This window comes from Chrysoperla carnea, chromosome X (genome assembly GCF_905475395.1).
Source record: "Chrysoperla carnea chromosome X, inChrCarn1.1, whole genome shotgun sequence".
NCBI lineage: Eukaryota > Metazoa > Arthropoda > Insecta > Neuroptera > Chrysopidae > Chrysoperla > Chrysoperla carnea.
The window spans coordinates 31,008,334-31,079,243 of NC_058342.1; the positions used below are offsets into that span (position 1 = coordinate 31,008,334).

Consider the following 70,910-nt stretch of genomic DNA (forward strand, 5'->3'; position numbering starts at 1 on the left):
TTCCCTGGGACTGTAAGTCCAGTTAATTTCTTTCGAAATTCTTGTAAATATGATAAAGACATCCTTATCTCGAAACAGAATCGTCCCCTAAAATGACATCAGACAAGAAAATTAAATATAAATATTTAGAGTGCTGTGAAAAAAAAATTCAATTTAGGTATATTAAAGACAATACCCCGATTTTCCATTCCAAAACAAAAAAATATTTACAAAATGGATGTTTTATGTACACACCTATTCAAAATATAATGAAAAACGAAAAAAAAAAACACAAATTTTATGGAATAATTTTCAAAATTTTGTGAATGATTGGTTAGAAGCATACTTGAAGGGATTCATTTGTAAGAAATTTCTATATGTTATTAACACATTTTTATATATACAGGATGTCTGTTATATTATTTATATATACAGAGTGTTCTGTTATTGATAGCAGATCTCCCGAATTAGGCCTCAGATCGAAATATGGTAAAGAGCTTTTTCATTTGTCTCGATAAGCTTAATTTACTGGTATAATTTTCTGCTATCAATAATAGAACACCCTGTATATTTATAGTTTTGTCAAATTCTGACACAAAAGAGAGGAGCAGTTATAAGACCCCTTAAAAAATTTATTGAATGATTTTGATGAATAGTTTCTTTGAGTAATCGACTAAAATCCCATACAAAGGCCGATTTCTCGAATCGATTTGAGACAATTTGAGTAAGCTTAGCGACCCAAATAGCCAATATTTTGGTATTCTTCCAATTTAAGTCATATTTGTAGAATACTTAAGGATGTACGAGCACCAAGACAATTTTAAATAATAAGCTTGATTTTGAAGCTTTGAGTTATAAAAAAATTCATCAAAGTTGAAAATAAGATCAAAATAATTCACAACCTAAATCTAAAATTGTGTGGTGTTCGTACTACTTTAACTGGGAAAAAAATGCTTCTTTTTTTTTAAACGTGTGTTAATAATCATATTAATATGAGAAAATCGTAGGTGAAATATAATCGTTTTCCACCAAAATCGTATCATTTTCCACCAATATTTCGCCTATAAATGAAAATACCCTTTATGTGTGTTATATTCATAAGAAAATCTAAATTAAGTGTGCCTCTTCTATCCCCTCAGCCCCCGATTTATTGAAAAAAAACAAAAATTTGCATGTATAAAAAAAAAAGCTTGCTTAAGGAAAATATTATTTTATAAGTTGTCTCATATTATAAATATTAGTTTTCATAGACAATAAAATAAAATTATTCAGCGTGTTCAGAACAACTTAGGCCTGCTAGACCTAAGTTAGCTATTCAGCATATCCAAGGAATAACATCTAAAGTTTATTAGAAGCTATTAAGTTGTTTGGAATCACGTAAACTCAATTTCTAACTTAGATTTTCAGACCTTTTATGTTCTGGAAACACGCTGGTTGGAAAAAAGTATTTTGAATTTGATATAAGGCCTATTAAAAAATATATATGTACTGATATTTATATACACATTTCGACAATAGAATTTTATTAAGCAGGCCTGTTTTTACAAAAATTTCAACATAAAATTCATTTGTTTTTATAATCCCAACAAAAAAATGTAGAAAATTGTCATATGTGTTTCGTTTAACTCATAGAGAGAAAGGAAAAGAAGGGACGGAGTGTAATCGAGTCTCATTCAGGGGCGAGAGGCAGGATATCATTGTACTAAAGAGTGAGAGAGTATTGTACAAATGTGAAATAACAATATGTCCGTCAATCAAAAGTAGGCACATTGATTCCCTCCTGGGCTGAACACTCCTTTCGATTAAAATCGGACTTTATACTCCGTCCCTACTTTTCCTATGTCTATGGTTTAACCTCTTGACTATATCCCATACATAGCTCAAGATAGAATCGAACTTAAGTCTCCCAGCTAGTAATCTAACACCACAATACAGCAAAATTTTTGGGTATGCGAGCTCAAGATTTTGAATCGCCAAATGACAAGCGAATTGTGATAGCTCTTCAAAGTTCTTCATAGACGCTGTTGCTCGTATCCGATACTCATCGCTATTAGATCGCCTTCTTCAAATTTCGAAAAACATTCCTTAAATTTCGAAAAACATCTTGCCTGTAATAAAACCTTAGCAAATAATAAATTTTTAGAAGAATGGTATTGTATGCAGTGGCGAATTTAGGCTTAGGTCCGTGAGGTCTGAGCCTAGGGCGGTTATAAAAAATTTTTAGAAGGGCGCACCGTGGCAAGATTCCCAAGTTGATTTACGAAGACTACTACTTGATTTTTGCTACAATAATGGTGCCTTGCGGTGCCTTGGGCTTAGGGCGTCATAGGTATCAAATCTGCCACTGATTGTGTGCTCAAGACTTGTATCGGATACTCGAGTATCAATGGTATGCGAAGGTTTTACCTAAAAGCTAGAAGTCAAGCTAGGAACTACATTTTTTTGATAAAAATTTTAGTTTGAATAATAGTTCTAGAAATTTTTTTATAGTAATTTTCCAACATTTCCACATTAATAATTTTATTCTGTATATATTAATTTGTACATTTTTAATCAACGTCAATTTTTGTGATTGACTCAAATTGATCCAAAATGTTATGGCTAATACGTTACGCTACTTTTTGGACGTTCATGTGCTAATGATTGCGTCTATCTAAGATAATTCAAGTGTAGAAAATGATCAAAAGTAAATTTACACGAACGCGATGGGCTACAGATCAAGAGCAACAGATATTTCAAATAACTCTCTCATGATTAAACCATAAATTTTTCAACAATCAATCATGATTTCATAAAGTTTCTTAGACAGTTTTTTTTATTTCTGAGCCTTCGAAAAATTATTTGAATCATAGTTATTATTTTCACCACTAGCAGCGTACGACTTCCCAAGTTCCAAAAAGGTAGTATTCTCTTAACCTAAAAATTCCATTTTTTAGTCATAATAGCCATTTAGCCGTAATAGCCATAACATAAATGGTAAAATAAGAAAACAGTAACAGTAAAAAACAAAAACTATTCTTTAAGTGGTCTATTAGTAAATATCTTGAAGTATTACATAATATTTAGTCGTATGGTCTATTGTAGATTTGTTGTCTAATAATTGTTAATAAAAATTATTATTAGTTGTATAAATAACTGTTTTTATTATCGTCCCCGAAAATATTAACTTATGCACTGTATTGAAGATCAACAGAGAGTGATGGCTGTGGGTTATAAATCCGTTTCATAGCCCCTGGAACACGATTTTTGAGATTTTGAGGGTGAATAATCTATATATATATATAAATATATTTGTTTCCCGGCACATTTACGCTTCTCCGTGTGGCTCCCTTTGGTTTAAATACCCTGAAATTTGTTTTGCGTATTGATGGGAATTCTCAAGAAAAATATCGCTTTTTTAAAAAAAATATTAAATTACCAACAAATTCAATGTATTTTTTAATTAAGGCGGGCGATTTTCACCTTTGTTAAACGATTATATTGTCGTTAAAAAATTTCCTGTTAATTAATAAAATTCAATAAACTCATGTTCGTAAATGTTCGTCTATTCGTTTTTAGTTTTTATTCCGACTACTTTAAAAACGAATATACACGAAAGTTTACGATTACTCTATTCGTAATGATTCGTGAGCCACAACGATTATACGCGAAAATAAACGATTACAACGCCGATAAAAAAAATTTCTGTTAATAGAGTTCAATAAACTCATGTTCGTAAACATTCGGTGTTCGTAAAATCACCTAATTAGTCCATTTCCGGTTGTCTGTCCGTCCATCCGTCCGTCTGTGGACACGATAACTCAAAAACGAAAAAAGATATCGAGCTGAAATTTTTACAGCGTACTCAGGACGTAAAAAGTGAGGTCAAGTTCGTAAATGAGCATCATAGGTGAATTGGGTCTTGGGTCCGTAGGACCCATCTTGTAAACCGTTAGAGATAGAACAAAAGTTTAAATGTAAAATTTTTTTTCATAAACATCACTGTTTACTCGTGAGGGCGCCAATTAGGCGGAAATTTTATAATAGGTACTATACTTGATTATCAGTTATGTATGTGTCACATGTTTGTATGTGTAATGTGATAAATAAATCAACACTGACTATGCATGGTATTTCAACAATTAACTCAGTCAATTGTTTGTTTTCACTTGTATTATATATATTTGTACATATGTCACCTATAAAAAATTTGAATGAATAATAATAATGGTTATTTTATATAGTAAAAAATCAATTTTCGGGATAACGTTTTCAAATTAATATAAATAAATAAATATCGTTATATATTTTAAATTTTGTTTTATTTTATTCTATCCCATTTTTCCTTTCAGAACAAAATTATTAATTAACTAATTAATTTTTTTTTAGTAAAGGTACAAACAAATTCTTATAAAATATAGGTGAGATAAAGAAGTTGGATTGTAAATACGTAATATTCTTTTTGGATTTTCATTTTATTTTTGTGTGGTATTTGGTTTGTAAAAAAAAAGTTGATGCAAAAAAATTTTTTTAAGATGAAATTAATTATATGGAATTATGTGCAAGTAATTCGTAAATAGTTTTTATGTATTTTGATTTCATTTAAATAAAGTTGAAAACTCAAACCCTGTTTTTATTTTATTTTTCCCCATCTCTCTGTAGCTATACAATATTATTTCAGTTAAAAATAGGTAAGTATTTCGAACTTCACGATAGGTAAGTATTTCAAACTTCGTTTGCCATTTTTTTTTTGTAATGATACTACTCAAAATTTTCCGAAAATGAGTTTTACTTTTTGTTATAATTTAAGAAAGTCGAAAATATGAATATAATTATTTATTAATACGAATAACAGAGCCCTAATGGTATAATGGTTAGCGTATCTGACTTCGAATAAATAGTCCCTTGGTTCGAAACTAGGTGAGGACATATATTAAAAAAAAGTTCATTAAATCTTTTAAGCAAAATCTGATTTTTATTTTCATTTTTTTTCAAATTTCCACCACAGCATGTTTGCCTAGTATAAATGATGAAAAAATTAGTTTTTTTTCGTTCAAAAACTTCAATTTTTTTCCACATTTCTACTAGGAGAACATCAAGGACGGACGGAATAAGTAGTACCTGATAGCAAGGTAATTGTTGTCACCTCGTAAGTCAGAAAGTTAGTGGTCTGCACACCCGTGTTTGGTGAGTGTGACCTCTAGTGGGCAGACCAATAACTTTCTGCCAAAATAAAATTTTAGACTTTCGGGGTGAAAACACTTACTCACTTTTCTCCTTATCAGGAACTACTAATTCCCACTTATGTTCTCCTAGTACAAATGTTGAAAAAATTGAAAATTTTTTCGAAATTATATTATTTTTGAATATAAAATTAAACTGACCAATTATTTATATCAGCTGACCAATTATCAGCGAATGCTTCCCGATCGCGCATAGGTGGAGTTTTTTCAATCTTTAATAAAAAATTTTCTGATGCTGACCAATTAATGAGACCAACTGACCTTTTATGACCAATTTCTGACCTTTCAGATGGTATAATTGGGAAATAGTAGTACCTGATAGGGAAATGGTAAGTAAGTGTTTTCACCCTAAAAACCTTTTTCTTTTTTCTAGTATTAATAAAACTTTTAACTATCTATTTGTTCGTTTCGTTCCATTTACATAGTGAATTTGCACCTTATGTGCAAATAAAAAAGAAAGGATTGGAAAAATCAATTTGATAATTTGTAGTAAAGAAAACATAACATAGTAAAGTATGAATTTTAAAAAATATTTCAGTGAAAAAACTTAAAGGATTACAAAAACAAAATACATCTAAATGCCATCTATGGCAAACTTGTTGAACTAACATTTATTTCGATGGTTGTGCCATCTATGGCAAACTTGTTGAACTAACACTTATTTCGTTAGTGGTTCCATCTATGGTAATTTTGCTGAACTAACATTCATTTCGATGGTGGTGCCATCTACGGTAAACTTGTTGAACTAACATTTATTTCGATGGTTGTGCCATCTATAGTAAACTTGTTGAACTAACATTAATTTCGATGGTTAAAACCCTCTGCCGCTAATCAATGAAACTAACATTATACCTCGATTTATGGTTAAAAATTCAAAACTTCAATTCAAAACAACGTGTATATAAATAAATGCTTTTTGTATTATTTAGTAGAATTTATTGAAATAGTTTTGTGTATAAAGTTAATAAATAAACAAATGCAATCAATGAACATTATAAACAATATATATTGATTTTTTCATTTATAATATTTGAAATTTAATTAAAAAATTAAATAAACAAATATCACAACCATAGATAATAACTTCAATCTATCGTTATATATTTTCATGTTTCCCCCCATTCCCCTTGTGTATGTTAAATTTTGTATTTTTAATTGAAAATATTTAATTACATATTAATTATATAACTGGAGCAACTTTGGAATCTGAAAGAGTTTTTACGGAGCAATTTTTTGATATTTTCCGCTGATACATATGATTGTTTATTTTCTATTATTATTGCTTTTTTGTTTTTCTTTCCCTTCCCGCTCCCCCCAGTTTATGACATTCTCCTTGTGAATGACGTCATCACATACCTGTTTGAATTGCAATTATTAATTTTAATTAATTATGCAAAAATAATAGATATTTATAAATCGTTATTGTTATATCCCGAAAGAAATAAACGGGAGAAATTTATTGATAACAAAAACGTTAGGAAAAACTATCAATTTACTGAGATATTGGAAAATAAAATTTTGTATTTTTAATTGCAAATATTTAATTATTTGATAATTTAATAATTGGAGCAATTGTGGAATCTGATGGAGCATTTAGAGAGCAATTTTTTGATATATGATTTAATAAATTTTATTAATATTCCACGCTAACTATATTGTGGTAAAAATTTGTGTCTTCGGTTTTTCGCAATTTTTATTTTATTTTTTTCGGTTTGTTGTAGGCTTAAAGATTTTATTAATTCAACAATTGTGCTATATTTCAAAAATTGAACAGCCTACGTTTCTAAAAATCCATGAAAATGAATCAAATTGTTCTAAAATTTTGCATTGACATCGGTTCGAAAAAAGGTTCACATTCAAAATTAAAATTTTGAGATCATTTTTCACATATTTTGAATGAAAAGTATCCCAAGTTTTTCGTCGATCGATTTCAGGTCATTTGAATGTGCTCTTATTAACTCAAGTAATTATTTTCTGCATAATTCTTGAAAAGTTATTAAATTACCAACAAATTCCGTGAATTTTTAAATTTAGGCGGGCGATTTTAATCTTAGTAAAAGCGATTATAGCCGAAAATAAACGATTATAATGCCGATAAAAATATTTAATAGAGTTCAATGAACTAATGTTCGTAAATGTTCGTCTATTCGTTTATTATTCCGACTGCTTTAAAAACGAATATACACGAAAGTTTACGATTACAGTTGACAGTTCCATTCCATAGATGTGGCAAATGATACTTAATGAAAGCTTGTAGAAATTTGTGCCTTCGATTTATCTCAAAATTTTAGAACACGATTCGTTAAAAAACTTGTTTATAATCACTAAATGGCCTCAAATTTATCTAAATTTGTTGGGTGTGTAATCCTTGAGACCCTTGATGTGGAAATTCAATTAAGTGAATTAATAAATTTTATTGATTGTTGATAATTGATTGAATGGTTGTTGGTATTGATTGATTGATTGATTATTCCTCTATTTAGTTTTTTAACAACTTTTGTTTCAATAATTCTTTCGTAAACATCACTGTTTGTTTATCCGTGAGGTCGTAACTTAGGAAATAACTTTGGTGTCCATTTTCTCCAAAACTATAAAAGATGGAGTTCAAAATTTTCAAGTAAGTTCAACCAGTGGTCTTCCGGAGCCAATGAATATCCCCTTATGTTTAATTCGAAGCGCTATGATTTCTAAAAAGCAGGAAGGTTATTAATAATAACATTAATAAGAGCGATGCCGCTAATAAGTTTCTAGAACCAAGAGTGAAGGGTTCCCTGTGTTCTCCTCGAGAACGGCCTGTCACTCGGACGTAAAACGTTTCTCCACAGCTTCTCCGCCGGAATTTCTTCCAAGATTGATGGGTCCAAGATTTCGAAATTCAAACATTCTATACCTGACTCCCCGCCGATGCAAATAATATGCATGTAGGTTTAAAGGGGAGATGGGGGGTTAGTTGTAACATAATTTTGTTGCTTATATTAAAATGAATCTTTATTAAACACTAAATTTACACAATAATTTTGCATTGTTTGCATTTTTTTTTTACATAAGGACAAAAAAAAATGTGCGAATCTTAAGTAAGTTAATACTGCGATTAATATATTAAGATTTTTTATAACAAAAAGAAAAACTACAGTCAAAATCGCTTATAACGACTAACCATAATTAGAATAAAACGTCTTTAACGACCAACATTTACTATTTTGAACACTGTTAACTTTATTTGGAACCTCAATGAAGTCTTATTACGTTACTAAGACACTAAAATCGTCCTTCTCCGAGGAAAAATGAAAGCTCGGCCGTCAAAAAACAAACTAGGACAGCAAAGGGTCGGTTTTAGTCATTTCTTTAACGACGGACTTTCATTTTTCCTTGGAGAATAATTTGTTCATATTTCTTTCTCGAGAAATTATTCCAGAGAGATAAAATATATTTAATAACGCTTGTAATGACTAAAATTGTAAGTCCCGTTTAATATCGTTAAATTCGATTTTGACTGTACATAAATAATACGAAAGGAAAAAACAAATACTTTTACGTCTAAAATATATCGACTAAAAAAAAACAACAATTGCTTTCAGATCCATCAGATCAATTGGAATCAACAAATTACAGGAGTATTGATTTATCACACGGAGTAATTAAACTAAGCATATCAGATCCAAGAAATTGTGCATCAAATATCAAAATTTAATTTGCAACGTTTCGTTTTTTATAACGTCTACCTTGATAAAAAAAACTTAATATTTAAAAAAAAAATCAAGCCTTTTATCCAAAATTGCCCTGGCGCTCGTATAACCTTAAAATTGATGCACAATATATTCCAAGATATCGATGAAGAATCAGATCTTCAGAATTCAATTCTAAAAACTCACGAGTATTTTTTTTTTTTAAATCATTTCTAATCGACATTAAAATTATCCCTGATTTTTTGTTCGTTGCAATTTTCACTGAAAAATGACGCAACGTTGTGAATCGAAACCATAGAGATAATACCACGGAGCTGCAAAAGTCGCCGCCATACGGTTGATAGCAGTAGAGAGAAAACAGAATAAAGTAAACAAAGTAGGAACGTATAGCTGCCTTTGTCTCTTTTATACGCCTACAATTTCTGTCTCTTTCTACCTCTCTCACTGCGGTAAAAAATTGTGTTTCCTATGTCTATACAGCTCTATGATATTATCTCTATGATCGAAATACAATTTTCATTTTGATTTTCGCACTTAGGTACTTTTTTTTTTGGTTTTCTTGTTTTTCATAAAGCGAATTGAGTCCCATCACCACCCATTTGAGATTACGAATATTTAGAAAAAAAATCGAATTTATGCCACGATTAAATTAATCGAGAGTTTAAACGTGACAAGAATTCGGTGTAAAGCAAATTGGAATAAATATTATGCCTAGTCTAATTAGTCCATGAAAAACAACTAATATGGTATAAAATTTTGGCCGTATTTTAACCCGTAATTATACCAATTGAAACGCCAGCAACAAAGCCTATGGTAAATATATGTATTTTTTCTAATTGGAAATCGGGACCTGTTCCAGTTACGCTATGATACCAACGTTTTGCTTTCCGTTGATTTTTCTTCAATAAATCTTCGGCTTTATCCAATTTTCGATCAACGTATCGCTCCATCTGTATTTTGAAATTAACAAATCAAATTGCTTCAATTACCGTTCGTTTCTTTTTAATTTTTTTTTGTTCGAAAAACAATTTGAACATAAAATTTGTTTTAGTTCGAGATGCAATTGCCAGAAATAGCAAAAAAAATCCATTTACTACGAGAGTTTTTGACTATATAGTTCGAAATACACGAGATAATTTTGAGAAGAGTTTTTAGAAAACTATCGATTTTTACAGATAGCAAAATGGAAAAGTTGAAGATAATTCAAAAATACGTATTTTGAGCTAAGACTCGACTCTGTTTCTTACAAAATTTTTCAAAAAACCCGCACAAAAAAATCGTTTGCAACTTTTTTGAATTTTTGTTTTTGATAACATTAAGAACCCACCCCCATGGTCGCAAAATATGCACCTCAAAAAAACTAATCTCGTTTTTTAGCTGATAGTGGGTACTGGTCTATTAATAATCAATTTCCAATTTGCTTGGACTAACATATTTTTGAAAAACTAAAACAAATTTTATATGTCCAAAAAAATCTATTCCCTAAATAGAAATAGAAAAAAATTTAGAACAACATTTTTACATTTTGAAAGGAACAATTTAATTTTTCAAAATTAAATGATTACATTTTAATTATTTTAATTTATTAATTAAATACTAATAAGAAAAAACTGAACTTATTTTGTAACTCAAAAGAACGTTATTTACATAAATTATCAAAAAAACAAAGAAAAAAAGAAAATGAAAAATATTTCGAGGAAAAATTTACCTAAAAACTAGCCTATCTTAGGAACTCAAAAATATTTATATTTATTAGAAATGATTCAAATCCTTAAAACGATTTCAAATAATTCAATGAACTTCAAAACCGCACCCAAAGCACAATGTTTCTTAGTTTTTTTATGTACATTAAAACTTATCCTGAACATAGTGTGTCAAAAATTGAAAATCCCGATTTTTCTAAACTCAAATTTTGATCACAAATCAAAAAATCGCATCCGACGTGTTCGGATTTCAACAAATTATCTATAGCTGACGACAGGGTTGCGATCCAATTGTTTTTATGAAATTTTCCTCTGACTTTTCCATAATTCTAGGAAATATTCTCTCTTTTTTAAGTTTCGTAACTCGAAAAATCATCCTCACTAAAGTAAATCGAACCTCGGATATTTTGTGGTTAAAATTCAATTTTATAGATTCGGAGGGATTTTCCCAGACCAATTTCAAAACTGTCGGACTTTTTTGAAGCTTGTCGAATATTTTTTGAAGCTATTTTGGGAAAACATATATTCATTGTCTAAAATCGTAATTTCCGAATTTTCTAGTTCCACTGTGCTCAGAATAAGTTCTTGAAGGTGTCGAAAATGAGCTTTGAGCGTGATTTTGAGGCAACTAGGCTTTTTTTGCCATATTAATTTAGTTTCCACAAAAATAGTTAACGATCAACGTTTCTTAATTAAATTTTGTGCTACCATTTTAGGAATTAATCATTTCGTATTTATTAATTACTTACAAATTAATTTGGTTAATTATGGCTAGCATTCAAGTAATCGAAAAATTTCGAAAACTTTACTTTTGGCATCACCATAATTCTTAGTACGGTTCTATCTCCTTTTTTTGGAACAAATAAATGACTTTTACGGGACATTTTTTGTTCGCAAACTTATAATTTAGATATAAATTCTGATATACTACTAGAAAAAAATAATTACGAATCTTCTGACATATCAGAAGAAATTTCTATATTACACGCTAAGGGGCTAGGGACAAAACAAACAAAAAATATTCTTAGGGGGAAGTCTTAATTATTTTTTCAATTGTATACTTTTAATTTGGAGAAAAGAGGGAGCAAAAAATTTTGTATTAAGCATGTGACATGCCAATAAAAAATCCACCCAGAAAACCTGCCGCTAAACAGGTATTACGTCTGGCAAATACACCCACCTGCAAAATAATAAAATATATTGAATTTTTTATACACGTATTCTTCATATAAGTGAATTCAGGGCCGAAACTAGAGCTGAAAAGGTCTTTGGACAAAAGAGAAAGCTTATTCAGCTTTCGCAGTAGTAACAGGGACAGCTAGGAACATCAAATTGCTGTACTTACATCCGGAGAACTGGACGACAATGACGAATTCTGAATGATCTAAAAAACGGGCCAACTCTTTGACATCCTTCATTGAACTGATCTCTTTTGATAATGTCAACCTGGCAGAAATAAACTGAGAGAAAATTATTTCCATTTCCTGCCAGGGGGCCTCCGATTTCCCTATTCTAGTTTCGGTCCAGAGTGGATTATTATTATTAGCCGAATCTATCAGGCTGCAAAAATTGGCCCATAAATCCGATTTTTAAATTTAAAACAAAAAAAGATTGTCATGATATTTGAATCAAACTCCACCCATTAGTTTTGTGGGCTGGACATATTTAAGGTGATAGGAGGAATAACCACACCCTAAAATTTGTATCCAGGGTTTTGTATACAAATTAAATTTAAACTTTAAGTTTTTTTGTTTTCAAAGTTAAAATAGCTAAAAATTACTGAAAATCGGTATCGGTTTTTAGTGTTTCCCATAATTAACGACTAAAATAACATTTCAACGCCCTTATAGGCCCTTATAGTAATTTTTGTGTGTTGATTATAGCAAAAATTTAAAACTGGCATTATATATGAATTCAGCAACCCAAGAAACTCGAAACGATTTTCCGCAATTTTTATATTTTTAGCTAATTATCCCCCGTTTGGGGGGAAGAGGTGCCTCCTTAAAAACGAAACTTTTAAAATTTATATTAAATTTCGATTGAGCAACCCAAAAAACACCGGATACTAATTTTCAACAATTTTTATGTTTTCTTTAGTGGCCTTTTATACCTCTAAATATGCCTAGTTCTCTAAGCCTTAAAGGGTGGAGTTTGGTTCAAATATCATCATTTAAATTACAAAAATTCGGAGTTGTGTGTGAATTTTCCAGGTCATTTGGTCTTATTGACTCGGGGGTACAGAAGTGACAGAATTAAAATAAAATAATACCTTATCCATCCATTTTGGTCCTTCTTTATTAACACGCTCCTCCACTTTGTCAGCGACCTTATCAACACGACGCATTATTTGGTCCCAATTCACTGTAATATATCCTTGGTGATTGGCTACTTGCAACGCAATTATACCACCTCCAAGTGCAACAGCTAATAATTTACCAAATTTGGTGGCTACAACACCGGTGACCCTGTAATTAACAATATTCTATTAAACAAATTACTAGATTTTATTCAGTTTTAGGCAAGGACCACTTTTGAATAATTCAAAAATTCTCCCGACGAAATTATTACATTTAAATTACTTTGAAAGAAAGTGAAACGAAAATTTTACAAATAACGAACAGGGTATAATTTGTATTAAAAACAAATTTTTTAGAAGTTTGTAACAAAACTAATAAAATTCCCAGACTTTTCTCTTTTTTACGGAATTCTCTCACTTTTTTAGTAGAATTCGATTTCCCTGACGTTTTCTGAAGTTATTTAGTTGATAAGCTTAAAAATTCCCAAAGAATTATGTCAATATACAGGGAGCCAGATATAGGATGTTTAGGCTCGATATTTTTTAACCTTGATTCTAAGAGCAATCCCAGCGGAGAAGTTATCTGAAGGGTTTCTGGCCTCAACAGAATCCTATTGTTTGCTTAAAAAGTATTTCTTACTCGGAGAAGTTTCGCCTCCGAATGACAGGCTGTTCTCAAGGAAGGCGTAGAGGATCCCTTAGTCTAGGTGTTAGGATCCTATTTACAATACCACTCTTATTTAATATAACATATAACCCCAAGTAGGGCTGACTAACTCATTCACTGACCGACCGACTGACCTATACAAGTTCTAAGGCACTTCTGGATGCTAAAATGATAAGGAATTGCTTTAAATCTATGGAAAAATCGGAAAACTGCAACTTTGTCATTACACGCCCAAAATTTCGTTTTGTAAAGAGACTAGAAAGATGGGATTTTCACCATTCGACCCGAAATAAAGTCAAATTAACAGAATACTTCGAAAACTTTCATTACCCAGATCATAACCACCCTGAAAATCGTAAAAACTCTCCCAAATTTCGTTTTGCAGGTCTATATATGCTAGAAACATGCAATCTTTTTTTACATTCGACACGGAATTGCTTAAACCTGTGGAAAAAATCGAAAAACTTCAATTTTACATCGCAGTCCACGCGGAAAATCAGAAAAATCCCCCAAAATTAGGTTTTTAGTTCTATTACTAAATATTACTCGTCAGTCAAGTCATACATCATAAAATGTAATCATTCCAGCAACCGAAATTGTATCAAAATCATAACTGTAAAAGACCACACCTTAAAAGAATAACTTACCATCCTGATGCGGTTCCAATAAGCAATTGTTGAGTGGCGGATGTTTTACTAATATCACCCAGAGCACGTTCAATCATCGACTTCGCTTCGCTGGCCACATCTTCGATATCCTTCTTAATATTATCTTCTGGTGGTGGAGGTACCATTTTTTCAACGACTTTATCGACTTTTCGTTGTATTGTTGATTTGATGTCTGATAAACTACGTGCACAAATTAACAAATACAAAATTAGAATAAAAAAATAACAAAAAAACTACGCATTATATCATTATTAAAAATAGCTTGCTTGATGACTTTTTAAACAGTCGTCGCCACCTATTTGAATTCTAAATATTTTTATTTTACGAAACAAAATATAAATCTAAATTTTATTCAATCTAAATGTTATTTCAATTTTTTATAATTATATTTTTTTATGGCAAATAATTGTTAATTACAAATACAATAAATTTAAAAAATACTTAACCGTAATATTAATTAAAAATCACTCATTTCTAAAAATATTCTTTATTACTAATACGAAATGACAATTTAAATATTGCACTTTCAATAATATGAAGTTTGTTTCACTTCAAGAAACTGTTGTCAAAATTAAAAATCCCTACCTTCTTTCTACCATCACCAAATTTATGAATAAATATTTATTACTTAATTTTATAAATAAAAAAAATATAAAAACTCACGTTTGTTTATTTTTGGATAGTTGTTTATTTAGATATTTTGGAATTTTCTTTGTTGAGGTCTTGCTAGGAAAGACTTTATGCATTTTCTACGCATACTTCGATTCCATCTTGATATTTGTAGGGTTCGTTCATCTATCTAAACATTATGCAATTTATTTGTAAGGGTGCGTTCATATAGAGCAATGATTTGTTCTTCGGTGAGTGTCGAAAAGAAAAAATTTTCACATTAAATCGCAATTAATTATCTTTATTATATTATTCGCATAATGTGAAGAAGGCACTAGCAAACTATTTTACCATTTGAGTTTGTGATTGGACTGATGGTGAGGTATAAACATCAAACTTAAACGGCTCTCAACTGTTCTTCAATTCAACTCGTCAATCTGACCACAGAATGATCTGATGCGGGTTATTTTTAACATACTTGTTCTACTGTCGAGACGAATCGCGAACTGTGTCATCGCAGTTCTTTTAGTAATGCGTTCCTCACATAACCACTTCCAGATCATATTCAATATTGATTGAGCAATTGAAAATGAGCGTCTTGCATGAGCTTTGAACCCTAAACCTAAGGATTAGAAGTTCAAAACTTTACCAAACCACCTCAACCTATGTTATGTTTTATACACTCAGTAAAATTTATCCCAAAATTTAACAAATATGATCCACATTTATTAAAACACATAAAATAATAATAATAATAATTTCTTTATTTTTGTATACCGGTTAAACGGTGTAAATAGTGTCATACAAAATAATAAAATACATAAATTTTTGTGTAAATATATAAATACATAATTTAAAATAGAAATTAAAACAAAATTTTTTTAATAGAAATTCGTTTACGTTATAAAACACTCGGCTTAATAGATATTGTCTCAAAGCTTTTTTAAATTTATTTATGTTCTCAATCTTTTGTTTATATAGAAGTTTGGAAAACTGGTTTAAATTCAAATAAATAATAATAATCAAAATAATTTCATAATTAAAAATAAAAATTCATATATAGTTATTTATTTTACGTGTAACTTTTTACATTCACTGGTAGATCGTACATTTTGTAGCTAAGGCCAAATGTAATAATAATACAGTAATACGACGTTAAAATGACCACATGGTCGTTATATCCGATAGCACATTTATAAAACGAGTGCGCTATCTTTTATGACGGTATACAACCGATTTCTGTTTCTGGTGTGGAGCGATTAATGGTTAAAACTGTACTGAATTGATGTTTCAAAAACATGTCTAATCAATTCAATCGGTTGACAAATGCCAAAGTTATTCAATGTTTACATAACGACATAAAATATGACGCACCCTGTAGAGATACGTACATTTTATCTAAATAGAATAATTAGGACAAGCTAGATTATCAAAGAGTCGGATAGAGGTACCCCATATGGAGAAAATATGACCTTACTGATGGAACACTTTTGCACATAAAAATTTCTTTATATACAAGGGAATAAAGAATGCTTATTTTAAGTATATACACTAAAATTTCTAAATTTTTAATTCTATCCTACCGTTTACAGCTCATAATTTATTATTTAATACATTTGTTCAAAATAATTCGCGATGTCAAAAAACTAATTAACCGAAAATCATTTTTATTATATGTACAATTTTTATTATATAACAATTTAAATTTAAAATTGATTTTTCTTTGTAAGGATAAACATAATTTTACAGGTTGGCGATCGAGTTTTTCATATAAAATTCTCTGACTTTTCCATGATTAAAGCAAGAAATCTCTGATCGTTTTTGGAATATCATAAATTGAAATTAATCAATTCGAAAAATATAGAAATTTCTATTTGCTATTCTGTTATAACAACATTCACTAAAGGGAAACGATCCCAAAAGCGGTGGTTAAAATTGATACAAAATATATACATTTCGAGATATCGATGAAGTATCATATCGATCAGAATTCAATTCTAGAGAATATTTTTTCATCATTTTGTCTGATTTTTCCATGATAGTAAAATTTCCTGACATTTTATATTTTCCAGGTGGATTGCTACCATGTTTTAATAAAATTACTCCACTCACTTGAAAATCACTTTTACTATATATATATAACAATTTAATTTTAAATAAAATAGATTTTTCTTTGTAAAAATAAACATAATTTTACTTTTAATGTTCTTATAAAATTCTCTGACTTTTCCATGATTAAAACAAAACATCTTTGCTTTATTTTTGAAGTATTGTAAATTGAAATTATTCGATTCGAAAAATATAGAAAGCTCTATTTGCTATTCTGTTATAAAAACATTCACTAAAGGAAATCGATCCCAAAAGCGGTGGTTAAAATTGAGGCAAAATATATACATTCCGAAATATCGATAAAGTATCATATCGTTTTCAATTCTATAGAGGAATTTCCTGACATTTTCAAATTTTCCAGGTAGATTGCTACCCAATTTTAATAAAATTATTCCAAATAATTTACTATATACAAAAAAATAAAATTAAGAATCCATTTTCTTTGTAAGGAAAATGGATATTGAATTGGATCAGAAATGTATATTTTTAAAAACACTCTTCGATGTTGTTTGCTTAAATTTACGATTGCTAACAGCAAAAGATACTTTATCGGATAAAACAGATCGTGATATATCGCCTCGTAAATATAATAAACGATATAAAAGATCTTCGGTGATATCTGGATATTGATCAACAAGATTTTGTAGATCTAATGAGATCATATCAATATCTTCACACTTCAACACTTCACTTAACATGGCGATAACGTCTAATTGTTGATTTTTTGATGGCATATTTGGTGCGATACGTGTAAAAAATGATTTCAGTTGATTTAATTCACTGATGATTTTGTTGACGCCAATGTTACGATCTTCAGTTGTTTTAAATGATAGTTTCTTTGAAAGCATGGCTGTCACATAACGACGTGCAACCAAATTTTCAGCTTCAGTTAAAACATACTCAAAATTTTCTTCACATAAATAACAATAGTCCTGCAAAGAAATATTAACAATTGAAATATATTTTTAAGGGGTTACATTGAGCAGTGTCTGAACTTTCACGACAATGCCTCAAACACGAACCCATATAACAAGGACGTGCAACTACCATGCCGAGTTATAAGCACCCGTGGCTGAATTTACGGCGCCTATCTGGACAGCCTGATGCGCACTACAAAGTACGCAACGATCGAGGACTAGACCTCGCCCAGATAGATTCCTTTTTCCTGATACACTCTCCACTCTCACCCGAATTTCACATCCTTCTTATATGACTTCTTCTTCGTGGCCTCACGCCTCTTAGTGACTTTATTGCAAGAGCTGCTGTAATGAGGAGGAAAAGCACCTACGATCTAAATTTCAATTTAATTACCTGGAAATAATCTTCAAGAGTAACACAAATCGTATCGATAGCAATAGATCGAGTAGTTAGCCATTTTGTTGTAAACAATTCATCAAAATGTTTATCCAAATCCAAAAATGCTTCATCCAATAAAAACATTCCAGATTCATTTCTTAAATTCTGTAAAAATAATTTCACTATAAAATTCAACATCCTGTAGGCGATATACAAAATGATTGACCGAAAAAAAACTGTCATTATTTACCAAAAATAAACTGAAGACTGCTTCAAATTTACCGGCTGCCGCATCATTAACTCGTGGCGTCCAATATTGTTGTTTCAATTGTGTCGAGAGTTCAATTAATTGCAAGCAATTATTTACAATTGTAATCATGTGATGAGTAAAATATGGAATCTGGAAAAAAATTTACATCTCATTAAATACCGTGTGTTTGAAAATTAGCTTAATAATACTCGGTACTCATGTAAAAATGGAGCAGTTTTTACCTGGCTACGATCCTCGAAATGTTTATTCTTGAATTCGACAATACATTCACGATAAGATTCACCGTATTTTAAAACTTGATCCACACTCAAAACCAATGCTCGATCTGTTAGTTCTTGACTGTAAAACAAAAAATTATTTTAAAAAATTGGATTTTTATGGAATTTGTCCGAAACTAGTTCTTCCAACTTAAACCCGTCGGTTTTCTAAAGATATTCTTTAATGGTGGATTATTTTGATGATTTTCTATCGAGACCATTGGCCGAAATTTACCAAACACAAAGTATCTCAAAAAATGTATACACATAGAACAATAAAATTAAACCCCCTCTTATTAGGGGACATTTTGTATTTCCATGATTTCCTCATCAAAAATTTTTATAACTATTAAATGAAATATTCACCTAATTGTTTTCGTAACTTGTAAATTTTGATCAATCATTTGGAAAATAATAACAGGAGCCACACTTCGAAAGTATCCATTTGTACCAACTTCTTCTGGTGGTGTAACTGTTTGCCATTCTTGTTTCTCAGAAACAATTGTATTATGCATCCATTCGATATAATTACTTTCCATATTCTACAGCAAAAAAAAAAGAAAAGAAAGTATATTAAAGGGGAAATTTTCGTAAATTCTAAAGACTTACCTTTAATGTTTGCGTTTGTAAGGAATTTACTAATGATACGGGTAAAAGTGGACCAAGTTCATCTAGATCAATCCCCAATTCAGGATGTTGCATTAATGCATCGCCTGGATACGTATTTAATACCCATGATAACAGAGATACATATTCGTTTCCCTCAATTCCATTTTGAATGATTTCTTGTAGCTAAAAATATTTTGAATTGAATATCATCGACTTTCAAAACTAGAGCAAGCATAAAATTATCAGGGTGACAATCGAATTCTAACTTTTCCATTAAAGTAGGAAAAACTTCTTGGGACATTTCCCATTTAAATTGTATAAGGTCCTATCGAATATTTTTTTAATCATTTTCCCTGATCGATATTAAAATTGCTGGACTTTTTTAGAATATCGAAAGTTCTTTGACAGTACCAAAACGATTGACACCCTGTTCTAGATATTGACTTACATGCGTTGATAAACATTCGTGATACATTTTCACATATCTATTGAAAATATCGTAATGTGGAGGAAAACATGGCAGACATAAAGTTTTGACCACACGTAAATCTTCCACAATAAGCATCCGTATCAATTCCAAATATTTAACAAGCCATAGTTTATTGTCTTCACGACCATCCGTTTGAGTTCCTTCAATACGTGTTGCAACTGTTTTCTCTAATACTTCAAATACCATATCTTTCCACTTTTTAGGACGCCCAGGTGGTAAAAATCCTGTTTGTTTTTGCATCTAAAAAAGGAGGTTTATTCAAGTGGTGGTGTTCAAAATTGTATAGGACTTAATAATAATAATAATACAGTGGAACCTCAAAGTGTCTGCGCCGGGATCTCTCCCGGGATTGCTGTATGAACATGTATGAACGTTTCCTCGTCCTACAAGTGGGATCATTAGAGATCCCCATGTTATGAAGGTGATAGTTTAATCGACAGTGTCCTGTCAAAATTCCCTCCACCATTCCCAACTGTACTCTAGAGATTGTTAGAGATTGTAGAAGACTTACTTTAATAGCTTCTTGATCATATTTTTGCTCACGTTCCACAATTCGTAAGACCGTAACCAAAGCCGTCGGTTCTTTTCGTACCGTGTTAAGTGTACGCCCCAAAATTAAACGTATTTCAGTTTCTAACAATTTCGATGAAACATCGACTTCTTTGAAATATGTTTTGAGTGTAACAATATCATGTAACGATTGATTTGGTAATTTATGTAATTCTAGTAACAAATCATTTCTTGAATTTTCTAAATCGGATAAAAGTTGATGTGCATGTAATAATTTTCCTTCGTGAATCCATTGTTCTGTTTTCTTTACGCTTTCTGGTAAAGTGAAAATATGTTTTAAATTGTTCATGGCGGTTGTGTATTGAGAATGACGCATATTTTCATCTCGAACATCCTGTAATTTATTACAAATTGTTCGGACATCACTTACAAGTTCGCCCATTGATTTCATACTAAAAATAAAAACACACATTGTTGAAAAACTTTTAATGAATTGAGCGAAAACTATTTTTCACCTTGTTCTAATTTCTTGGATTTCATTTAAGCACGTATTTAACTGATTTAAGCCAACGCGTACCCCATCCAATTGGCTTTGCATAGCTGTCTTCAAAAGGGCTTCAATTGAAGCCTTTTTGTTGCTTACACGTCGTTTATACTGTTCAACCTAACAAATAAAGAAATCGATATGTTAAAAGCAGGTTGGAGTGTTCGATATAAAATCGATATTTGATAAAATATCGATAAATTCATTGATTTATCGAATCATACTCTAGTCAACAAGTTCAAATTGATGAAACACAGAAATAAGGGTCGTAAAAATACGTGCGATGGTTCGTTGGATTCGGAATGATGCCTAAAATATGTGCCGGAAGCTTTTTTTAGCACGTAAAATTTGCAAAAGTTATAAACAAGTACAGATGAAAAAAGGTATTTCGACGATTCAGAATTCAATTCTAGAAACTCTATTTCATTTCTCATTTTCGCTGGTTGATAATAAAATTGTCTGACTGTTCTCTAATTTAACCAGAATCTCAAAATTGCATAGGATTTCCAAGTTTTCCAGGTAGATCCCCACTCCAATTCGAACGCTGTTTTTCGATACCGATTACGACACCGACTTATATCTTGTACTAATCGAAAAATGTAGATAATCAGAAAAAAACAAACCTTTTCAAGTTGACCCTGACGTTGAAGCATATTAATTACATGTTTTACAGCCATCGCTTTCGCTTCGGCCTCCTTTTTTTCGATATTCATTTCGGTTTTCATAGCCTTAATTATTCATTAGAAAATCCAATTTTTCCTCGAACCACTCGTATATAGATAAAATTTTAAAGAATTTAAATAATAATGATATAAGAAAATATATAAAATGTATAAAATATATAAAATAATATAAATATTTTTGAATAAATAAATTTTAAATGTATATAAATTTGATCAAAAAATGTTTTTGACACATATATGTGTCATATGTTGTATAAATCAGTATAGATCAGAAGGTCAACGTATCCCATTTATGTATCAGTTTATGTTAACTTTGTAAAGGCTTATTCATCCATATCCGTTATCTGTAATGTGGTAGAGATCGGTTGTGTTTCTATTGTGTGTATACTTGCTTTAAGAACGCTCACGCTATGTGCTTATTTTGACGCTGAGAGTCATGGGCGGTAGGAGCCTTAAGCTTTTTACACAAAAAAACGGCTTATGTCACTATTAATTTAAACAAAGATTATCGTAACACAAATTATTGCCAATAAAAAACTAAGTAGCATCACTGCAGCGTGAACTGGTCGGTCGCGGATGGAAAGCCTTCTTTCTTCGAATTTTCAAAATTGTAAAAACTTGAATATTTCCAAAAATAAATCATTAAAATTATTTTTTCTAATGTAATTATCAAAACTTTGAAAATCGCTATGCTTAAACTTTGGTTACGAATATCGTCTAAACGCTTGCAGTAATACATTAAATAAAGGAGACTATTTTTCTAGATTAGTTAATTTCCTTAATAATTTTAATAAAAATATGTATTGCTCATTTTATGAGTTTAATTAATTAGTGAATTGCAAAAGAAAGAAGAAGAAATAAAATTTTCTCAATTCTTCAAACTTTTAATATCTTTTAAATGGTTAGATTAGCGGAAAAAGTGTAAGAGTCTTCTTTTGTAGAACGTTCAATTTCCCACAAAAATATGTGTTGAGATTGGTTTTTTTTATGACAAGTTATGAATTTTTTCACATGAGACTGAGATAAAATTGGAAAACTTTTATAAACAGGACCTTCATGTTAATATGAAGTGCCTCATATTTGGAGATAATTTTTTAGAGGTGCAAAACGAAATTGCTGCTTTCTGCTTCCGTCGGGGAAAAAAATACAAACCATGTGAGCAAATAAAGAATATCTCAGATCTCATGGTTTTGCTCCCTAGATGTGTAATTTACTATTAAGTGAAGTATAAATTTTGTATAATGACTTCCTGCTCTATAAATCAAAGATAAAAAAAATTCCAAGTAGGCAGATTTAACCACCCTAAATGACAAATCCAGACTGAAATCAATAAATTTTTATCTACAATTTGATAAGTGAATTTTTAAATAAATTAAATATTTGATTTTATGAATTTTTAAAGGTTTTGTTAAATTGACAGATACAATTTTAATGTTGGTAACACGACGAAGTGTCAGAAATGACATTGACAGATGCGTGGATGTTTTGATTACGTTGAAGAACCATGTCAAATTTTTGATAAATAATTAAAAAAATTAAAATAAATAAATAAATAAATTATGGAGATAGCGAAATCGTTGTTTAGTAATCGACCCCACGACGGTTACGTGGGCAAAGAGGATCATGACGTAATTATAAATTTTATTTAAAAAATTTTAATATGTTTTCGATAAAAAAAACCTTGAATTATTTCAGAAAAAAATTGAATCAGATGTTTTAGAAGAATTCGATAATGATACAATTTTATCCGATATTGTAGAAGGATTAACGGTAACAGATGGTTTAATACCAAGTCCAGGTGGCCCATTCAGTGCTTTAACACCAAGCATGTGGCCACAAGATATTTTAGCGAAATTGGGACAACCAGAAGATCCAAATTCACAACCTGACTATCGGTAAATAACAAACAAATCATAATTTCGACATAAAATTTTTATTGTAAAATGTATTATATAGATTCGATGAATTTGGATTTCGGGTTGAAGAAGAAGATGGTCCCGAACAAAATTCCAATAAATTATTAGGCATACCATTTGTGGAGGATCCACAACATCGATTACAATGGGTGGCACATCTAGAATTTTCACATAATAAAGAAATATCAGATTTAACATGGGAAAAAGTGGATGTACGTTTACCTCGAACCGAAAAATTACGTTCAATGGTTCGAGCTGGTATACCAAATTCATTACGTCCACAAATGTGGATGCGAATGTCAGGTAAAGAAAGTTTTCTTTCATTTTATCCAAAAACCTTAATAAGTTTTCCACAAAATACAATTCTCTAGTTTCTAGCCCAAAATTTGGGACCTTTTAACCCTTTAGACTGATTTCTTTCGTGCCATAATCATTACTCTTGTGATGAGAGAAAATCTCACGCTATTACGCAACCGCTCTGAAGGGTTAAAAGATTAATACAAATTATGGACTGTTTTAGGCGCATTGGAGAAGAAACAAAAATCGGAGATTAGCTACAAAGATGTTGTGAAGGCTTCCAGTAACGATGCACTAATGACCTCCAAACAAATTGAGAAAGATCTGCTCCGAACAATGCCGACGAACGCATGTTTTAGTCATATGAACAGTACAGGTGTGCCGAGACTTCGTCGTATATTACGTGGAATTGCTTGGTTGTATCCAGATATTGGATACTGTCAGGGAATGGGAATGATTGTGGGATCTTTGTTGTTGATGATGGAGGAAGATGATGCTTTCTGGATGATGTGTACCATTGTTGAAGATCTTCTACCCGCCAGTTATTATAGTCCAACTTTAATTGGTTAGTAAGACAATATCATGGGAAATATTAGGGAATTCTGAGATTCTGGAAAAATTAAGGAGTTTATTTATCGACCAAGGTGTCTCTAAAATTGAAGCTTCCCTCGAGTTATATATTTTAATATTCTTCGAGTTAGTTTTGACATTTTAATCTACAAAAAATAAAATTATTTTTCAGGTATTCAAGCAGATCAAAGAGTCTTACGTACGCTAATATTTAATTATTTACCGGATGTGGATGAAACATTAAAAAATCACGACATTGAGCTATCGTTGATAACGTTACATTGGTTTTTAACGTTATTTGCTAGTGTGGTCCACATGAAAATTCTGTTACGAATATGGGATTTATTATTTTTTGAGGGATCAATTGTATTATTTGAGATAACGTTAGCAATGTTAAAATTAAAAGAACCCGAATTAAAACAATTAGAAAATTCCGCCCAAATATTTAACGCGTTATCCGATATACCTGGTGATATAGATGATATTGATAAAATTTTAGAAGTAAGTATTTAAATATCACGTACTTATTTTATTAAGGTAGTACGAGCGCCAAGGGACTTAGAATTAGGGTTGAAATTATTTGTACCCTATTTTCAACTTTGATGATGAATTTTGTTATAACTTGCAGGTAGCACAAAGTTTAGTAAATTTTTTAAGCGAAGTAATGATAGAAACACATCGTCGACGGCATTTAGCATACTTAATGGCTGACCAAGGTACACTTGTGGGTAATCCAGAAGCTGCACCGAATCTTCCCAAGCAACATTTAGCAAGACGACAAATGAAAAAACAAAAATCAATGTTTCAAATGTTATTTTTCGGAGATGAGGGCACTGAAGACGACATTAAATGTAAAAATGTTAAGCAAACTGAAATTTTGGTTGATTTACGTGAAGCCATTTTACAGGTAATTAAATAGAGTTCGTACCAATTAAGAAAATCAGAAATTATCAGGGAAATCGATTAGAGAAATTGCCTTTTGTGTGCGATTTTATATGTTTACTGCTATTGTTTATCGTTGTTTTATTAAAATAATTTAGGTGGCAAGACATTTTATGGCGGCCGAACCAAAATTACAAATATCCTTAATTGCCGATTATTCAATGGAAAGTCATACAGCTGACCATGACAATTATGTGAATGTATCACGAAGCCGTAAACGGCGTGCAAAAGCTTTATTAGATTTTGAGCGACATGATGATGACGAATTAGGTTTCCGAAAAAATGATATCATTACGATCATCAGTCAAAAGGACGAACATTGTTGGATTGGGGAACTAAACGGTCTAAGAGGTAACAACAAAGTTTGAATTTTAAAAAAAATCGATTTTTATGGGGGGAAATTATATTTTAGGTTGGTTCCCTGCAAAATTTGTTGAATTGCTCGATGAACGAAGTAAACAATATACATGCGCTGGTGATGATAGTATCTCGGAAACTGTTACCGATTTGGTACGTGGTGCGCTTTGTTCAGCAATAAAACAAGCTTTGGAGCATGGAATGAAACGACCGTCATTTTTAGGTTTGTAAAATTATTTCTTTCATGGGGTTTGGAAACAAGTAATGTTTCCACGAAATATTGTCCGCTGTATAAGATGTTCGAACATATAAATGTCAGATAATTCAATTCCTCGAAGCATTTTTAAACAACCTTAGATTGAAGACTTGTGACTTGTTCGGGAGCCCAAAAGCCCGAAGTGCGACTTGAATGTCTGAGAAAATACTGATATGTGTCCCACTGTGTCCTTTCTTGTAACAGATCTGGACACCTCTCAGTAGAGCGAAGCTTTATGTTTAAAAAATTGTCGCGTATTGATATAGAGGAATCGCTTTCTTACTCAAATTGAACTTATGGTAAAGCGGGCAAAATATTTTATATACGAGTTATTGATTAAAGTTTGTTCCTAGGTGGACCATGTCATCCATGGCTATTTATCGAAGAAGCTGCCACAAAAGAAGTTGAACGTGATTTTAATTCAGTGTATAGTAGATTAGTTCTTTGTAAAACGTATAGACTGGACGAAGATGGTAAAGTTTTAACTCCTGAAGAGGTAAAAATATCTTATAAATCTTGTTGGTCGTAGAGCCTAGAGCATCGAACCTACTTCCTCTATTTTTTGTTTTTTCAGTTACTATATCGATGTGTACAAGCAATAAATCACTCTCATGACAATGCACATGCGCAAATGGATGTTAAATTACGTAGTTTAATTTGTTTAGGTTTAAATGAGCAAGTGTTACATTTGTGGATGGAAGTTTTATGTTCATGTGTGGAAGTTGTACAAAAATGGTAAGTTTCTGAAACAGTTTTATCACCAGGACCATCTTTAAACTATCAGATGGCCTGGACACTTTTTCCTCATGGGGCTATGGATAGAATTTTCACACTGTTTATTGGTCGGCTGAACCAATCTTTAATCCGTGGGGACTTTTTCGTTACAATTTGGGGGATCCATAGAACTCGAGGAAAAAAATACTTTTTTTATCACCAGGGCCGCCTTTAAACTATTGGGGGCCCTGTATACTTTTTCCTCGTGAGGTCTCTATGGATAAAATCTTCACACTGCTTTTTGGTTGGCTGAGCCAATCTTCATTCCGCGGGGACCTTTTTCGTTACAATTTGGGGGATTCATAGAACTCAAGATAGTGGGCACTACCACGAGAGCTACATTCGGATCCTTTTTTTTACACTTAATCTTGAAGTCCTGAGCATTGACCCACAATGCCCAATGGGAAAGAAGGGTCTGTATATCATCCACCACATGTTTTGTGTTCCAGTTGCTCAAATATAGTGGGATCTATTAAATTTTACATTTTTTGACATCCAGTTCTTGCTCCCTACTAGAAATAATCCTAGCAGAATTGTATTATCTTCACTGCCCGAAGTAATATTTTTTATTAGGCTTAAATTTTGTTTTTTTTTTTAAGGTATTATCCATGGTCGTTTGTAAATAGCCCAGGATGGGTTCAAATTAAATGTGAATTACGAATATTATCCCAATTATCATTCAATTTGAATCCAGATTGGGAAATTCCAGTCAAAAAGGACATAAACAGCCAACCCTTAAAGGATGGTGTACGTGATATGCTAGTGAAACATCATCTATTCAGTTGGGATCTTTGAATTGTTTCGGGTACAACCATACAATTGATGGGGTAGTAAAATCCTACCTTGTTTTCACCACCGAAATAATTATCTATAAAAATATAGTAGTCTCGCTGCCATTCCTATAATTCTTCCATGAAACTTTTTATTTTTTATTTAAAAAAATGTTTTAATATTTTAAACGAAACATCTCGAAATCTGTTCGAAAAATATTAAACCGATTAGTATTCGATTAAATTTCGGCAAAAAAGTTTTATTAGTAGAAAAATCAGTGATCATTCGTCCAAAATATTATTTAATACAAGACTGGACTTTGATTTTTGGCGAACATTTAATCCAATACTTTTTATTAAAATATTCGATAACTCGATCTTGATCTCCAAACAATAAGATAAAAATTTTTCATCAAAGCTGCGGTCATACGATGTTTCCATTTCAACGCACGTTTGCTAATACGTGCGTTGAAATTGACGTTCGAGTAGACAGCTGAATTTAACACAATGCATTGCAAGGTTAAATATGTAAACACGGGGCTGTTTGCAAGAACGGGGAGAAGGGACATTTTATAAGATTGAGATTCAGATATACGTAATATTTTAAATCAATAAATTCTTATGACTTTAAATTAGTAATAGATGGAGGTAATGAGCCTAATGATTTTACCAAATAAAACGTATTTTAAGGAAAATCATCTGAATTGATAGATCATTTATCGAATATTTTAAAGGAGAAACTACTTTAATGAAATAAAAGGGGAAATTCGATTTTTTTTTTTTAACTATTTTTATCTCTATCAACAATTAAATTAACAAGTGAAACCAAGAAATTGAGTTAATTGTTGAAATACCCTGTATAGAAAGTGTTGGTTGTTAGTCCTTGCATTATTTTTAATAAATTAGAAAAGTTTAAAAAACCAACACAATCATAGCGGCCTTTTGGGCAACATTTTGGTTGTCAAAGTTTTTCAATAGTATTTTCTATATTTTCTAGATTTTTTTTTTCGTTTTCGAGAATTTTGCAAAAGACCATTAGTTGAAGCTACCTGCAAATTGTCTCTCAAGTGTCTATCGTTTATAGTTTTGGAGAAAGTGGACACCAAACTTTTGTCTTAGTTTGCACCCTCATGGGTAAACAATGATGTTTATGAAAAAATGTTTCAAACAAAAGTTGTTTAAAAAATATATTAGAGCCATATCAAATTTTCCCAAAACACTATAAATCGTGATCTCGTAGTTATAAAACGGATTTATAACTTACTCTTCCGCCCACTCCCCGTGACTTTCAATACAGTTCATAGATCATTATTTTTAGAGTAAATATGATTAAAAAAGAAGTGATTTTTTTTGAGTTATTAAAGTAGATTCTCCCCTCAATTTTAATTTGTTTTATTAATTAAGTATAAATTTTTTAATTGTAAAAAAATTAAAAATAAAGTTATGTACAAAGATATGAAAATAATAAAAAAAGAGAACACTCTTCTATTTTAACAACAGATAAATAAATATTTATGACAATTTCAAATTTAAATTGTTTTTTTTATTCGTTTTATTTTTTTTTACACCAAATATAGGAGAAAATACATTTTTTGTTTTATTTAAGTACGAAAATTGTAAAAATTCTTCAGTATCAAAAAATTGGCGGACATTTTTTAATTTTGGTGGGATTTTATTGTAAAATAATCCATCTCAGTCTCTGTGAATTGTGCAAAAAAAGTCATACAGCGTTAAAAAAATTTGTAAGTAGCAGGTCATTCCATCACTTAAGTCATATTTTCCCCTCATTAGAAGCTTCTAAAATAAGGTTTTTCATTAAAATGGATTTTATGCTTTTCATGTTTTTTTAAAAACGAATGGACGTAAGTTGGCCTGGCCCCATTCTAGCCGTTTAAATTTTAAATACCCCGCCGAGTTAGCTTGTATGTTTCTGGAGTTTTAGGGATAATGCACCCGTCATTTATCTCCGTAGATCTTCGAAACAATGCTAAGTCTTTATATTTTCGGGGGAAATATGACTAAAAATGATGTAGATCCCCAGGCCTGGCTTGACAACGCTGTATATTCCTTAAGTCTATGGTTTTATAATTTAAAAATTTAATCTAATTAATTGGCACATTCAATAATTAAAAAAAATGAAAGCTGCATTAAATATTATTTACACAGTAAATAAAAATATTTTAAATACAGTTAAACTTGTATAAAAACTATTTCATACACATAATGCGTAAATGAACAGTAAAACCTTTCTAAAAAAAGTATGTGATACTCGAAATTAATAAGTTACCCGTGTTATTAAAATTTACAGTCAAATATTCTAAATATCTTTTTATAAATAAAATTTTAGATAAAAATCGGGAAAATTTTATATAAATTTTCTTCTAACTAAATTGTTAATAATATAAAATAAATTTTCTAAGGTTATATAAGCCGGCAGTGACACATTTCCGATTTCATTTTCCTTGAATCCGGCAAATACAGTCTATAAAGTTTAGTAATTTACGATGTCAAAAAACTAATATACATAAATTACACGCCCAGCGCCTGGTCTAGAGCCATTTCAGAAAGGTTGCTTCTCTTCTTCTCTTTCAGGGAGCCCTGGAAAATTGTTGATCACACGGAAAACTTAACATTGATGAATATTCATTCATTCATTACAAAACCGGATGTTCGACACTTTAAAAATCGCAATTTTCAAAATGTCGGATAAAATGAGTTAAATTTTTTATTAAAAATTGTCCAGGCCAAAGAGAATAACCCGGCTACGAAAATTTTCGTAGAGGAAAAACTTGTTAAGTGTGACTTTAATAGTATTTGACAGCTTCTCAAATACTGCACCTGGTTCTAGACCAGTGGATCTGCATGGCCTAAATATTAAAATGATAAATAAAATACTGTTGCGATATTTTTTTTAACAAAATAGACTATTCTAAAAAATAAAATGGTTTTTTTAATATTTAAAACAATAAATAATTAAAAGATCTCAAAATTTGGATGTAGATAAAATCTACTCGAAATTACAGAGTGTTTGAGAAAAATAATGCAACAAAAACTTCGAAATACATATTCCTATGAAATTCCCTGATTTTTCATGATCATAGCAAAAATTTCTTGACTTTTTCCAGCATTCAAATCGATTCACCCGTTTTATAGCTACGGTGCCACGAATAGACACACACATAGCGGCCAAACACCTCTCTTTTTGCGTCGAGGGTTAAAAACATTTTGGATTTCCAACAAGTACCCAACCATGCATAGATACGAACTAAGCAATTACCCGATTATTCAAATTCGTAAAATAATATCTTCAAAGTCGTCACATTTTTCATGAATTTTACCATTTTTAGCACTGTTTTTTTTTTTCAAACACCCTGTACAAAATCATAAAATTTGAGACCTAAAAAGCGTATTTTAATAAAAATTAAAAACAAAATTAAGTAGTTTCCATATCACGATGAACAGTCACTGGAACTAACAAACAATGGCGATGAATATTCGTTGTACCGGGTACGGTAGTTGGCACCACTGTTGTATCCCCATTACCACTATTTACAAATTTATGTTGAGGTGATCCAACTGAGGAGCTCAAACAATTATCTGTTGAAATGGACGTACTATTTGAACCAACATCCGAATGATTCTCATCGTTTAGGGTTAACAATGGTTCCACGAGTGCGACAGACAAGTGTTCCGATTCATCGTGTGGTGTCATTGTTGAATATCCATGATCCGAATCACCGGTCGTGTGTGGTCTACGATATCCAGTCGATAATCGATATGGTGACACGGTTTCTAGATTGTAGACCATTAAACGGTCCCGATAACCATCACGTTCTTCGTTCATGTCATCCATTTCGAGATGATTAACACGTAATCCTGATATTTGTCCTTGATCCATACCGGGAGCACCTTCTAAGTACAATTCATCCCCTCCAATTGAGATGTAGTGTTGTCGATAGAAGTATATGATTAAGGATAGTATTAGACATAGGACTACTAAACAACCCACAATCGGGCCTATGGCGGAGTACGTTGATGCCAATAAATCACCAGACGTTATTGGACCTTAAAAAAAAGTTAATGATGTTTAATATAGAGTGCCTACAAAAAACGTCGCAATAATGAGTGTGTATATTTTTTGGGACACTATATACATTATTGATAGGTCTTGCCAGGCCCCTCTTTTTCACTCGACATCCTGGACAAGTGAAAAGGTCCTTGCAATCAACTGGGGCCCCAGTCAGCTCTTAAAAAAAAGCATTCTTTGAAGCCGTCAAAAACATGGCGAAACGAAAACTGAGAGAGTTATAATTATTAACTTACCATTTGTACTATCTCCATACGGTGTAACAGATCCCAAAATACCATTAAAACATGAATTTAAGGACGTACAAAAGGGTATTTCCAGTGGAGTTTCCCCATCAATATTAATTTGACACCATTCACATCCAATGATTCCCATACAACTATCTTGGGTCGTATATAGCTCACAATGAAAATTAGAACATGGTTTTAAATTTGATATTTTTGTGTAGAATAAACTGTTTCCAACTGTGAAATGTTCGTTGATAATCATTGGACAAATCGGATTTTTGTGGAATGATGAAGTGATGTTTGTATTTGGGCATGTTTGTTGTTTTAGAAGGTTTAAAGGACATTCGCATGGACATTCACATTCGTTTTGTTCCATTCGATTACAATTTAAACATAATCGATCAACCTAGAAATAAATCAAATTTGAATTAATCTCTCAGAGTTTAAAATTTACAAAAACTGAAGAAAGACAAAAAATTTCCTGAATTTTTAGATTTTAAATGTTTTGTCACTCGAGATCGGAAACTTGGATTATTCATTTGGCTAACAAACATGAAAAACACAGCAAAAAAATCAGAATACTTTATCTGATGCAAAGTCAAAATCGAGTTTGGTGTTCCAGTTTGTATTTTTTCGACTGGGTTTTTGTTTTTATTCGGGGGAGGGTAATTTTTAGTTAAAGAATTGTCATTATAGTTGACAAGTTTGTTAGGAATGAACTTCGAAGATACTTAACGATTTTGATCAAATTCAGTCACTATATGCGTTTTGGTCCAACTTCAAATATAAGATAGTTTTTAGTCGCCTGTTCTCTCTGCCCCCCCCCCTCCCCAAATCATGGAGGGGCAGGGAGTTGATACAAATTCGTCATTTTTGAATCTAGCTATTATATATATTATATTGAAGCTAGCGATCATGATGGTACGGTCTAATGTCGTTATAACCGATTTTGACTGTACATAGCTACTGATGAAAATTTGAGACTTTTTTTGAATTTTTAAGAAGAACTTCTGTTATACATACCATACTGCAAGGGCAAAATGTGGCACTATTTTCGCAGGACGAATTTACGATACCAATAAATAAATTGGTACCAGCGATTGAAGTAATTTGATATTTGGAGCAATGTTCGCCATGAATCATATTTCGAATCACACCAACAAAACTGGTATTAAATTGATAATATCTGTAAAAAACAAATTATGATAAAAACCGGGATTCTTGCTTTACGACCTCTTCCAGGACGGCGATCAAATTGTAGGGATCCGACATGGTTAATCTGCCTCTATTCAGAATTCAATTCTAGGTTATATTATTTCATCATTAACAATAGCTTTTACTAAAATTCCCTGACTATTCTAGAATGTCAAAATGCCCTTACATTTTCAGATCGATCGCCCCCTAGTCTTCACTTTGAATATACAAACCTTTGCATTGTTCCATCCAAAAAATTATTACATAAAATCTTCTTGACGAAATATTTTTGATTGAGTATATCGTTTGCCACAATCGATTCTTTATTCACAATATGAATTTGTTCGACGGGTCCACGACCGTTTGGGTCCACCAGACTTGGATGCGATATTAAATAACCTTTGTCGTCCATTAGAAAACATTTCACATTTGTTTGCTTGCAAAATGGAATTTTCTCAATAATTAATTTATAAAAGTAGCCAAGAGTCAGATCAATGCCCATTACTGCGAAAACAGCATCTTTTGTTGTATGCATTAAATTCCGTTTACCCTCGTAAACGGTATGCGATAATGTGACGATGTAACCAGCACCTCCTGCATCTAAGTAGGGAGGCGTTAGTATAACACGTCCTGGATGTTCCAACGCACGTTGATACCATACACGTTTTGTTGGATCTAGTCCAGGTTGAACATTTGTTCCAGGATATATCTAATTAAAAACAAAAATTGTTTAAATATAATCCATTCAATTATCAAAATTATTTAATGATAATTACTAATTAACTACAATATTTTAAAATTCAAAGAGATCACAGCCACTCGTAGATTAAATATTTGCCTAAAATCCACAATAAGTTTCAAAAACGTGTGGTCCTGGTTCCCAAATTTAGCAGAATATTGATGAAAAATCCAAAAATTTTAATCACATCCAAATTGTATCCAATTTTGATAAACCAAGTATGCAATTCTACTAATTTTGGGTCATACTTTTCAAATTTGTGTTCAAATTTAACCTTACTTTAATAGATTGCAAGAATGTGAGCTCCTGGTCCCGACATTTAGTACAATGGTGAATGGTAGCGAAAAACTAATATCATAAATGAAAAGTGCGGCCCAAAATTGGTGGGTTTCAAAAACAATTCCATCCAGATCGGTTAAAATTTGGCTCTAATATCATAAAATTGATTTTTAGAACTTGATGACGTCATCAAAATCCAAAATTTTTAATTTTGCTCTATCACATCCAAATTTTATCCAATTTTGATAAATCAAGTATGCAATTATACTAAATTTGGGCCATACTTTTCAAATTTGTGGTCAAATTTAACCTTTCTTTAATAGGTTGCAAGAATGTGAGGTCCTGGTGCCGACATTTAATACAATGGTGAATGGTAGCGAAAAACTAATATCATAGATGAAAAATGTGACATAAAATTAGTGGGTTTCAAAAAAAATTCCACCCAGATCGGTTAAAATTTGGCTCTAATATCATAAAATTGATTTTTAGAACTTGATGACGTCATCAAAATCCAAAAATTTTAATTTTGCTCTATCACATCCAAATTTTATCCAATTTTGATAAACCAAGTATGGAATTCTACTAAATTTGGGCCATACTTTTCAAATTTGTGGTCAAATTTAACCTCAATTTAATAGGTTTCTATAATGAGAGGTTCTGGTCCCGACATATAGTACAAAGGTGAATAGTAGCGAAAAACTAACATCATAGAGGAAAAGTGTGGCCTAAAATTAGTGGGTGTCAAAAAAAATTCCACTCAGATCGGTTAAAATTTGGCAGTAATAGCATAAATTCGATGTTTATAACTTAATGACGTCATCAAAATTCACCGTCATCATAATTCTACACTGCTGAACGTTTTAACTTTGATCAGAAATAAAATTTGGAAAATCTTACCTGTAAAACACCACCAGACGATGCAACATAACGTCGGACCGCATACTGACGTAACGATCCAGTAAGATGACGCATTTTTAAATAGTGCATCATATGTAACAAAGACAATACTTCATTACGTATATCCGGTTTAAAGCCAGGATTCGCAATTAAATTTGTATGATCTTTTAAATACGCCATATAATGTTCAATTGTGCGCGGTGTTGCATCTAGATCCCATTTGGAACGGAGCTGAGAATATGGTGATGAAAAACATGACGCACTCAAATATAAAACACCAGATGCTGAAAATCATTTTTATTGTAAGATCACTACGTCAAAATGGTACATTAGCGCAGGTCTAGGGTCATGAGTAATATTTGACAGTCATTTCATAACGATTGGAAATTTGAGAGGAGGGGATGGTCGGTTTAAACTTGATGAATATTCATCGAGGACAATCTATACATAGTACAGGGCAACCTTAATATAACAAATTTTTCGTAATCACTTCGATAAAAGGTGTTTCTTATCAGTCGCGGAAAACCGAAACATCATTAATTATCTCTTTATAACAAATTTTAGACCAATCTAACCTCAATTTAACAAGCTCCAGTTTAACGAATTATTTGATATAATATTTACTTGTTCCCTTCCGATTTGTTATATCGAGGTTGCACTGCATAAACATCACTGTTATACTTACCAATAGATGTGATTTGTTTCAAGTGACGACAAACTGTATGCGGCGGTAATAAATCCAGTCGATGGTGTATCACATCCGCATTTTGTGGTAAACTAACGCGAGCTAATTTTTTCGAATAAAAATGACGTCGATTGATATCCTTATTCGTAAGCACCATACAAATTATGTACCATTTTAATATTCCTTTGCATGTAAATACATTTTTATACTAAAACAAACAAAATTTTTCTTAGTTAAAATCTCGTTTTCGGGTAATACGTTGTTCTCAAGAAGGATACAGAGAGCCCCATAATCGAAATGCTATTGACCCATTTGCGGTCCCCTTTTCTGTATTATTATTATTGACCGATATTAGAATTTCTTGATATCTGGGTTTCCCAAGTCCTTCGACTTATTGTCATAGGTAGGAAAATAAAAATAGAAAAAAAAAACACTTACAAGAGGAATTTCAAAATGTTGATCAACAATCCCATTTTCGGTGAAAGTAACTGGTACTCCGCCATCCTCCATATATTGTTTAACCAGTGTCAAATTAAATTGTTTCTCTAACAAATGAATGTCCACATTTTGATTTTGATCCAAACATGTGTGCGGTTGATTTAAGGATCGATGCATAATTGTTGCCCCATTTGAATTGATTAAAAATAGATATGGATTTTTCGAATGAGATCCCGTATACAAAATATCTTCTAATAAATTATTTAAATATATATCAATTCCAAAAATACCATAATTGGTAAAATTTGTTCCAATTCCAAGGCTTATTGTTACCGTAGGTTCTAAAACAAAGAAAAGTTCTCAAAGCATCGGATCGATTCGATATATCGATGTATATCGAATATTCCTAGTTGAAAATCCCGAAAAAAGCTTCCCGCTACATTTGAACATCCCAGTGACTTTCATTTGTTCAGATTTATAAGAAAATCACAACCCTCTTCGTTGACCTTCGATACAGTACATATATCTATATTTTCGGAGAAAACATGACAAAAAATTGAATGCTTGAGCTTACCTTTACCAATAGAATCACATTTCGGTGAAGAAATTCGTAAATCCGTAAAATATTGATCGGTATCTTCATGTAAAATTCGATGATATCGTGCCGACGTTAATCCTAAATTATATATCGAATTAATCGATTGTACAAGTCCAGCTTTTAATAAATAATTCGTTTCTGGTACGTCTAATGCGATATATTTTGTAAAATTTATATTTGCTATATCTGTTAAAAATTGTTCTTCGTACATTAACGGTTTTGAATCTAGAAAACAAATTTTTGAATTTAGTTAACATTCAATTTTTACACTATCCTGTGGAAAATTGATTTCAGTGTTAGATTTAGAATGTTCGGGTTCGAAAACTTGGATCCATCAATCCTGAGAGAGATCCCGACAGAGAAGCTGTGGGCTTTCTGCGTGCCGTCTGGCCTCGACAAAATCCTTTAGCTGCCTTCGATTTTAATAGCGCCTCCTACCCGAAGACGTCTCGTATTCGAAAAATTAGATAAATCCACTGAAATCATTTTTCCATTTGTCGCGGGATTCTTTAAAATACTTTACCATCTCTCAGAAGGCATGTATTGATAAAAACAGGAACTGATAATCGTAAACCATGATTGTAGATTGTCTCAAAAACAATTTTCGCATCAGTTATCGATGATAAAAGACCTCGACTAATATACAATAAGAAAATATTATGTATGTTCGAATCGATTTTCGAAAATAAATCAATTGCATTAAATGCTTCGTCAAAACCTAACGTATGATTTGTTACATCTAAAAAAGAATAAATAAAATTAAACTTCTCGAAAAACAACGACAAAATTTCTTATACATACTTTTACTTTTCGCCAACGAATCAATAAAATTATATAATCTTTCTTTATTAAATTCCGTTGCATTTACAAATGTTTTGTTTGTATCGTTCGCACAGAAACCGGTATCGATCTGCGAAAATGGAATTGTAATTGTGTCGGCTAATGCAATTACACTGATTGTATCATTCGATTTTAGCATCGAAATAAAACTTTTTGCTGAAAATTAAGCAAAAGTTGTCATTAATAGTTTAGAAAATGAAAAAGTGTGATTAATGTGAGACTCTACGAAGATAGTCTAGAAATTTTTCCAGCTCCTATTTAATAATCTTGTAATTTTTAGAGATACGTCATTAGCCCCCAATGCAAAAAGAGGGTTGTTTCAAATGAGAGGGATGTAAACCAATTTGAATGCGTTAATTTTCTCATTCAAAAACAGCAAAGGAATTTTCGTATCTTCTTTGTCACCCTGTAGAGCCGCATATAAATATAGTTGCTACAAAAAAAAAAACATACCCATTGATTTGGCCAAATATAATTGATGTGCACTTAGCCCATTTCCATGTTCAAGAAGTATTAAAATATTTTTTGTTTTCTTAGAAACAATTCGTGATGTGTACTCATTCCTAGAATAGAAATTCATGCCTTTAAAACAAAGTCCTTCCTCGAGATACAAATATACAGGGTGGATCATTTTAGGTGGTTCTGATATCAGATATAGGTCTCCGGGTTATTTTAACACTCAATTTAGGTTATCAAACTCTGCAGTTTTATTTTTTGATTGGTTAACTACAAAACGAGCTATTATATATTAAAATGGTCCACCTTGTAAACGTGTTCTTACCAAATATTTGTACTATCGTATGTAGTACAATAACTATCGTTCACTGTACTGGCTGACACTGTATCTTGTGAGGATAAAAAATATATTTGTTTAATTCCTGAATTCCCATTTTGAGATGCATTACGGATGGATTCTGAAAAAACTGTAAACCAATTTTATGTTTAAAAAATGCTTGTCATAGATTCCTTTTACGATTTCGGGAATAATTCAATGGTTCTAAAGAGTTCCTCTACAAGTTTCTATACTGTAGTTTCAGGGCCTCAAGGGATAATAATAATAACAAAACAAAAGTGGGGTAACGCACCGTACTTTGTGCTCTCCTTGAGAACGACCTGACTCGTCACCCAAAGACAAGTCATCTTCGGGTAGGAGGCGCTATTAAAATCGGATGAAGCTAAAGGGTTTTGTCGAGGCCAGACGTCACACAGAAAGCCCACAGCTTCTCTGTCGGAATCCCTCCCAGGACAGATGGATCCAGTTTTCGGACCCAAATATTCTGAATCTAACACCCTGTATATTTCTGCTGGTGCAAATAACATGTATGGAGATTTGGTCATCCTCCTTCCAAGTCCTACAAATGGGATCACCAGAGATCCCCATGTTATGGAAGTGATGTGCTCTAGTAAATTTCAGACGAGTACAGTCGAAAGGCCAAACTGTATTTATACATAGTTTGGCCTGTCGCATGCCCTGCGCAAAGTCCCAGTAATTAAGATGGGCTTGTCGTAACCATTCTTTGATTCGGTAAATTACAGGGGATATTTTGCCCACTGGACCTTTTTCTTTCTGTAAGGAGCAAAAATTGTTTGACTGTTTTTGAGGTATCATAATTTGAATTTCTTCTATTCCAAAAATCGGGATCTGATATAAAACTTTCACTAAGGTCAAACCCAAAAACGGAAATATTGTGGTAAAATTAATGTAGAATAAAAAAATTCCCAGATATCAATGAAGAATAGATTTTTAAAATTCAATTCTAGACTTTTTTATCAATTTTCTTGAGTGATATTAAAATACCCTAACATTTTCAGGCGGAACACTCCTCCGCGAGGCTCCTCTTCGACTAGAAACGTTTCGATTAAGAGAGAGTAAAATAATAGTAACATACCTTGTGATAAATTAAATTGAATATGATTCGAATTCGATGAATATTGTAAACGATGAAGTGAATGATTATTAACCGTAAAATGATTGTACGTGTCTGTCCAAATGTGATACGTAGAAGGCACATGTGAGCACGGATACAAAATCGATTGTTCCAAATCCGTATATTGAACGTATTGATATAACAAATCAATAATTTTCATTGTCTTATTAATTATTTGATCCGCATATTGATTGATCTGCTGTTGAGTATTGAGTGTAACAGGTACAAATTCTAAACTATCATACATTTCTTGCATAACTGGTACACCTAGTTCACGATTACTGATATTCTGTAAGAATGTACCGATCGAGGCAGCTAAATCTTTTAAATAATAACCATTTATTGTTGTATCAAAAGGCACTTGAACTTTACTGGTCGAATGAAAATTTGTTGTTTGATTCGACAATGTCGACGATGTTGATGTTAAAATCACACTTAATTCTAATACTATGATTATTTTTATGTAAAACATTATGGATGGTTTATTATTTATGTTTATGCTTTAAACAATTATACAAGGTTTCTTTATACATTTTATAAAAATTGCACATTTATGTTCCACTAATTTATTTTAATTCTAAGTAATATAAAAACTAATAATGTTGACATGTTTTTGTGTACGATTATTTTATAAACAACTTTTGGTTACTTTATGTTGGTTCAACTGATTTTTTTTTTCATTAAATATTATGCGCGCTATTTTTAAAATTCTATTTTTTAACACATAAGAATTATTCCAGTTCGCTATTCGAATTCATTTGGCTATTCGAATAAATATTTTCTAAGAAATTGTCTGAAATCGATCCGAGAAGTCGCTCTTTATATAGAATTTCGACGATATTTAAAAAACTTCGCTTCTAATCATAAAATGTTCTTCATTTTGTACAATTTTGTTAAGGGAAAAATTACAGAAAAAATGCTTAGAAAATCATTAGAAAAAAAGTACAGAAATTTTATATGAAAAATATTAAGATATATTCAGTTTGTAACGCTTAGAAATATTGATGTTACAAACAAAATTTTGCTATAGGTGTTCATAAAATCACTTAAATAGTTCATTTTCGGTTGCCTATGTCTGTCTATCCGTCTGTAAACAAGAATACTCAAAAACGAAAAGAGATATCAAGCTGAAATTTTTATAGCGTGCTCAGAACGTAAAAAGTAAGTTCGAGTTCTTAAATGAACAAGATAAGTCCAATCGATCCCATCTTGTAAACCGTTAGACATATGTAGTATGTATACAGGTATTGTATATATTTATATTTATACGTTACATATATTATTATGTATATGTTTGTTTGTTTAAAGTATATACTATATCTATTGAGGAAGTGAGAAGAAAGATACTCTTTTTACTTTGTATGTAAGAGTGGCTATTTTCCTTTGGTTAAACTCTTATTACTTTGTGCCTAAGAGTGGCTATCTTTCTTTGGTTGAATTATTTTGATTTGTTTAATAAATTTCGGTTAATCTTATTATCAGTCTTGTAGAGGAAGCTAGGAGAGGGTTTTTTAGGAAGGTATCATCATATCTTGAGTCAGATAATTTACAAAAATTAAAAAAAAGTATATAAACTTTATTCATCAAAATTATGCTCAGAAAAAATTTTTACAACTTCTTTTAAATTACATGACAATAATTTTTCAATAATAATCGCCACAGTTGCCTTTTCTGGATTCATTTGTGTCCAATTCAGAAGCATTTGATAAATAACCTAAAAAAATAATGTAATTAATTATTATGTTATAATAAAATAAATGGCTTTCCATTTAAAATGATAGAACTGCGGGCTACTTTAGCTAGTATCATCTGTCACAATAATTTCCATCAGATAATCTTTCAAATAAAAAGAAAATTTTTTATCTCATACGCAAGTTGTTTAAGTTTAAAGGTCTATCATTTTAAATGGGAAACCTGTTACTAAGTACAGTGAATTCCAAAAAAGTATTAACCAACTCCTCTATAGTCGACAAACTTAACTCGTAATTACAACAATACAGAGTTATCAAAAATCAATATCAGTTGTGTTTGGGATGTATGTTTCCTGATCTATTTTTTCCGATTACCGTATACAGGGGGTATCAAAATAAAGGATTTTGAAGTTGTCTAATACTTTCGGAACATCTGTCAGGTACTGCAACGATAAAATTACCTCTTTTATATCAAACTCATCGTGGTTAATCTTAAATTGTTGTAATTGACCCTGTGAATATCCTAATTTTTTGCCTAACAATGTCCAAAGCTCCCCAACATGATCCGATATTACATCTAAATGTTTCGTTTCTAATTTTTCATTACTAGTTAAGAGTTTTGCTACTTTTATAAAATCAATTTCCACGTCATCATTCTGGTGTTTTGGTTTCCATGATTGTGATGTTTCATTTACGCATGCGCCTCCTGGTATTTTTGTATTTATATAATGATTATTGGTAATATCATTACCAATTCTTACACCTATCGAATTTGCAATGCTGATACCGTTTACTGTAACTGTACAAAAAATTATTATAAATCTTAATTTTGTATCACACTGTATGCAAAAGTTTGGGGTAGTTAGTCCAAAATATTTTCGTTTTGGAATTTAATGAAACTCACTTTACAAAGCAAATTTGACCCATACAATTAAAAAATCGGGCTCCTTTGACGATTGGGCGCGTAGTTTCTGAGAAAAATCATATTTCAGATAGTTTTCTGAAGTTATCTTGCAAACTATTTGTTCAATCGCAAAATGAATCCGATTTTTGTATTTTTAGGGTCCAAATTACTTTATAAACTGGGCTTTATCAAAATCAGAATGAAAAAAATGATTTTTTGTAATGTTCTTAAGGGGGGTTCCCTTCGAAAAAATAACATAAAAAAACTTTTGTTTCGGAATTGGATAAAACTCACTTTAAAAGACAAATTTGACTCAAAAAATAAAAAAATGGGGATCATTTGACGATTGGGCTAGTAGTTTCTGAGAAAAACGATATCTCTCGTGCTTTTTTGTGATAAAATTTATCTATATTTTTGCACAATTTTACCCTATAGCTTCTAACCACAAATATTTTGGACTAACTTCACATGCTTGCAAGAACAAAGTGAGAGAAGTCTCCACCCTAAAATTAATGGATTTAAGGCGGCACTCTTTGAAGTACCACTTTGCAAACAATATTTCAAAACTCACTGCCACTTTTCGATTTTGTATTTCGCTTTTTTGATTTTTTCTTTGTATCTTGATCACTGTTATTTTCATATGTATTATTCTTTGGCACTTCATCTTGATTATTTGTTTCCTCTGGAGTTTCCGTATTTTGTTGTGGTGTCACTTTTCGAACTCTTGGTGGATCCGGTATTGCATCTGTTACTAAATTTTCACTTTCTGTATCCATAATTTAAAATTTATTAATTGTAAACAAAGAATCTGATTTAAATATTTGACATTTAATAAATAAAAGGGTAATTCTACTGAGCAGTAGCAGTAGCCCCACTTATCAATTTTATTAATCATAATGGAAATCCCACTAATCTAAGTTAAATATGCGCGCTAATTTTGCGCAATAGTTTTAAACAATCTTTTTAAATGTTTACCTCCATATAAGTAATAAATTTGGGAACAATGTTTTCTACCCAAAATTTCGATTTTGAGTTTTCAATGGATCTTTATAATTTATTAAGGCACTCTGCAGTAATTGCGCCCTACCCCCCCCCCCCCCCCCACCTCCTTCCTAACGAGTATATTAAGTTTAGTTCAAAGTTTGTAACGCTTAGAAATATTATCACGATAACTCAAAAAAGACTTATTTACTTTTGATACTTACCTCTTTAGGTTTATAAAATTTTTGATTGGAGAACGAAAGGGTTGAAGGAAAGAATATGAAAAGGTTTTGCATTTAAAAAAATACACAATTATTTATAACTCGAAAATAATATTTGATTTTATTGTTTGTGATTTTTGAAATATTCATTTTTTAAATACGAATAAATAACAATTTCGAAAATTTTTATACATTTCAAATATTTGTTAGGAAAACTTGTATGCCATCAAATAAATTAGATACCAGATACCACTGACGTATAACGAACGTATTTAGGGTTGCCACTTCTTCAGATTTGATCGGGATATTCCCTAAACCGTGTAGACTTTTCCGATATCAACATAAATTCTTCAGAATTCAGTAAAAAAGGAGGCAACCCTAAACACAATACCTTTACCAGATTTTTCGATTTAGGTCAAACTTCATGTGAATCGAAGACAATTTGAGTACATCAATATGTGCTTTTGAAGATCGGAGCTAAGGTATGATTCCTATGCTGCGGCTGACGCTGTGCGTCTGATGCGCACTACTGATGTAAACATGACTGTTTCACCTGACGTGTCAGTTGTGCGTGGTCCAACAGATGTATACCCTATACTCTTTGATGTATACAATGTGTTGTCTATATGTATGTATTGTTGCATCTGCGTCAGTACTGCTCTGAGAGAGGTATAGCCGCAAGGCTCTCCAGCTTTAGCCGCAGTACACGCAGAGACGCATCATAGACAACGCTTGCATTAAATTTGACAATAAAAGTATACTTACTTAACCGTCTGACGCAGTGCGACAGCCGGAGCATAGGAATCAAACTTTTAGTAAGACAATGTCGCGATGTCCTAGCGCTGTTGGAATGCTTGCTGAAGTGATTTTGTTCTTTTCCATAAAAAGAGCTCTTATTGACGTACTCAAATTGACTTTTTCTTGAATTGTCTTTAATGATTTCTTCCAAAAAGTATCTCCAATGTAGGAGAAGCATTTGGGAAAACAATTTTATTATGGATAAACCTTCGATACTAAAAAAGCTGCATGAAATTGATAGCAATGTGGAATATAAACATTTTAAGCGTCTGTTTCGGAACAAATCTCTGTTGATTTCAGGTTCAAATTTCCCCCAATACTTCTCCAAACTTAGGTATCCCAACAATATTTAATATTTCTTTTTTGAATTTTCAAGGAAATGACACAAATATTCGAATTTTCATTGATATTTCTTCTTTTTTTCATATGACCAGTGTTGCCAACTCACTAAAATTAGTGATTTTAATCTACCTTTCCTTTTTTGCCTACTAGAATATCGAAAAGATTGTGATAAAAACCGAAAAATATTCTAGTAACACTGTTGCCTATTGATTTTTTTAGTAGTTTTCTATCGTCTGTTTAGTAGAAAATTGAAAGTTGGCAACACTGGTTGTAACACACTCTCTATCTCTATCCTTGAATACATGTTCAAAAAACAATAGTAAGTACTTGGTAATACCCTAAAATGACTATAAACATGAATTTTGAATATTTAAAGGATGTTTCAAAATTAACGCAAGAAAGTTGTAAATGCGGTAAAATTCAAAGATGTTTTTAAGGATCTTTACGATAAATCGTTAAAACAAAGAAAAAACAAAAATGGATTGCAATTTAAGCAAAAACCATTTTCTAAGATGGATGAACCTAATAAATTCAGAATATTCAATGTTCTCATTTCAAACGATATTTCGAAAAGTATTTTAATCGTTAGAAGGCAAGCATAAGGCACAGGCAAAGTGAATTTAAAATATATTTTGGAATATAATTATTTAATGAATTATAAATATTTTTATTCATAAATGCAATTAATAAGCTATTTGACAAAATATTTGTAAACAAACGTATCCGATTCACTGTATTTAGAATATTTTATCAAAATAATCGAACTAATTAATCAAAATAATCGAAATATTTAATTTTAAGTATGCTACAAGAACACCACAAACAATTACAAAATATTTTAAAACCCTTCAGCACTCGCGTCAATATTTCGGTAATCTTACGTCGCGTGATGAGATATTTGCTCATATGTCAAATATTTTGCGCCTGTAGAGGTTATGTTTTAGAAAGTTAAAGAATATTTTATGCTTGAGTAAATCTATTATCATGCAACTAAAGATTATTCAACGGTTGACGCGATTGTTGATGGGTTAAACTTTACTATGTTTAAAACCTTGCTGAACAGTGAAAAAGTCTTCCATTTAAAAAATCCCTAAAATGCCAACCGTCACTTTTACATTGGCAATCCTTAACCACGCAAATATTCAAATTTTGCGTTTATTTTGGGACATCCTTTAAAAATTTTCCAATTTTCATACAAGAATACTTTTTCTGCGTATCTTTCGTTTTTTTAAATAGAAATCATATAAAAAATTGTATACAGGTGGAGGTCCAAGGAGGAGGTCCAAGTCCATATATAAATACACATATATTTTAATATTTATTTTTTGGGATACTTAGTGTGCCTACATTTACGGTTACGATACTGCTACGGTCATAAAACGTAATTTTCATGTAACGTAACGCCGTAAATGATAAAATTTGTAACTAAGTATAGTTCAGTTTTTTTTTAATTTTGTTCTAAGTACTCTGATGATGTTCATTTTTGTACATTTTTTTTTTATAACAAGTTTGCGCTACGAAAAAAATCTTGGAAAATATTTGGACACGATCACACAATGTGTTTGGCAAAAAAAGGTTCAATTTTCGAATCGGAACGGACGGTTGGACGGTTTTTATTTGAATGTTAAATTTTATAATATTTGGGAGTAGAGGCCCAGCAGAGTTTGGTGGCGATGTTTAAATTTATATTTTTAAATTTTGAGAAGTAATAATAATTATAAAGCATATCCGTGTACCGCAAATGGGTCCTCGGCACAGCGGACCCTCGGACCCGCAAATGGGTCCCCGGCTTTCTTCGTGGCTTATGGCCTTGACAGAATCCTAGTTTTATCGACTTAAAATAGCATCCCTTACCCGATGACGTTTCACTTTTGGGTGATAGGTTGTTCTTAAGGGGGTCATACAGGACTCTTTAGCCGAGGTGCTACGAATCCTTTTGCGGTTCACCTTTAACGTATTATTATTATTAATAACCGGCTTAATCATTTTTCCAAAATATGGTGTGATCTGTTCAAACATTTTTCCAGTAAGAATAAAATTTTCTACAACTATGTTTTCTTTCCAGACTGCTGTAAAAAAGACTAAAAAAAAACAAAACAGAAGTATAAGAACGACAATTTGTTTTATAAAAAACAAAAAAGGTTTTGCGAAAATATGCTATCGATATCGATTATCAGTATCACAGTTCACACTAGAATCAAACAATATCATTCCAATTTATTACTCAGCATCAACAAAATGGTCTTCGCAAAAAAAAAAAACTAGCAGCTGTGTGTTGCACCCACGGCCCTTTTGGGCTCTACAAGGAATGTAACTCCTATTTACTCCAAGACTCGAAGTGTTGTCATGGGAGTTCAAGACTATTTATAAAAGAGCAAAAAGCAAATTCAAGCTCCCTTCTTAGCACTTTATAGACCCCAAAAGGACCAAGAATCACAAAATTATATGACTGAAAATATTGTGTTTTTTCATCGAAGCTAGAAGCGGTTTTTTTTTTTAATTTTTTTTTTTTTTTTGCGAAGTGTGTTTGAGAACCTTTATTTGAGTCGTACCTACTGGATTTCACTTCTCAATTTTATTAAAGATGATTCAAAAATGAGAAAATTTCATGCAATTTTCCTTTTTTAAATATTGTCACGATTGTTTTTTTTTTTGAGAATGATAAATATTGTCGTGTAAAAAAATTGTTTTTCAATCATATATATTCGTAATTTTTATTGATACGCACCTGTACTGGAGGCAGAGGCAGATTTAGGTTTAGAGCGACAACATTTAAGGGGGCGCCAAAAATATTGTTGAATTTGATTTAAAAATTGTTATAGAAACCTGCCGATATAAATTTGTATAAAAAAGGAGCCACAAGTTCATTTACGAAGATAAAAAAAAACGGCGACGTTCGATTTTCGAACCTCGACGCCTAATATGGTGAAGGCGGCCCTTGGACCTGGGGTGCCATCACCATCAAATCCGCCACTGACCGGAGGCATCAACAAAGAATTAAAATGCAATTAACAGAGATTAGGGGGGGGGGTGGTGTGGTGGTATGGATGGTATTGTCGTTGACGTCACAATGATGATTTGTACTTCCAAAACAGAAATGATCTTGTAGAAACGTTTTTAAGGATCATTCACAAGTTCTTAAAAAAAATATTAAGGAAGATTTTTAGCCGGAAAACTACAAAGAAACTCTAGTTAGAATTTTGTTTTCCTCTACACTAGCTACAAAGATTGGAACGAATTTGAACCCCTAAAATCGATTACCACAAATTTTTGTACATAACATTCACGATCCCTTGATTATTGATGTAATTTTAGGCGCCTTGTTTTTCTGATGCTAAAAGAGATTCTTTATTTAACGGATATGGGTTTGCTTACATACTCAGTGACGGCTTAATCATTAGGCGAAGTAGGCCAAGGTCCCTGCCTGTACAAGAGATCCCGGGGAAAGCTCAAAACAAAAAAGACAAATTTTTAAAAAAAGGCGCCACATTTCCATGCACAAGAAAGACAAATTTTTGTGAAAAGGGCCCCACGTTGAATAACAAAGGCTAAATAAACGAATCCGTCTACTTTTCACAATGCCTAAGGGCGCCGAGATGAGCTAATACGGCACTGTATTTTCTTTAAGGGAAAGAAATTGGTTATTCGTATCTAAACTGGTGTAATTTTCTCCCCAAAAATTTTCCAAATCCCATTAAATTAAAGCCTTTGGACTGGGTGAATATTTATTAGAAAAACATAGCACTATCAAAGACCCCATATTTTTCAACATGAATTTTTAAGTGAGTCAGTCCTCCATGCAAAACCTCTCTCATAGACTTACAAATATTTATGATGAATTTTTCTAAATAAAAAAAATAAAATAAGAAAAGAAAATGTTTTAATGACTGATGAAAAGTATAAAGAAAATAAAATGAAAATTGCTAGTGAACTACGTGTTTTTATATAATATATATATATAGATATATTTTTTTTTATATTTTCTATTAACAAAATGGCAATATTTTTTTAAATTATTTGCATCGATTTCCACAAAATCGATGATAACAACGCTTATAGACTTACAAACTACTTTTTGTTTTTTATACTAAAATGCTAGATTTTGAAAAACGATTAAAAAAAAACAAACAAAAATTACGTTTTATAAGTTTAGAACAAAAAAAAATTGTTTTTTTAGGAGGTTTATGTTTTTTTATGAACAAATGTTTGACATTTGTACAGAGTATTTTGATTTTTTTGGGTAAAACGCATTCCAAAATTTATTGGATGTACCCATTTGTTTTTTGTAAATATAAGCGTGCGCATCAAAGCTTTATTTAAGATTTTGCGCGAATACATATATATTTTTTTAAAAGATATTTGTTTTTTTCCCCTACCTCCTTGATAAAAATGTATCAAAATTATTTTTGAGTATTAGAATCTTGTGTCAAAGAATACAGAAGATTTCTGATCAAAAATCTAACCTTTTCACAAATGTGTTATAATATTATTGGGTGCGTTCAGCACTCACCTTGAGAAATTATTTGACTTTGAACTTGTTAAATGCCAAGAGAACGCTTCCTTCTTTATTTGAACGCTATTGGGTTGCTAAAGTGCCAACTGGACGCCAAATTATGCGAGTAGATATACAATGCAGGCTCTGAATCAAATTACATGTTAAATCCCCATAAAAAAATAGACTTTTTTAATGTCCCTGATAAAAAAGTCCGATTGAATTCCGATTCAATTTCAAAAAGGTTCAGGTTGCAGTTGGTTCTGTATTCTTGGACGTAACATGAATGTTGAGTAACATTGAACATTTAAAATAAACAAAATTAAAACTGAATAGACATAAAAATTTTCAATATTTATCTCATTTCAATATTTTAGGTTTAATGATATGTTTCGTAAATATATTCTGTACAAAATATTTAAATTAATTAGGATTGGATCATAAAAATAGGATCCAGATCCGTTCCACGATCCAGACCTATCCACAACGATACTAAAACTAAATTCATTCAAAACAATCATCAATTGGTGCAAGACTAACGAGAGAAAACCTCCGGCAAATTTTACGGATACGGAACCCTACACTCGCATTTGAAACATATCTAAGAACACTTTCCATTAAATTGCCTTTTACCTTAAAGCCTTTTCCAAACTGAGCCGATTTGGAAGATCATCGCCAATTTTTAGTTTTTTTAGATACAGAATCCTAAACTCGCACTCGAAACTTAGATAAGAACACTCTTCATTAAATTACCTCTCAAATAAAACCAAAAAAATCAAAATCGGTTCATCCGTGTAGGTGCTACGATGCCACAGACAGACAGACACACACCCATAACGGCCAAACACCCTTTTTTTAGTTCTGGGGTTAAAAAATACTGACTATCACATTTTGACATAATAAAATTCCCTATTACTCAAGAAAATGATGAACAAAAGTTTGAAACATCTGCGCACAGGCCTGATAAGCATCCAGACCAGTGGAGAGGGGAAAACCGCCCACCAGGGGAAACCGTCCAACAAGGTCCATCGCCATTCAGCTTATAGTTTCGGAGAAGCATAAGCCGTATTCATATAAGTTGTTTTTTATCCTACAAAACCCATTATATCATAAATTTTCTTCGGAACCAGGGCTTGGCCTAGCCAAGAAAGAATCCAACAGACACCCATTATATATATCATTTTTCGGGATTTTTGATTAAAAAAAATCAAGTTCATCTGAATGACTTTTGAAATTTTGAATGAAACGTTTTAGTTCGTTGTTGATAGAAACTAAGATCCCTTGAAGCAATGTTCGAATTGATTAGAACTAATTCGAAAGAAACAAACCACGATTTAAAACATGGAATTAGAATTATCGAATATTTTTTTCTTAATAAATTTTACTTTGGTATACAAAAAATTGTATCGTACGTATGTGAAGGCATGCGCACGACACCATATCGCACCACAGACAATGTGTATTTTTTGTTGGTCCCGACGTGTAAGCTCTTTTTAATAATTAATTAAAAAATCTATTGTTATTTTTAAACTTATGCTCCAATTCAATTTGGATTCTTCAAATCTATCTTGGATCTTCTTAAATCGTAAAAATATTCGATAATTAATTGTATTTAAGTACGAATTGAAATCTGTTGAGATCTTTTAATCGAATCAAATTTAGATTTATCGATTTTTTTTCGCTCAAAAAAATGAATGTTTCTTCGAATTAATCTACTTTCATAAAATTTTTTTATTCACAATTTGGATGAAATTTTAATTGCACAAAAAGTCATGGAGGAAATGTTATTACATCTCGAAACAAGAAACAAGAATTTTTTACATGGAAAATTTTGACAAAGCACCTTTTTTAAAATGTTTTTAGGTGAGCCTGATTGGTTTTAAAACGTTCAATCAATTTTTTTCAAAACGTCATTTAAATTCGTGAGGTGACACTATGACGTCATATCAATTAGTGACATATTGTTGCAGTCGATCTTTGAACAAAAGGTATCATTTTAAATTTCCCACCTCTTTTTCAGGTGTCAAATATCGCTTCCAATGACTTCTATTATATTATTATTTATTACTGATGATGGAATTTTCAAAAAATTTCTTCAAATGTACATCGATCCTACCTAATTCGCTTAGCTAACGCAGCTCCTGCGCTACGAACTTTTTTGAATTAAAAAACTTCCACAAAAACGTGTTATAATATTGTCTTCCAAATTGGAATATATTCTTAGAACAAAGCTTCATTGCAATCATGTATTTTGGCTAAACATATAATTTAAACAAAAAATAAAGGTACATTTAGACAAAGAGTTTTTTTTTATATAGAATTATTATCGTTCCGTGCCTCTTTGTGCCCCGTCGCACAAACAAATATCATATCATAGTGGAAAGTAGAAACAAACAAACAAAAAATTTTCTCAAATCACATCTCATTCTCAATTAATTAAAAAAATAAAATTCGGCGCTTTAAATATGAATGCGGCAGTTAAGTTTAAAAATTAAGTGTAACGATATGGAATGTTACTTATCTAGCGCCATTTAAAAAAAAACATGATCCATAAAAATCCAGTGGCGGATTTAAGCGGCAAGGGAATCATTTTTAATTGTCTTTTAGGCTTCCCTAGCCTATGACAGTCTGAAGGGTTAATTAGCAAACCGTAATTCTTAACTCGCCAGTCAAAAAACAAGTTGGAAAACCAAAAAGGTGGATTGGTAAACTCCATTTTATTTTTTAACGACAGTTATAGTGATTTAGTTACAACAGCTTTTGACTGTAAATTCAATCTTCGAATGTTGACTGTCGAATTCATTCAATATTTTTATCACTGAATATTTTTATCACTGAAAACCGGAGTTATCAACTGACATCCTTTTTCTTAAATCCGCCATTGTAAAAAAAAATCGAAGGATCACAAAAATTAAAATAAAATAAAACAAAAAAAATTAGCAGCGCATTAATTTGATGAGACGTAATTTTGAGATACAGACGTAAAAAATAAAATATGGTCGTGTGTAAATAGCTTTATATAATATAATATATAATATAATATTTCTTTTATTTAATTCTTATTTTTAATATCGAATCGAAATATACGATTTTAAAAATGAACAAACGAGATTCAGATTCATATAATATATTATTTTTAATATCTTTTATATATTAATATTTTTATTTTTATTTAATAATTAGTATACAGCATGTACAAGTACAAGTACGATTAACGATTGAAATATTAAATTAAAATCGGTTTATAGCAATCGTTACAATTGGAACCACATTCATTTTGCGTTAGAGATGGTGGAGATCAGAAAAACATGATTTTGAAGTGTTCTGCTCACCAGATTAATTAGCATGGGCGTCGCCAGAGGGCGTAAGTAAGGGCAGCTGCCCCAATCTAGAGTTTCACAAAAATTGTTCAAAGCGACAAATTTTTTACAAAAAATGTTCCCTTGAAGGTTGACTCCTTGAAAGGTGAAATTAGAATCAATGAAGCTACCAATAAATTTTTCAACTAACCATCTTTTATAGTTTTTGAAAAAAGGGCCGCCATAAGGTAGAAAAAAAAAATGAAAGAAAAGTAGAATAAGATCCGGACCCGTGTTTGTGAAATTCTAAAATTTAACTCTAGATCCACACAATTTCTAATGGCTATTTCTATTTATTAAAAATTCTAGGTTGTTTACTGAACGGCTAATTAAGCTAGTTGATTCCGACAGACCCATCTCCACAATTTTAGATCCCTCCAATATCTTTAAAACCGATTTAGACTAATATGTAACAAAAAGGCGAACTCAATTTAATCCAGTAAAAAGTTTTTTTGTTTTGTGTTTGTTTATCGTTATCAATTTCATATACTTGTACATGCTGTGTACTTGTTTATACAGAGTGTACCATAATGACTGTATTTCGACAGTTAAGTTGAACAGATAATATAATTCAAAATAGAAAAGTTCTTACAAGTTTGTAGATAAATCTTCATTATTTATTAATTATTAAAATAGATTACACATCTAGGAAGCAAAAGCGAGGGTGACAAACATGAGTTCTGAGCCATACATTCTTAACTTGCTCCCGTGGTGCGTATACTATTTTTTTGCTCGGCAGAGGCGTAAAGCGGTAACTTCGTTACGAAAATTGACTCTTTTCGATGACTATTGTTCTTATTTCAAGGTATTATATTTTTACTCAAAGAATTGCAGCCGATAAGAACTTTTCTACTTAGAATTATAATTTATTAATCGAAGTTCATTAGAGAACACCCCATATATAATACATACATACATATATATACCAGGTGTTCAAATTTTTACGAGTAAATTGCTTTAAAATTTTTAAATTTCCAACACATAATTTTCGAGATTAAACTCTCATATAATTAACTTCTCTTTATTTATTTCGGTTTCCAAAAATAAGCGAACTATAAATATTTTAGAAGCCATAAAAATTGAGACATTTTTTAAAATTAGAAGCCATAAAAATTGAGACATTTTTTTTAAAATTAGAAGCCATACAAATTGAGACATTTTTAAAATTAGAAGCATTCATTTCGAGAAAAAAAACTCTCATGAAATTATCCCCTTTTTAAGTACGGTGAAGATAAAACTTGAAAATCGATTTTATTACAATTTTCTTTAAAATATTTCTTAATTTTGTACACAATCATGAAGCAAATATAAATAGATCCGACCTCGAGGCGAATAGTGAATTCTTTTCTGAGAAAAGATGAAAGGTGAATAAGGCTTTGCCTGAATCCAATCGTAGCTTTCGAAATCCCCCCGATTCTAATCTTGAATTAATTTAAGTATTCAAGATTTTTGCTGTGTTTTATGCCAAGCAATGAATTAAATGAACACTTTATATTAAAATAACTTGAACACCCTGTATAAATATATACATATATAAGTAAAATAATTGAAACTATACATCAGTGGCGGCGCATTGCAGATTTTTTTTTAAATATAAATTTTGTGAGAGATTCAATATATTCGAATTAGCCAGAAAATATACGACTTCAAAAATTTTTTATTTTTCTTCAATTTTAGTCGGGGTAAGGAAAGTTTTCATCATTCACAAAGATAAATAAAATAAAAGCAATTTTCGATATACAATTCGAAAGAATAAAATTTTTAAATAGGCCTACATTTATTTTATGGCCTACGAGCAAAATTACAACCAATTTTCCGGGGGATTGGGGGGGAAACGTGAAGTGAGGACAATGCGCGGTAATACTACAATGAAAATTTATAAAAAATTGGCACACTTTAAGTAAAAAATTTTTAAGTAGCATTTATAAGAATCGATTGCGCACGCGTTTAATGTGTGTTCAATGTTTTTAATATCTTTGAGAATGAATTCGTTTCAATGGTTGGGGAAACAATCGCTTTTAGAACGCAAGCAAATGTTTTCGAAGCGAATTTCTTTTTAAAACATTTAATAAAAACGTTTTTTTTCCGATTCACGATTTTATTAAACATTCTTTAGAAGAGTCTTAAAACCCAAGAAAAGAAATGTAAAAAATGCGCATGTGTGTATGTGAAGTACAGTAAATATAATAGTACAGGATGTGTGGGAAATAAAACTTGAAGAAAAAATAAAGAACGTTTTACATGATCAAAAAAACGTGTACCCGTAAACACGTTACGCAAACATTTTGTTTTTGTTTTGTTTTTATAAGCTACTTAAAATCTAAAAAACATTTTCGCAGTAAAAAATAGTGTTTTTTTGTTTTGTTTAATATTTAATTCTTGATTTTAATTCTTTAGCAATCCCACCCCATGCTAGTTTAAACACACGCGAACGCCATCTAATTGTTGGATCCCAAAGTGCATGTAAAAATAAATATGGGCTAGAACACTCACGAAACATCCAAGCCACAACAAAATCAAATTTGTTAAATGTTAACGCTCCATTCTGAAACATTTCAAAAAAACACAAATTAGAACTTGACACATATTTGAGGGGTTATATCCAGTTAGAATTTTCAAAGAATCGATAAAAAAGCGTTGTTCTTTACGGTCGCAACTGGATATAACCCCTTAAGAACCATTCTTGCTAACTTCCCCCTCCAAAAGTGCCCTGTTAATTGATATTAGCCCATAAAATTTGAAATACTGACAAAGTGATTTACAGGAATCGATGTTTATTGTCATTGAAACCTATGTTTTATTTTTGCCTTAATAACCTTGATTTTTCAATCATATTCCTTAATAACTCCCAGCCTGTGAGCACGCTGAAGGGCCTAGGATCCGGTTGATTACAATGTAAATAATAATACGGGGTATCGCAAGTGGGTTCTTAGTATGTAGACCAAGGAATCTTTGGTGCTCTGCACGAAAACAACCTGTCACACGAAGGTGAGACATCTTCGAGTAAGAGATGCTATTTTAATCAGATAAAGCTACTCAGAAAGCACGCAGCTTCTCTGCCACGATTTCTCCCAGGATTTATAAATCTAAGATAACGAACCCAAACATTCTTCATCCTCCACACAGGCTTTACAAGTGGGATCACCAAAAATTCCCATTTTATGAAGGTGGTAATTCAATCGACAGTGTCCTGCAGTGAGTTACAGTCGAGCACAATTGAATTTCTTAACTGTGCTTATAGACTGTTTGACCTGTCGCATCCAGTAATCAAAATGGGCTCAGTTGAATTTACACATTTGTACAACATAAAAAGTGAAACTAAAATTGGATCATTGGATCAGGTCCGATGTGGTTAAAATAAAAGTGTACGGTACGTGTACATACCTGAACAATGGATAAAAGTATCCAATCTAATAAAAACCATAAAAGTATATGTATCATATAAAAAACAACTGAATCCCAACCAAACAGTAAGGAAGCTGCCCATGACGCACACATACCAATTACCATGCATTCGGACAACGGCTCCAAAATTATTGTGGGCGGTAACATTGCAACACGTAATTTCGCCCATCTGTAACACACAATATAAATATTTGTAACTCAAAAAGAAGGCAAAGCAACCATCACCGTTGATGATCTTTGATCTTACCTTGTTAAACGCGCTTGAAAGCTAGTTACTTCACAAAGACCAGCATTTTGCCAAGCAGGTTGACTACTAATACATATTCGCCAACCACGATCCGTAAATGATTTAGCCATAAAAAAATCTTCAGCTAAATAGCACCCAAACGCACGTAAACCACCCACATCATCTAATAATTGTTTTCGCATTAGTGCTGACATACCCGTATGACAATTGATGCGTAACAAGTCAGCAGCTAAATATATACGCGCTTGTACTGTTCCAAAAAATACCTACAAACAAAAAACAAACCATCAACAATCAACAATTTTAAATTTAATCAACAGATTTTTATACCCTATATATATGTAATATATATAAAGGTATACTAAGTTTAGTCCCAAGTTTGTAACTAAAGCTTACAAATATTGATGTTACAATTTTGGTATAGGTGTTCATAAAATCACCTAATTAGTCCATTTCCGCTTGTCTGTTTGTCCGTCCGAAATCCGAAATTTTTATAGCATACTCAGGACGTAAAAATTGTGGCTAAGTTCGTAAATGAGCAACATAGGTCAAGTAAGTCTTGGGTTCGTAAAACCCATCTTGGAAACCGTTAGAGATGGAACAAAAGTTTGAATGTAAAAAATGTTCCTTATAAAAAAATTAACAACTTTGGTTTGAAACATTTTTTCGTAAACGTCACTGTTAACCCTCCCTCCTCATATTTGCATGACGTATTTTGTGAATGTTGGTGATGTGATTCTTACTTTTTCAAAAGTGGCCGCAAAACCATCTCGATCACATGTAAATGGCAGTTGATGAACTAATGCGACATCGTCACGCATATGATGCATCATATCCAATAATGTATCTTCTTTCACTGCAAAAAATATAACAAATGATATCAATTAGGATGGATCTGAGCACTGAGCATGCGTATCAGCGTATTGTCTATCGTAATACTTACTTCTAATACCACTATCTGATATAAGAATATATTCATGTTTAGCACATGCATAACCAGGCTGCATGTTGTTTATCTTTGGATTAACTCCTACTTCACAACCACCTGGAACACACAGTACAAAGTAAATAAACTAATAAAACTGCTTAATTTGATAAAGCATACCTATAAATAATGAAGAATCCACTTCTGGGTATTTATCTAATAATTTTTTGACAATCATAACAGCCGGATCTGATTCATTCTCAATACAAAATAACAACTCATACTTAGGATAATTCATTGTAAAAAATGTTTCCAAATTTACAAATAAATTGGGATCAACGCCCACGAGGGGTTTTATTATTGATACACCCGCATAAGGCACCTCTCTAGGCGTTAATGTATCTCGATTATGAAGTTTCCATTTTCTGAAAAGAAAAAAAAACACACATGTTTACCAAAAAGACATCAATTTTAATTTTATTGAAATTTAAAATAGTCATCAAAATTATCCTCTAGGAAGAAATGTTGCTAGAATTTAATTTGGTGACTAGAAAACAAAGAATCACAAGACAAGTTGGAATACCAAAGGGTCTAGTTGAGGCATCCCAATTTCATTCCTTCCTATTTCAGTGAAGGCCACAAAAATACACCTACAAGAAAATTTTCTGATTTTATTCGACTGGTGAAAGAAGTGGGACTCCTTTGGCATCATCCTAAATCCAGCCCTGTTGATATTAATTAGTTACCAGGAATTATTATGTTACTAGGTAATTAACATAATAATTCCTGGAAAATAATTAATATCAACAGGGTTGGATATAGGACGGGGCCAAAGGAGCCTCAGTTCTTCCACCAGTCGAAAAAATCAGAAATTCCATTAGAGGCATGGCCAACCTGTAGATCGGAGAATTCAAGGTGCTTTAATAAAGGATTGGATATAATAACCTCAAATTTTGAAATATTCATTTTTCGCGATTTATATCATTTTGCATTTTAAGCATATTTAATATTAAAGAAGATAATTAATAAACTATTTTAATTAATTTAATCTATTTATTCATTGTTAGGTACGAGAAATAACTTTTATTGACAATGCAAATTTGTGATTTTCGTTAATTAAAGAAAAACTGTTAATTTTTCACTAGCTCCGACGGATTCGTAATTTACCTAAAAAATGCTTTAATTTGGTTTTTTCCTGATGTTCTAGGAACATTTTTAAGAAGGATCGCTTAATATTGTAAAGTTAAAAAAATACGAAAATGTTTTTTTTTATTGGGGACCTATCTTTGGGGAGCTTTTGTAAAATGAATTGAAGACAAGGACATTTCAGCATTCAGCTTAGTTAAGAAAGTTTTTAATGCATGTATGTAAATAAAAAAAGATAATGATTAATGACTAATTAATAATTAGATTAGTCATAAAATTAAAATAAGTTAAATTAAAATTAATTAAAAGTCATATGAAACAAATTTGTATGTTAATAAGGTTAAGTTAGCATAGGTATTAGGTTTTAGGTACAAAGTCATAGAATTTTAAAGTCATGCTGTTCGTAAAACAAAGAATGTCGTAAAATCAAATGGTTTTTAATTTGTTTTTTTGTTTTGTTTTTTCACTTACCCATAAACAATTGCAATTAAATGTAATAACCATAAACCACACCAGAATATAAAAAAAAAGATCGCAAATCCGTATAGTGTATAAATCATTGGGGCCATTATTTTATTTACAATTTGAACATTGTTTATTGTTTTTTTAAATTATATTTGATTTGTTATATAAAAACTATTTTATTTTAAATATTTATTTAATTTATTTTAGGTACTAAAACATTCTTTCAACCTCTTTAAACATAATGTAATTGTACTAACAACATTAACATATAACTATTCGATCAGTTGTTAGTTTGACAGCCATATTTTTATAATAACTACAGTTTACAGTACTTGTTCAATACTGAATACTGATTTTAATTTTAATCATTACTACATTTACTGAATTAATGATACTGATACTGATTTATATTACATTACATTACATTATCAGATTATCACTCAAAAAAATTGACACTCAAAAAAATATATCTAGTTTTTTTTTGTTATAAGCACGTCTAGTGAATATTCGAGGTACTAAAGAACTTCACTCTTATCTATTTTATTCAAGTGATTATCAATTCTCTTCACTTGCATTCTTTATCAATGGCAGCTTTATTCATCATTGATTACTGATCACTGATCACTGATCGATTCGTTAATTACTCAGTCAACACTCACAGTCAACTTTTTATTTCAATCTCACAATCACAATGCCCTCTTTTAAGATTTTCTCGAATAACTTAAGTTGTTATTGAAATAAATACCACGATACTCGAAATAAAATTGTGTATTAAGAAATTTTATTTCAAGTGAAAACAAACAATTGAATATTGAGTTAATTGTTGAAATATCATGTATGGGCAGTGTTGATGACGCAATCGTTTGTTTTTTGACGTTACATAAGTATAAAGAAAGATATTCACTCTTAGAAAGCCACACACATAACTGATATTCCCATATAATACATACTATAAAATTTGCTACTAATTTGCGATCTCGTGGGTAAACAGTGATTTTTACAAAAAAATATTTCAAACAAAAGTTGTTTATACTTTTGCTCTATCTCTAACGGATTATGAGATGGGTCCCAAGACCCCATTGAGCTATGTTAATCATTTATGAACTGGACCTCACTTTATTTGTCCTGAGAACGCTATACAAAAATTCCAGTTGGATACCTTTTTTCGTTTTTGAGTTATCGTGTTGATAGACAGACGGACAGAAGAACGAACAGACAACCGAAAATGTACTAATTAGGTGATTTTATGAACACCTATACCAAAATTTTGTTGGTAGCATCAATATTTTTAAGCGTTGCAAACTTGGGACTAAACTTAATATACCTTGATATATTTCATATATACATGGTATAAAAATTTACCTGCATATAAAGGACATTTATACACGATTTAAAGATTCTTAAAAAACGTGCTTTTTGGAAATATCCTTACAAAAAAATTATTATTGAAAGCTAAAAAGAGTAGTAGAGTAGATTATATTTAAACGTAGTTTAATTGAGATGAAAGTGAATAGATCGGGCTTTACATATTTACATCTTTGTCTAAACATTAGATATTCAATAAATTAACACGATTAACTGGTTTTTAAAACAAGTTTTTTTTCTTTTAAATTAATATCTATTTCATTCCGCCTTATTAAATGAAATGAAATGACCACAGAAAGGTTTCAAATTTTTTGGTAAACAAACCAAAAACATACCCTTTATATATTTGCAGTGACGTCAATAATAAGAGCCGCCAAAAAGATATGTTTAAAAAAAACCTACAATAGAGAAAAGATACAAATAGGTGTAATAAAGGTAGCGGATAGCGATAGGGTATAATATGGCTTCCGATTTGGGGTGTAAGGTGTAACTGATAATTGTTCAATCTAATTAACATTATTTTATACTTAGTTATTAAAAAATATGATTCATTTTATTTCATTATCATAACTAGTTTCATACCTATTTGATTATATAATAATCGCCACATATCTGACTAACATTCTTGGGATCAGTCAGACATTTAGCATGAAAAATAAATCAGCATAGGCGTTTGAACAGGGGGAGGGACAACAACAAAGGGCTTTTGCCTCCAACTGGCTTTTAATATTTCTTCGAAAGCTTTTTTGGTCGTCAATATCAAAAGCAGGGACGCTCTATATAAAGAGTTGACATGGTGTGTTCGTTCATATTTCCTTGAGGGAGGGATAAGCGCACCAGAGTACCTACCTTTAGGTTTAGGGGGAGTGGCGTCGAGTCGTCAAAACAAAAATTTTTAGTCCAGAAGTGGAAAATTTCAATTTTGGCATGTATACTTGGACAACTAGTGGTAAAATTTTTGTAGACGCCCATGCAAATAGAACTTTGGATTGAATTTTTGTATTCGATATTTAATAATTAAACATATTTAATGAGAATTAAACGTAGTTCTAGGAAAAGTGAAAGGTGCTCTGGTGGTATAAATATATGAAGAAAGAATAAGTCTTCATAAGTCTTAGAAACACTGAAAAATTCTTAGGAACTCTGAAAAAGTCTTAAGAACTCTGAATAACTCTGAATTTCTAAACGTTTTTGGACAAAACACTTTTTGCGGTTAATATATACAATGTGCTTGTCCAAAATAACAATGCACTTTTTCCCAAAGAGTAAATAAGTATAGACAAGTAAGACAAATATAAGCGCCCACACAAAAGTGAACGCACATTTGTCATTTTGAATAAACCCGGTGGCCAATGGTAAAAGTAGTAGATTTTATTTTACAGTAGAAGATAAACCGTTGAATTTGAACTTCTGAGTCGGATAGTCATATGACAATGACCACTGACTATAGCTACCATTGACAAGTGACCACTGAACCATGTCACTGATCACTGGTAACATGAGCCATGCACGTAAAACTATGCGTATGAAATAATAATTAGAACAAGTGAAAACAAACAGTTGACTGAATTAGTTGATAAAATACCCTGTATAGAGCATCTGTTGGATGTCAGTGCTTCCATTATTTTTAATAAATTTGAAAAGACTTTCAGCCGCCATTTGTTTAGTTCCGCCGCCATTTGTTTAATCCCAAAATCTTTCACAAGATTGCAATAATTTTCAACTCCCCATCTTTTATAGTTTTGGAGAAATGTAGACATCAAAATGTTGTCCTAATTTGCTCTTTCACGGACAAACAATGATACTTATGAAAAAATACTCAAACCAAAGTTGTTTATTTTTTTAAAAGGTACAATTTTTACTTTTAAACTTTTTTTCTGTCTCTTACGATTTACAAGATGGCTTCAATTGGCCTATGTTGTTCATCTACGAACTCAAACTCATTTTTACTTCCTGAGTAAGTTATAAAAATTTCAGCTTGATGTTTCTTTTCTTTTTTGAGTTATCGTGTTAACAGACAAACAGACAGACAACCGGAAATGGATTAATTAGGTGAATTTATGAACACCTGTATCAAAATTTTATTCTTTTCATCAATATTTCTAAGCGTTATAAACTTGGGACTAAAATAAGTATACCTTGACATATATTTCATACATACAAGGTATAATAAAAGCGCATTGCATACATGTAGATGTAATTGCATCATATTAGATTGATTGCATTTCATTTGAACAAACCTAAATAATTTTTTTTTTTATTTACTACAAAATCATATTGTATGTGGTATCGGTATGTCATATGATCTCAGTTCGTTTTAATTTTCTAGAATCAAATACATAGTGATAAAGGCTTTTGGACTGATCATTGATGACTAAGATTTGTATTTTCCTAAGCTAGTTAAATAAAGTTGCTTATCTAAATGGTTGCACGGTTCACTTGTTCAAATAACCTGATCATCAAATTAAGCGATTAAATTCATTAAAATTTATACAGTAAATATACCTTATGGAAACTAAGTAAAGATATCATACGCAGAAATTAAAGAAAAAAAGATTATTTCCTAAAACAATCGTAAAAATATTTCGTTTAAAGATGTAATTTCATGATGACGCTTGACGCTGGCTTTGAGCGTCAAATTAGGAATCCGCTTAGCTGAAAAAAACCAAGGCTCTACAGTTTTCACAGGGTATATAAGATAATTTGAGTGAACAATGATGTTTAATTGTTTAACCATACATATTACTGATTACACATAATAAGTATAGATATAAATAATAAACCTTCAACAAAAATATACTTTGTCTTGAATATTAATTATCAAAAATTAATTAAAATATTAATTATATTGTAAGTGTACAGATGATACAGATATCCTTGACTTGGAGATTTAATTATTTTGATTATGAATTAAAATGGTCCTCACTTCCATTCCTAGCCCTAATTCAATTTAAAATTTATAAAAAAAGAAGCTATAATCTTTAAAAATATACTCAATCAAATAAGGTCAGCGCCATCTCTTGTATCTATGAAGGTACTAACGAAAGCTTATTCCTCACACAACGATAATATTAGGAATCTGTATTACCATTAATAAGTTAAACTGTTAAACGAACCTAGGCAAAGGACTCCAGACGATTAGATAGGAAAATTTCTTTCTGTGAAACTGCCCCCAAAATGTCGAATCAAAATTGACTGAATTAATTGTTGACATACCCTGTATAGAAAGTGTTGAATGTCAGTGCTTGCATTATTATTCATAAATTAGAATATTTTATACTCTGAAGTACAGGAGGCACCGGATTATCGGGGTTCTACTGTAAGAAAATGTTCTTTTACTAGAAAAACAGTTTTTATTGACTTTATGACCTATCATGTTGAATAAAAATTCCTCTGGTAATATTCCTCTCCACGGGCTTGTTTCTTCTAATGATTTTCTTTTTCTTTCGGTTAAAGGGTTGTAGCCCCTCTGAAATTGCTGTAAAACATAAAGAGTGATGTGGTGGAAAAAATATTTGAAGAATGAATAAGTTTTAGAAATCCTTAAATACTTCGATTATTTTGATTAAATATTGTACATAAAATTAAAACATCCTTTAATAAGTTCGATTATTTTGATAAAATATTCTAAATACACTGAAACGGAAACTTTTGTTTACAAAATACTTTAAATTAAAACATCCTTTAATTAGTTCGATTATTTTGATAAAATATTTCAAATACAGTGAATCGGAAATGTTTGTTTACAAAATACTTTAAAACATCCTTTAATTAGTTCGATTATTTTGATAAAATATTCTAAATACAGTGAATCGGAAACGTTTGTTTACAAAATACTTAGTTACCTTCAACATGAAGTTGAATAACTCTGAATTTCTCGACATTTTTGGACCAAAAACGTTGAGAACTTCAGAGTTATTGAGAGTTCCTAACACTTTTTCAGACTTTCTAAGACTTCTAAGATTTTTTCTTCAAATGTTTTTTCCACCAAAGTGGGTATGGTTTATAGGGTTTAACTGTAAATGTTTTTACGTGAACGTTTATTAAATTTACGTTTTTATTATAACGTTACTAATTTTACATCGTTGCTTACAATAGTATCGTAAAAATACTGAACCAAAGACTAGTGAGACTCCAATAATACCCAAATAACTAATATTATGTTTATATATAAGACATGATAGAAACACTGCCAAAAACTGACGTACCGTCATTATTAACGCAAACGTTACTGGTCCAAACTTCGATATCGTATAAAATATTAACAACTGACCAGCGGCTGAACACACTGACAACGTTAGACAATCCAATGTGAAACTAGGAAACTGCAAACACAAAACGTGTCAAAAACAAATGCTTCACGAAATCATTCTTTACAAATTCAAGATCCAATTTTACCTTCATAGATGGTACTTAACCCGTCAGCACTCGCGTTATGAGAAATTTGCTAATTATTCTATTTTCAAATTGTGAAAATTTATCACAGATTCTGTTTATGCAAATATAACATTACCTTATGGTGCTTTCCAAAAAATAAAAAACTTTGGTTTTTGACGCTATTACGATATATTTAGAGCATTTTTTTACATTTACGATACCTTTCGAGCATTTTCTTACATTTACATCATACAAATTGCCTATTTGCCTAGTTAACTAGTCACGTGACAGCCGAATCACTTTAAAGAAGTATTACTTCAAACATTTGTAAGTTTAAATTGGATCTTTCATTTATAAATCGAAGTGTACCTAAATACGTACTTTATACATAAATAAAAGTGACGAAATAAACTCGTTCTGTTGAAATAATGAGACCGCTGTGAACAAGCATGAGAATAAATTTACACCAAACATCATTTGTACGGAGCTCATGTGATACTTCTTAAAAAGCGCATCCTGCCAATTCGATGTAAAACTGTCCAAGACAATGTACATGATCAGTAGCGTTACACCTGAGAATGTCGTTACAGTTCCTGAAATCAAATTATTCAAGAACTTTTTAAAAACACCAGTTGATATATTCTTTTAGATTATTATCCCCTCATTTTTTTCAATCAAAGAGTTTTATCTTGTAGCCAAATATGTAAAATTGGAAAGTAATCTATACCCTCCTTACGAATAACCTTTCACCCAAACGCGAGGCGTTTCCAGGTAAGAGATGCTATATATTAAGCAGGTGAAGCTATAGGAAGTTTCTTCGCCAAGATTTGATCCTCACAAGATTGATGGATCCAAAGTTTTGGACTTAAACGTTCTAAACCTGACGCCCTGCAAGTTTTTGTAGGTGCAAATAACATATATGGCCCTTCAAGTGGAGTTATTAGAGCCCTTCAAGTGGAATTATCCACCACCCTTCTCAACAGTGCTCTAGTGAGTTTCAAGCGAGTACAGTTGAATGACCTAGCTGTGGTTATACATAGTTTGACCTATGATATGCCTCGCGCAAAGACCCAGTAATTAATATGGGTTTGTCGCAGCCATTCTTTGATTCTATGAAAGTTCACGCTCCGGAGAAAGGGATGTTTGAGAAGACCCCTCTCATGCCAACGAATCTATTGCTTCATTCTCTTTAACGTCAGAGTCACCCGGTACAAAAATCAGCCTGACTGTGTTATTCAGTGCCAAACGATTCAGATCCTCGATTGAAATCTTGACGCCTCAAGGGAATAACTATTTGAGAAGGTGCTGTTTGTTGCTCCCATTTTAACCTTTCGTGTTACAGATCTCTCAACATTGGAAAGATTTCTGATTGAAAACCTTCGCATTTGATCCAAAGGAATCAATTCCTTTTTTTTTTTAATCAATTTTCTTGACTATTCGCTTTTGCTGCCTAGAAGAGTGTGTGTAACATACCTTTATTATTATTATTTGGTGCTTCTAGCATGAAAAACAGCATTCCAACAGACATAATTCCAGCCGTATAATATTCGTAATTAGGAAATTTTTTACCGGAAACAATTTTTCCCATTATCATAACTGGTATTACTTTTGATGCTTTGGCTAGAACCTAAAAATTCGTTTATCATTAACAGAGAGAAGTTGTTTACATTGTACAAGTGTAACAGTTCTAAAATTGACCAGAATGGCGCTTTTGTAGCAAAAGGTGTTTGATCCCCACAGGTTGTATACATAGAGAACGCAAGGGATCTGCTAGCCTGTAAGTGTTTGAATCTTTATCTCTCTCGAATTACTTTCTTTTAAAACTTACACTTTTTCAATAGCAGCGTCACCAATTTTCTGCTTTTCGGTGGACACTTTTTATATACAGAGATAATTCTCCTTATCTCTACCCTCCATAATTTTATGTATTTTGTATTTAATAGAGTAAGAAGGACAATGACACCTCCTTTCACTTTCATAACAACCTTACTGTTTATAATTGTGTAATTAGTAGTTGTACGTACCTGTGTTGGAAAGCTAACAAATTTTAAGGCTTCATATTGACACCATGAACTCATGATATTCGAGAAAGAGCAATAAATGTATTTATAAAAAGGCATATAATATGAGGGCTGTTTAAACAACCAAATATACCAGCCAGACATGATTAAAGCTAAAATTCTATTCACAAATACCAAAAATTGTGAATCTTTAAATTGATATTCTTTATTTTGATCGCTTTCATCGATATATTTCTAGAAACAAACAAAAATTTCATTTATTAAGAAGATAAAGACCCTAATTTCCCTTGTCCCTTCCCTAATTGATTACTGTTACCTGTGTCATAACTTTTTCTTGTAAAATACCCCACGATAAATAAAAGACTTGTAAACCTAGCGCACATAGTAGAAGTAATAAATTATCCTTAATTCGGGGAGTAGTCGTTTGTGGTTTCGGTGGATTCATAGCTTTACGGAGCGCATCGTCATATTCATCTTCACCATCCACGACAGATCCAAGACAGGATTTTATGATATTTGGTATCAGACCATGTCCTTGAACAAAATCCAAAATGAAATTATTTTATTTATTTTTAATACAAAACCTTTACAGCGACAGACATTTAACGGTCACTGGGGGGGGGGGGGGGGTTTAAAGGGGTTTTCGGAATCACTGATCACGAATCCGCTGTCAAAAAGCAACTGAGGATGGTTTCAACCTCCTTAAAAACACTTCTAGAAGTGACAGGGACAAAAAAAGATTTCAATTCATAATTTCACCTCGGAAATATTCTTTAAAGGGTTTTCGGGGTCACTGATCACGAATTCAAGGTCAAGAAGGAATTCAGAATGGGTGTAATCCCCATTAAAACTAACCCTAGAAGTGATAGTGATTAAAAACATTTGAAAATTCTACATTTCACCTCCGAAATCGTCTCTAGAGTGTTTTCAGAGTCACTGATCACAAATATGAGGCCAACAAGGAATTCACGATGGGTACATCCCCCATTAAAACCACCCCTAGAAGTGCTAGTGATAAAAATTTTTGAAAATTCTAAATTTCACCTCCGAAATCATATCTAGAGATTTTCGAGATCACGAATCCGAGGTCAACAAGCAACTCAGAATGGATCCAACCCGCATTAAAACCACCCCTAGAAGTGACAGTATTGAAAGTATCCTAATTTTATCATTTTTTATAGTAATGAAAAGGCTGGTGAGGATGAATGTTATTTTTTATTTCGGAGCTGTTACACCACTTTAATAGCGAATTTATTTCATGATTTTGAGAGTATTTTCTATGTTATAGTTCGAAATATAATATATGAGCCGAATTTTGAAAAAAAAAGTCTCGATGATAGTTCGATAACTACTTGTTTAATTGCCAAATAAAGTGAATTATTATATTTTTCGGGATTGGTTTCCTATAAAAATGTAAAAGTTATTGCATAAATAAATTCAAAACAACTTAAAAATCCAATTTATAGTAGTTTTATAAAACTTCAAAATCGTATATGACAAATCCCGGTTTGTAGTCACTTTTTAAGTGTTTATTGTCCCTAAAATAAATTGGGATAAAGATACTAAATAAATAAATTTTGATTAGGTAAAACTTACCAGATTTTTCTCGATAATTAGTTTGTTTGATAAAAATAAAAGTAAGAACACCCGGTAAAATAACGGTTCCATAAGTGATGACATTTAATAAAAGATGTATTAACCAATTATATTCGGTATCAATTTCATTTAAAGAACTTACTAAAATGCTACTTATTATAAAAATACCTGTTGAGGACATTAACAACAGGAATCTAAAAAGAAAACAATTTGAATTGATTAGGATTCGTAAATCGTGTTAGTCGATAGTTATTTTAATAAAAATTTATATAAATATTATATGATTTTGGATAACTTACGTAATTTGTATATCATTTTGATTCATTGTCAAAAAATTTGTGCATTCAGTTAAAAATATTTAAAAAAAAATTCAAAAATTTTTCACTTCATTTTGACATGATTTTGTTGTATTGTTATTTCATTTCATGTGACACTTTGTTTCCCACATCTTTATGATGTGACATAATTTACTTTTTGAATTTAACACCAGATAGCATCATTATTACATTCTATTTGAAATAAAAATTACACAGGTCTGCGACTAAAAAACTGCATAGGATTTTTTTACATTTTCTTATAGATTTTGACCTCCCAAAAACAGGAAAATTATTCAAAACACTCTATCACATAGATTTTCATAGATATAAGTAACAATATAAACTAGTCTTAAAGTAGTATTATATAATATTTTATAGTAATATTATATAAAACTAGTCTTAAAGTAGTATTATTGCACAATAAAAATAAATTAGCTTCGCTTCCAAAGGGGTATTCTGTCCATATGGAAGAAAACTAACTATAACAATTTGGCCATTACTCTGGAAAGAATCAAATATCCGGACCATTAATGGATGGTTCGTGGGGACTTCAAAATACTCACGATGCTTTTGGGTCAGTAGGCAGGCTATACTAAATACCCATGCTTCTTATGCTTATGGGATAGTAGAACCAGAAAACAGCACTGGACTAAAAGTGATTGACCACCCCGAGAAACTTTAAAACCTGGAGAGAAAAATGTTATCAATACTGCTTTGGTGTCGCCAGAAATAGTTTTGATTGCCACCTCTCCATATCAAATTAGGGTTGATGAAACAATTTGTAAAATCACTGTAAGAGGATGGAGACTGTTTTAAATATCTATGTACAAAATTCCCGAAGCTGTCATAAGCAAAGTTGAAAGAGGGAGTTTTCACTGGCCCCGACATAAGAAGGCTTTTAACTGACACCTTCTTTGTGGAAAGTATGATTGAGAAGGAAAAAGAAGTTTGGGTATCGTTCAAGGATGTAGTGCGGAAGTTTTTGGGAAATACTAAGGATCCTGACTACAAAACCATTGTTCAACTAGCATCATACGAAGCTCAAGGCTGCAAGATAAGTCTGAAGGTCTATTTTTTTAAGTCTCACACAGAATATTTTCGTGTAAACCTGGGAGCTTACAGTGAAAAACAGGAGGAGCGGCTTCACCAAGATGTCCGCGATATATTTTCAATTTTCGATATTTTGAAAATTACGCCAGAAATCGGAAAATTGTATTCTTACTTTTCATCTTATGTCGGCAAGTTATAATATAATTTATCATAAAAATTGAAAATATATTTTTTAAATTAATACATCCTGAAAGTTGAAAAAAATTACAAAATCCGATGTAAAACAAAATTCAATTTACGAACAAAATGAGTCGCGTTGAATGAATTTAATTTTCTATTCATTTCCTGCAAGAAAGTTTTTATTAAATCATATTCCGTAGTTGTATCTCGTATTCGAATATTATCAATATGAATAATAATAATAATAATAATAATTGTTATTGTTGAACGCATGCTCATTAGATGCTTGTACGCATGATCAAAACATTGATTTTATTTTATAAATATAAACATTGTAATGTTAATGTATTTGTAATATAAATATTAAATATAATTAAATGAAATTTATAGGAAATATTAAATTACTTTTTTTTTTCAATCTTATTTCACCAATTACATATTAAAAATATATATTATAATTATAGAATATAAATTGTAATTGTAGTATTCGCTGGATGCGTAGACATGATAAGGACAGCAGCGCTTCCAGTGGATAATTTTGGTGTTAAAGGGGACTGTTAAAACCATAGAATATTATACATAGAAAACGCCATGGCCCAAAATTTGCGATATGATGAATGAGAGAGAAGACTGCCAGTTTGTTCCTATGTGTCCTTTTCTATGATTATAACATATGACTATCATCATATGATTATAATATATGACTATGACAAGGACACATAAGAACTTACTGACAGTCTTCTTTCTCATTCATCATATCGCATCCACTTACAAGATAGCAGATTCCTATTCGCTCCGAGCGTGAATTTCGTTTCCATGACAACGATACACTACTTTAATTATAGAATTAATGGATGCATATATAATTGTGTGGATTGCATTGAAAACTTACATTTAAAATTTAATATTCTTGTTTCACAAATTTAAATAAATAATTACGATAATTAACATTTGAAAAATAATATTTGTACAATTTGATTTCTTATTTTCACAATTTTTAATGCATTAAGTTTAATTAATTAGTGTTTTTCAATCATTTTAATTTGACAGTTTCTATATCATTAACATGTAAATAATTGCAAATTAGTCATAACAGCCCACTTTATCTCCAAAATTTTTCACTTAAAGCGCTGGCATCGATTTTATTATCCCTACCATGACTACGCACACAACGAATATATAATAGTCTATGGTTATAACTAATTTACCATTCTTAACATGTAAACGATAGCAAATTATTGAAAAATAAAAATTAATTAAACTTAGAAATTATGAAAATAAAAGACGAAATTGCATAAATAAGACTTTTTAAATGTAAATTAACATAATTACTGATTTGTTTTTGTTACGAAATAATATTAAATTTTCAATGTAAACCATATATACAATCCATAGAATTATATGTCCATCCATAAAATTATATTAATAAAGAACTGTATCGTTACCTGAAATAAAACTCATACATGGTGCGAATATCCAACGAAAACTGTACAGTCAACAGTCTACTGTAAACGTGGTTACGATATGCCGACTGTTTTAATCTTCTTTTTGATATGCATACAGAGTGTTCTATAATTCACTGTAGAAATCTGTACTTCCTGAATATACCTTATAAAGAAGAACAAAAAAGCTCTT

General features: G+C 31.2%; 8 protein-coding genes across 10 annotated transcripts in view; 2 read left to right on the forward strand and 6 right to left on the reverse strand.

Annotated features, from left to right (window-relative positions):
- Positions 1 to 190, forward strand: part of LOC123303120 (V-type proton ATPase subunit S1) — a 5,642-nt gene extending 5,452 nt beyond the window's left edge. The window contains exon 8 of the mRNA XM_044886243.1: positions 1 to 190. This exon is cut by the window's left edge and continues 2,010 nt beyond it. The gene's annotated coding sequence lies outside the window, so the exon portion shown is untranslated.
- A 7,977-nt stretch (positions 191 to 8,167) lies between these two features.
- LOC123303123 (FUN14 domain-containing protein 2) lies at positions 8,168 to 15,012 on the reverse strand. 3 transcript variants are annotated; one of them, XM_044886245.1, is made up of 4 exons: positions 14,885 to 15,012; positions 14,201 to 14,401; positions 12,860 to 13,055; positions 8,168 to 9,837 (listed from the first exon to the last, which is right to left on the reverse strand). In XM_044886245.1, the coding sequence occupies exons 1-4, from the start codon at positions 14,965 to 14,967 to the stop codon at positions 9,655 to 9,657; spliced, it is 663 nt and encodes a 220-aa protein (XP_044742180.1). In that variant the 5' UTR covers positions 14,968 to 15,012; the 3' UTR covers positions 8,168 to 9,654. The 3 variants fall into 3 exon arrangements, with proteins under 3 accessions (XP_044742180.1, XP_044742182.1, XP_044742181.1); XM_044886247.1 differs by lacking the exon at positions 14,885 to 15,012 and adding an exon at positions 14,668 to 14,799; XM_044886246.1 differs by lacking the exon at positions 8,168 to 9,837 and adding an exon at positions 11,688 to 11,770.
- A 2,348-nt stretch (positions 15,013 to 17,360) lies between these two features.
- On the reverse strand, positions 17,361 to 21,729 carry LOC123303118 (exocyst complex component 3). Its single transcript, XM_044886240.1, has 10 exons — positions 21,540 to 21,729; positions 20,888 to 21,036; positions 20,374 to 20,824; positions 19,821 to 20,102; positions 19,373 to 19,555; positions 19,130 to 19,305; positions 18,728 to 18,845; positions 18,486 to 18,635; positions 18,251 to 18,400; positions 17,361 to 17,871 (listed from the first exon to the last, which is right to left on the reverse strand). The coding sequence occupies exons 1-10, from the start codon at positions 21,639 to 21,641 to the stop codon at positions 17,410 to 17,412; spliced, it is 2,223 nt and encodes a 740-aa protein (XP_044742175.1). The 5' UTR covers positions 21,642 to 21,729; the 3' UTR covers positions 17,361 to 17,409.
- Positions 21,730 to 23,067: 1,338 nt separating this feature from the next.
- On the forward strand, positions 23,068 to 28,269 carry LOC123303117 (small G protein signaling modulator 3 homolog). Its single transcript, XM_044886239.1, has 11 exons — positions 23,068 to 23,227; positions 23,295 to 23,494; positions 23,556 to 23,818; positions 24,036 to 24,377; positions 24,555 to 24,883; positions 25,011 to 25,289; positions 25,423 to 25,675; positions 25,737 to 25,904; positions 26,291 to 26,433; positions 26,512 to 26,672; positions 27,311 to 28,269. The coding sequence occupies exons 1-11, from the start codon at positions 23,159 to 23,161 to the stop codon at positions 27,504 to 27,506; spliced, it is 2,403 nt and encodes an 800-aa protein (XP_044742174.1). The 5' UTR covers positions 23,068 to 23,158; the 3' UTR covers positions 27,507 to 28,269.
- A 2,366-nt stretch (positions 28,270 to 30,635) lies between these two features.
- LOC123303054 (VWFA and cache domain-containing protein 1) lies at positions 30,636 to 39,865 on the reverse strand. Its single transcript, XM_044886152.1, has 13 exons — positions 39,355 to 39,865; positions 38,247 to 38,388; positions 37,919 to 38,028; positions 37,427 to 37,621; positions 37,149 to 37,364; positions 36,602 to 36,850; positions 36,028 to 36,368; positions 35,590 to 35,797; positions 34,905 to 35,188; positions 33,223 to 33,698; positions 32,819 to 32,981; positions 31,805 to 32,201; positions 30,636 to 31,546 (listed from the first exon to the last, which is right to left on the reverse strand). Exons 1-13 carry the CDS (start codon positions 39,863 to 39,865, stop codon positions 30,915 to 30,917), a joined length of 3,924 nt encoding a protein of 1,307 aa, XP_044742087.1. The 3' UTR covers positions 30,636 to 30,914.
- Positions 39,866 to 40,472: 607 nt separating this feature from the next.
- LOC123303055 (receptor-interacting serine/threonine-protein kinase 1) lies at positions 40,473 to 42,868 on the reverse strand. Its single transcript, XM_044886153.1, has 4 exons — positions 42,560 to 42,868; positions 41,546 to 41,883; positions 40,993 to 41,107; positions 40,473 to 40,480 (listed from the first exon to the last, which is right to left on the reverse strand). Exons 1-4 carry the CDS (start codon positions 42,762 to 42,764, stop codon positions 40,473 to 40,475), a joined length of 666 nt encoding a protein of 221 aa, XP_044742088.1. The 5' UTR covers positions 42,765 to 42,868.
- A 10,477-nt stretch (positions 42,869 to 53,345) lies between these two features.
- LOC123302168 (ceramide glucosyltransferase) lies at positions 53,346 to 58,480 on the reverse strand. Its single transcript, XM_044884995.1, has 7 exons — positions 58,376 to 58,480; positions 56,939 to 57,183; positions 56,777 to 56,878; positions 56,577 to 56,689; positions 55,834 to 56,099; positions 55,566 to 55,755; positions 53,346 to 54,726 (listed from the first exon to the last, which is right to left on the reverse strand). The coding sequence occupies exons 1-7, from the start codon at positions 58,471 to 58,473 to the stop codon at positions 54,547 to 54,549; spliced, it is 1,194 nt and encodes a 397-aa protein (XP_044740930.1). The 5' UTR covers positions 58,474 to 58,480; the 3' UTR covers positions 53,346 to 54,546.
- A 5,303-nt stretch (positions 58,481 to 63,783) lies between these two features.
- LOC123303056 (adenosine 3'-phospho 5'-phosphosulfate transporter 1) lies at positions 63,784 to 68,054 on the reverse strand. The gene is made up of 7 exons (XM_044886154.1): positions 68,028 to 68,054; positions 67,729 to 67,922; positions 66,449 to 66,666; positions 66,136 to 66,366; positions 65,585 to 65,738; positions 64,493 to 64,704; positions 63,784 to 64,059 (listed from the first exon to the last, which is right to left on the reverse strand). The coding sequence occupies exons 1-7, from the start codon at positions 68,051 to 68,053 to the stop codon at positions 63,784 to 63,786; spliced, it is 1,311 nt and encodes a 436-aa protein (XP_044742089.1). The 5' UTR covers position 68,054.
- Between the last annotated feature and the right edge of the window lie 2,856 nt (positions 68,055 to 70,910).

What these genes read in the sequence shown, in the direction of transcription:
- LOC123303055 (XM_044886153.1), bottom strand. Translation starts at nt 42,764, where the DNA reads ATGGATACAGAAAGTGAAAATTTAGTAACAGATGCAATACCGGATCCA. An exon ending in TACAAAATCGAAAAGTGGCA is followed by an intron (nt 41,884 to 42,559) that starts GTGAGTTTTGAA and finishes TTTTTTGTACAG; the next exon opens with TTACAGTAAACGGTATCAGC. An exon ending in ATGAGTTTGATATAAAAGAG is followed by an intron (nt 41,108 to 41,545) that starts GTAATTTTATCG and finishes TTATTTTTTTAG; the next exon opens with GTTATTTATCAAATGCTTCT.
- LOC123303056 (XM_044886154.1), bottom strand. Translation starts at nt 68,053, where the DNA reads ATGAATCAAAATGATATACAAATTAC. An exon ending in TTGTTAGCTTTCCAACACAG is followed by an intron (nt 65,739 to 66,135) that starts GTACGTACAACT and finishes ACGAATTTTTAG; the next exon opens with GTTCTAGCCAAAGCATCAAA. An exon ending in ACCAAATAATAATAATAAAG is followed by an intron (nt 64,705 to 65,584) that starts GTATGTTACACA and finishes ATTTGATTTCAG; the next exon opens with GAACTGTAACGACATTCTCA.
- LOC123303118 (XM_044886240.1), bottom strand. Translation starts at nt 21,641, where the DNA reads ATGAAAACCGAAATGAATATCGAAAAAAAGGAGGCCGAAGCGAAAGCG. An exon ending in CAAGTTACGAAAACAATTAG is followed by an intron (nt 18,846 to 19,129) that starts GTGAATATTTCA and finishes TTTGTTTTACAG; the next exon opens with TCAAGAACTAACAGATCGAG. An exon ending in CAGTCTTCAGTTTATTTTTG is followed by an intron (nt 18,401 to 18,485) that starts GTAAATAATGAC and finishes TTATTTTTACAG; the next exon opens with AATTTAAGAAATGAATCTGG.
- LOC123302168 (XM_044884995.1), bottom strand. Translation starts at nt 58,473, where the DNA reads ATGGCCCCAATGATTTATACACTATACGGATTTGCGATCTTTTTTTTT. An exon ending in TTTCAAGCGCGTTTAACAAG is followed by an intron (nt 55,756 to 55,833) that starts GTAAGATCAAAG and finishes TGTGTGTTACAG; the next exon opens with ATGGGCGAAATTACGTGTTG. An exon ending in TACTTTTATCCATTGTTCAG is followed by an intron (nt 54,727 to 55,565) that starts GTATGTACACGT and finishes GAAATGTTTCAG; the next exon opens with AATGGAGCGTTAACATTTAA.
- LOC123303054 (XM_044886152.1), bottom strand. Translation starts at nt 39,865, where the DNA reads ATGTTTTACATAAAAATAATCATAGTATTAGAATTAAGTGTGATTTTA. An exon ending in TCAATTTAATTTATCACAAG is followed by an intron (nt 38,389 to 39,354) that starts GTATGTTACTAT and finishes ATTGGTTTACAG; the next exon opens with TTTTTTCAGAATCCATCCGT. An exon ending in TTGGATGGAACAATGCAAAG is followed by an intron (nt 32,982 to 33,222) that starts GTTTGTATATTC and finishes TGTTTTTTACAG; the next exon opens with ATATTATCAATTTAATACCA.
- LOC123303123 (XM_044886245.1), bottom strand. Translation starts at nt 14,967, where the DNA reads ATGCATAAAGTCTTTCCTAGCAAGACCTCAACAAAGAAAATTCCAAAA. An exon ending in CTATCCAAAAATAAACAAAC is followed by an intron (nt 14,402 to 14,884) that starts GTGAGTTTTTAT and finishes TTGTGCACGTAG; the next exon opens with TTTATCAGACATCAAATCAA. An exon ending in GACCAAAATGGATGGATAAG is followed by an intron (nt 9,838 to 12,859) that starts GTATTATTTTAT and finishes TTCAAAATACAG; the next exon opens with ATGGAGCGATACGTTGATCG.
- LOC123303117 (XM_044886239.1), top strand. Translation starts at nt 23,159, where the DNA reads ATGGAGATAGCGAAATCGTTGTTTAGTAATCGACCCCACGACGGTTAC. An exon ending in AATGTGGATGCGAATGTCAG is followed by an intron (nt 23,819 to 24,035) that starts GTAAAGAAAGTT and finishes GGACTGTTTTAG; the next exon opens with GCGCATTGGAGAAGAAACAA. An exon ending in ATATTGATAAAATTTTAGAA is followed by an intron (nt 24,884 to 25,010) that starts GTAAGTATTTAA and finishes TATAACTTGCAG; the next exon opens with GTAGCACAAAGTTTAGTAAA.